Source organism: Cupressus sempervirens, chromosome 1 (genome assembly GCF_028749045.1).
Source record: "Cupressus sempervirens isolate cs-2001-9-10 chromosome 1, ASM2874904v1, whole genome shotgun sequence".
Lineage (NCBI taxonomy): Eukaryota > Viridiplantae > Streptophyta > Pinopsida > Cupressales > Cupressaceae > Cupressus > Cupressus sempervirens.
Window position 1 is genome coordinate 347766471 of NC_143118.1, and position 72089 is coordinate 347838559.

Sequence of the window (72089 nt, forward strand, 5' to 3'; positions counted from 1 at the left end):
CTAAAGTGGGGCCTTAATGTATCATCTTAAAATGGAATCACTTCCATGTTAAGAGCATTTAGCCCTCTGAGTAAGTGGTATGGGGTCATATCAAGAACCTTAAAGAGGTCTTTGTATGGATCTCACTATTTTCCCCCTGTTATGCTTCTCTCTCTGTTTCCAACCTCTTTCTGACAATTTTCTTTGTGAAACTGGAGACTTTGACTTTCTAGGTCAAGGATGACATGAAGGGTCAAGGTTGACCTTGACCTTGAACTAGGTCATGGACAACCTTGTCCCTAACCTAGGGTAGGGTCAACCTCGTCCTTGACCCTAGGTCCAATTTTTAAGTTTTGGGAGTTTTGAGGCATCAAGCTTTAGAAAGTTTCATTTTCCTACTTTCGGGTTCATTGTTTCAGGTTTTCAGATGGTAAACTCTTAAATTGCATTTAATCTAGGTCCATTTCTATGAGTTAAGGTTAATTGGGATTTAATTCTCGAATGTCGACCTTCTCTAGAAGTTTGTGCCCTAGATCTCTATATAAGGAAGCCTTCTTCCCTCATTTTGACATCCACTATCTATGAGTGAAGTTACTATCTACTTTTCATTAGGAGACATTATACTAAATGATCTATTATCAAGCATTCAAGCATTCAATTATTCAAAATCCAATTCATCAAGGAGATCCATTATTAGCCATTGAAGGATTCAATCTCTATGGAACCCCCTTGTTGAAGATCTCTCCATCCACATTCATTCAAGCCTTTTCCTATTCAAATATCCTTTTGATATTGGTGTTGACAATCTAATTCCATTGATTTGAGACATCCTGCACAATTCTACATTCATTTGGAATATATATACTTTTGGATTCAAGGATTCAAATCCTCCACAAGGATTTCAACATAAGAAAGGTGAATAGTTCCATTTACTTGTTTATTTATATTGCAATTTCTATTACATTCCAAGGTTGATTCCAAACTAGGGTTTGACCAAGGAAAACTACCCATCCAATCAAAAAAAATAACATTTTTCTTGCAGGTATAGGTATAGAATAGTGAATTGGAGTTCAGATTTGGATACCCTTTTCATCTAACTTTTAGGATCTGCAAATAGAATTTTTATTAAAGCAATGCAGGTCAAGGTCTCATTTTTTGCATAAGATTGTGAATCGGGGTAAGATTTGTGCCCTACTATCTAGGTCAAGGTCAACCTACCCTCAGAAGGATAAAAATTTTATGGGTTTTCTTTGTCTCGGCACTTCCAATCTGGAGCAGGTTGTAGAATTTTCTGAAACTATACAAAGACTTCAAAAATTAGTATTTTCCAAATTCACCCTACTTTGAGGTTAGTACTTTTCTTCTATTTCATTCACAATTTCAAGTACATACTTTCTATAGTAGATTATAATATTTTCTCCTTTCTTCATATTCTCCATTGTTTGATTCATTTGTGCATTGATCACTTCGTTGTGGTTGATCAAATTGGATCATTCCTTTTGGGAATTTGGGTTAAGGATAGGTCCTATATTCTCTTGACATCATATTCATAGTATATTCTATCTCATACCCCCCCTTTCATTACTTTATTTCTCTTCACCTCCATTATTTGAAATCTATCACTTCCGTTTGCTTGAAAACCTTTAAAGCTATATATAATCTTAGAAACCATCAAAGCTATGAAATAATTATTCTCTAAGGCATTTTGAGAATTATCCATTATATCTAGAGTTCCAAATTCCAAGCTAATGATTTCAGATTTTATGTGCATGTCTAGATGAGATCAGCATGTAACCATTTCTTTATCATTTCTCAATATAACTATTCTTTGTAAAAATTTTGAAAATGTTAGGTATAGTGATTGTAATTCCATGTCATCTTGCGAGCTTCTTTACCAAGTCACTTTAAAAAATGATATCAAAACCTTTCCATTGTATTGTAATGAATGTTGTTGCCTGCAATTTTTAATAAAGACCTTCAATAATTTGGTGATTCCAATCTTATTATCAAGGGTTCTCTATACAAGTCATGGTGCAAGTAGTTGACACTTTCTAGTACCAATTGCATTTATAATGAATCTCAAATAAAATTGATAAGCTTTTTGTTTCATGAAGTAACAATTGAGATATGTTATTAATCATTAAATCAATCCTGAGAAGAGCCACATAACCCATTTTTTCCTTTAATCTTCCATCATATTCAAAGGTACATTTCTTTGAGGCATTTATTTCAAACTGTTTGCATGTTTGTCCATAACTATATTTCTTCTACACTGAAAGTACAGAAATGAATGTCCATGATGGGTGTCAATGCTGAGGTTGATATTTATTTCAGGGATTTTTTATAAACAACTCAAAGTCTATGTCTTCAATTCCACATTTCATACACTCCACTTGTGTTTATAGATAAATTTCCATGAATTGTTTGATGAATTTATCTCTTGAGATCTATAATCATTATCTTCATTGCATTCCCTATGGTTAGAACACTTTGAGACTTCCTTAGGTGATGCATTTACTATGGTAAACACTGAGATAAGGGAAAGAAGCAATCATAGAGGTAATAATTACAATCAAAGGAAATCTAAATCACCCAATAGATCAAGTTGAAGAGGTAGGAATGGAGAGTCTTGGTTTTGTGGTAATCCTAACCATTCAAATAAAAATTGGTAGAATTAAAAGAAGGCACAAGATAAGGTACATAATATTGAAGCAAATATAGCCTATAAGAAGGATGAAAGTATTTTAATTATTTCAACAAGTGACACCAAATCAAATTCTTGGGTGATGGATTATGGAGCCTCTTTTCATGCCACTTCTTGTACAGATTGTTTTACAAACTATCATGAAGGATAATTTGGAGAAGTATATCTTGGAGACAATAAGTATTGTGAGATAGTTGGTAAAGGTGGCATTATGTTACAGTTGGAAGGAGGAGGCCAGTGGTTGTTAAAGGATGTTTTCCATGTTCCTAAGTTGAGATGAAATTATATGTTTGTTAGTTGGCTCTTTGCACAAGCATATCATTCATTATTTCATCTGGAATCTTGGAAAGTCACTAAAGGCTCTATGATTATTGCCAAGGGAAATAATATTAGTAGTTTATATCTCTTTGAAAGTCCTACTAGAGTAGGTGTTGCTATGACTATTGTATGCAGTGATGTGGCACTTTGGAATCAAAGGTTAGGCCACATGAATAAGAAAGGACTTGAGATGATGCTCAAAAGGGATCAACTATTGGATCTCCAATAAGAAAACTTGGAGTTTTGTGAACATTGTCTCTACAGCAAGAAAAAGTGGGTCAACTTCTTGAAAGATGGCATGACATGAAGACTAGACTATTGGAGCTTATGCTCTTAGATGTATTTGGTCCTACTGAGATAAGTTATTTAGGAGGTGCAAAATATTTTGTTACTTTCCTTGATGATTGTAGCAAGAAAATTTGGATATATATGATTGATAGAAATCTAAAGTGTTTTCTCACTTCAAATTTTCAAAGCACTTGTTGGAAACCAATATGGTCACAAAATTAAATGTCTGAAAGTGGCTAATGGAGGTCAAGTTTTGTTCACTAGAAGTTTGATAATTATTATATTGATAATGGAATTCAAAGGGTGAAATTTTTCCCCTACACCCCTTAAGAAAAAGGGGTGGCAGAAAGGCTTAATAGAACTTTACTTGAGAAAGTTCAATGTATACTTCAAATGATAGTTTGGGAAAATATTTTGGGCCAAAGCTTGTAATACAATTGTATGTATCATTAATCAAACTCCTTTTTTGAGCTTGAGTTTGAGAATTACATAAGAGGAATGGATTGGTAAAAGGATTTCATACTCATACTTCTAGTATTTGGGTGTGAAGCCTATGTACATGTTTCCAAAGAATAGAGAACTAACATGTATTTTATTTAGGGCCCTTTTGGCAATGGGAATACAAGTGGAATAGGCATATGTATGTTCTTAAAATTTTGAATTCTTTGTTTGGATGCACCAAATTGGAATTGAAATAGAGATAAAATTGGAATACGTATTCCAATTTTGGCCCAAAAATGAGGATTTTCTATTCATAGGTGGAATTGGAATACGTATTCCTATTCCAAATTTTTCTATTTTAGAAAACATAAATTTTTGAGTCTATGAATTTCCATCGAATTCTAGGTGAACCAAACAAGAATAGGAATAAGTAACCCCATTTTCCATTCAAGAATAAGTATTCATATTCCCATTTTTATATTCGCATAGCCAAATAGACCCTTATTTATTTATTTTTATATAGGTTTAAGCAACCTAGTAAAGAAAGAAGTTTGCGAGCTACCAACCAACAAAGGCCACCACATAGAATTTTTAGGGACCTGATATGGGCCCACTTGTGCCTGAAACCTCTTCAATTTAGAGCCAAAGAATTTTCATTAGTTATGGAGGGAACCAATTTCCATTTAGATTTTGGGATCCAATGGAAAAGAAGGTTATTTGAAGTAGAGACATTATTTTCAATACGAAAACATTTCCAACTTTGCATACATAAGGAATATTAGAAAAGAAATGTGTGCTAATCTCTACACAAAGAAATAATGGAACTAACTTATAGGTATTTCCCAATATAACTTTACAAAGTCCCACACCTAATTCCACACTAAATTCCCCCATATCTGTTCTATCTCCTACACCCCTATTGTCACAACATTCTACATTAGGAACCTTGGCTAATGATTTTCATAATGAGTAGCCCCTAAATATTGATCTGGTTCTCCAAAGACAAGATATTATAATTTACACCAGACATGTCCTTTTTCACAAATGGGAAATTAGAATTCAAAAAATACTAACAGAGAACCTCTTTCCCATATTAATCGATAAAACACCACTCAACAACCCACAAATATGAATGAGGTAGATTCTTAGTGAATTAGTCTAATTCTTAGTAATTTAAGACTAGTCAACTCTATTTTTTGCATTCACAGAGAAACATAAGATGTTCTAAGCCAAGGTGATTGCCTAGGAACAAGGCACAATATTAGTCATACCTTGAATTGTATCTGAAACAAAAGTCTCTATATCAATGATGATGAGCATTATTTTAGCAGACTTGATCTAGAATATAGGCAGTGCATACCATATCACCACGGTAGTTTTAAAATGAATTGCCTTGTTAATTCCATGAAATCATGCTATCAAAAAATTGGGGATTTTATTCATCAATGACAAATATTTATGGCTAAAATAGATCCTCTCCTCAAATTCAGAACAAACCATCTCATGCTAGCCAAAATTGAAAGCATGATGAGTGTGATAAATTAGGAGACAATAACTTCTATCAAAAGGGGATCAAAAGGTCTTCTAAAAACCATAATCAAGCCACTCAACGTGGAAATTTCTTAGGCCATATAGTTGGCAGAAGAGAGGATTTTTTTTATTCCAATCAACATCAATTGGGCCATAACTTAGATATGCAGCCTGTGGAATATGGAGACCAACATCCAAACATACCTTCCAAAATAATTTTGATATATTATTACCAACTCATGGGTGTAATGAAATAGAAGGGCACTATGAATTCCAGTCACATCACTAAAGAGGAAATTAAATATTTGAATGGAAGAACTTTAGTGTCTAGTTCTCCATTTGAATTAATTCAAGATCAAACAAAGAACTCCATAATTGAGTTAAGATAATCTACTATACAGAGATAGATGCTTGCTAAATTTCCAGATTATGAGTTTATCTTTGCTAAAGAGGCAAAGCCATCAATTCTAGTTTCAAAATTCTCAGAACTCACAACACATAAATTTTCACTCAAAGATTAAAATAGTGATCAATGGAAAGTCGTGATGCATGAAGAAATGAATTTTTTAATCAAGAATTGAACTTGGGATTTGGTTACTCTTCCACCAAATTGAAGACCACTCCAAAAAAAGTGGGTATATTGGTTGAAAAAAAAGAGAAAGGTAGAAAATGATTCAAGGTCAGGTTACTAGTAAAGGGGTTTGATCAAGAAAATGGGATAGACTTTAATGAAATCTTCTCATCAATTGTTAAGATGACAACCATCCAAACAGCTTTGGGATTGGCAATTGTATGGGATATTGAGTTGGAGCAACCTGATGTCAAGACCACATTCCTACATGGTGATGTAGAATATCGTCTCTACATGGAGAATCCTCATGGATTCATTGAGAAGGGACAAGAGAATCTTTATTTCAAACTAAATCAAAGCTTGTATGGCCTCAAGCAAGCCCCAAGGAAATGGTACTTAAAATTTGATCCCTTCGTGGTTGAACAAAAATTCACAAGGTGTGAATCTAATCCACGTGTCTACTTTAAGAAACTTCCTAATAGTAATTTTTTCATTCTTTTCTTTGTGTTGGTGACATGTTAGTTGCTAGCACAAGTAAAAGAATTGTTCGTGAACTAAAGGAGAAATTGGCAAGAAATTTTGCAATGAAAAAATTAGGTGCAGCTGAGAAGATTCTTGGTATGACAATCACAAGAGATAGAAAAAAAGAGGGAAATCACATTGTCTCAAAAGAAGTATATTGATAAAGTTGTTGAAAATTTTGGCATGGATGATGAAAAAGTTACTCCTCTTCCACTTGCTAGTCATTTATGTTTAAGCTATTAAATGTGCTTTAAAATACAAGAAGAAAAGGAATTTGTAAATAAAATTCTTTATAAATCTGAAGTTGGTAGCACTATATATGTCATGGTTTCTACTCGCCCTGACAGTGCTCATGAAATGGGAGTTGTGAGAATATTCATGAGAAATCTTAGAAAGGCTTATTGGGAAGCTATTAAATGGATATTGAGATATCTAAAAGGCACTTTAGATTATGTGATATGTTTTGGAGGTAATAAAGTTTAGTTGCAAGGCTTCACTAACTTGGATCTTGCCAGAGATTTAGATAAATGAAGTTCTACCAATAGTTATACCTTCATGTTTGTTGGAGCTTCTATTAGTCAGGATTCAAGGTTGTAGCATTCTATTGCTCTTTCTTTAGCTGAGGCCAAGTATTTGGCTCTTTTTGAAGGTCAAGGGAAATTATTTGGCTTTAATGATTTCTTGGTTACTTAAAATTTCATCAAATCGATTATACTTTATTTTGTGATACTCATGACACCATTTTTATGGTTCACAACTAGATGTGCATTTTCACTTTGTTCATCATGCAGTTGAAGAAGGCAAGTTGAAAGTTGTAAAGATTGACACAAAGATCAATCTGATAGATATATTCATAAAGGTTGTAGCCAAAGAGAAGTTAGAATGTGCCAAGACTTCTCCTGGGCTTGTGAAGAAAGGGTTGAGAAGATATTAAGAAGGGTATTGGATGATCAATTGCAACATTGGTTGACCTTCAAGTGGGAGATTTTTAATGTGATGACTAACCATCACAATAGGTTTCCTTCCAATTGTGTGACTCTGCAATTTGAAGACTCTTTATGTAATTGTTATCTATATATTTAATTTGTTGCTACATCATTGTAATCAACTTTTATTAGTCCATATAATATTGTTCTTAGTGTGGACGTAGCCACAATTTGTGGTGAACCACGATAAATATCATGTTGTATTTATTTTTGTTTTATCTTGTCTACTTTGATTTTTCATATGTTATTTGCTTTTTCACATTCAATCCTTTTAGTATATCCCACGAGCATTGAATAACACAATAAATCTTCCTCAGTGCATTGTAAAATCATCGTAGTTAATTTACTATGAAGGAACCTTCTTGTGATATTATTGTCAAACAAATTAGTCACAATGCCCATGACTTCACATTTTTTCACATTTCTTTTGAAAAATTTTAAATTTTACAAAAGTTCTCTTTACATTTTGATCCATGTCCATAACTATTTTGAAGTTAGTTATATGAACTAACCTTTTTCTTTCTTTTAATGAATGCATCAGCTTCTTGAATGGCTTCTAAAAATCTATTGTGCTTGTATTGTAGTAAGTAATTTTCCATGAATGAGAATCCATGGACTTTTTAAAAGTTTAGTAACTTTACAAAACTACTTAAAATATCATTTTCCTTTACTTTTTCAGGATTTTTAATTCATGTTAATAAATTTTAATTTTGTTGGCTTGATTCTTGAAACATACTTGACAAGAGGCATCAACACTTGGAGAAAGATGACCAAACAACATGAAAGAGTCAGTGTATCTTAAGTATGCTCATGTGTTCACCATGCATCAAGAAGAAACCTCTATAAACTATCTACATGTATGGTTCTTGTTGAATTTGATGAAAGATCAACCCTACAGCTCTCAGGAATTACTGCATGAAAACACCTATCATGGAAAGAAAGAAGAAAAGGTATGGAAGTTGGAATTCACAAATCCATAGAACATGAAACATTCTTGATGTGCAAAAAGGAGATTACAGTTGTATTGAATGAATGAAAAATTCCAAAGAGAGACCAATCTTTATAAAAGGAGATCAAAACTCTAAAAGATAACCAACCTAGGTTGCATGATAATAATTAATAAAAGAATTAATTATTATATATCTAAAGTTTAGCTTAGACAAACTAGAGACAATAAGTGACTTAATAATTAAATCAAATGATTTAATTAATAAGGAAATACTTTATTACTCTCACACCCCCCTTAAGATTAACTTAAGGAGTGGTTAAAGAGATGGAAAGAATGTTCCAAAAGACAAGAACAAAAGGATGATCACGAAGAAATCCACTGAAGCATGAAGCTACAAACACTGTCAAACTATTGATCCAAAGAACCTCCACTGAATAGAACATAACCAAGTAGATAAGACTAAGTCTGAAGAGCTTATCAATCAAAGATGGAAGATATTTTCATGGCTTCCAAAAATAGGAGTGAAAGAGTGTCCATATGGTAAATGATCAATCTCACTAAAATGCATAGGTATCCAACCACTGTAATCTCATAGTACATAGGATACAATACCAAATACATAGCTCACTCCATCAAACCAAGAAAGAAATAGAACCAACATAACCCCCCTGTATTGTTGAGAGGTAAGAAGGAAATATTGAAACTGAATGCAATATCTCCTGCAGAAAGAACCAGGAACATCGAGAGTGCAAAAGAAGTACAAAAACCTATAAAGGCATGTCTCATTGACACATCATGATGCTAAAGTTGTGGAAGGAATACCCACTTGAAAAAGGAAGATGGAAAATAAGGCCAACATGAAATCCCCCAAGGCACTTTATAATGTAGTGTGAGTACAACAAAACATAAAGATGTGCAAAAACTTGAAATAAAATAGAGTGGCATTTTATCTTAGCATGTTTGTAAAAATGCTACAAAAATATGTCAACAAAGATCATAAGAGACATAAGGTTGATACAATGGATAGTATAATCTATGATGAATCATTTGAAGCAAAAAAATAGATCCTTGGACCTGAAACAACCAAGATATCCACCAGAATGCAAAAAAAAAAAAAAAAAAACTAAATAAAATGTGCTTAGAGTAGAATCTAGAAAAATAACTAGCATCACTAGAAAGATCTCTTAGATATATTTCTAATGAAATAAAGAATTTCTAAATTGAAGATCAGATGCTTAAGATATGTCCCTTGGAGTGCAAAATAGAACCCTTGGATTTGACTATATAAATAGGAAACCAAATAGCATCAAAAATCTAAATAACCTACACCATCATGAGTGACTTGAAAAGAGATTTCTGATGATATAAGCTTTTTTCAAAAAATACCTTTGTATGATAAAGATAGACCAAAATACCACAAATAGCTTTTTATGAAAAAACAAATTAAACAAGTGATGGTTTACAAACTATTGAATTTCACCTCAAAAGATGATGTCATCAGTGACACAAGTATTATTGTCAGACCTTGAGCAGGTACTATGTCAGTGCTGATGCACATACCTGCATGTACCTTTTTTGAATGCTTCTTTTTAAAAAAAATCATACAAAGCATGAAACTTTTTTACATAAATATTTTTCTTTCTTTTCTTTCAAAAAAAAACCTATTAAAAAATTAATTGTTTTCTTTTTAAAAATAGATAAATCTTTGCCTTGGGAAGCATGCCCAAATCTAGGAGCAAAACAATTTTCCTTACTAATCAACTAGGTCCAAATTGGATAAATTTTATATGGAAATGGAGATTTTTGGGCACTCTAATCTAATAGTGAGATTTGTTTGGGCTCAAAATGCATCGAAAAAAAAAAAGTAACCCCCCAAATCCAATACAAAAACCTCTAAAAAACTAAAGCCAAATCTATCATGAAGAGAATCAAGGCATGAAAGTCTGAAGCTCTAATATCATTTTGAAGTTGATGAAAGATCAACCCTACAACTCTTAAGAATCACTACATGCAAAAACCTACCACAAAGAGATAGAAGCAAGGCTATGGAGGCTAGAATTCACAGATCCACAGAAGATGAAATATTCGTGATGTGCAAAAATGATATTGCAACTGTATTGAATAAATGAAAATTTACAAAGAGAGAGACCAATCCTTATAAAAGGAGATCAAAACCCTAAAATGTAACAAACCCAGGTTGCATGATAATAATTAATAAAAGAATTATTTATTATATGCCTAAAGTTAAGCTTAAGAAAACTAGAGATAATAAGTGACTTAATAATTAAATCAAAATGATTTAATTAATAATACTTTATTACTCTAACAATTTTGAATATTGTTTGGATAACAATTAGAAATTTTTATTTTTCACTTGCTAGTCACCTATTTTTATATGGTACCTCATCTAAAAATATTTTTGAACTGAGACTTAGGTCAACATGATTGAGTTTCATTGACCAATTAGTTTCAATTGTCTATAATGAATTTGATGGCTTTCAAAGATGAGACATGTCAACTAACACATTACAAGGCTTAGGATGAAGTTCATTTATTAATATCAAATGGTGACTGATACACAAGTACTTGACTTATATCTACATAAGGAAGGGTTCAACATAAAAGTTTAAATTTTGGCTCTTACATAACTGGGGCCAACAAGTCCTTAGGATGTTTCAAGCACTTCCTAGTTGAGTGCTACAAATATAAACTATACCAAAATCCAAAAATTCATCCATGAGAAATTATGAAAACCATGACCTACAAGAGAAGAAAATAGGAACATGAACATAAAATGGAAACAAAAAAAAAGAAAAAAAAATAGGAACGTGAATAATAGAATAGAAAGAAGGTGGTGGACATAGAATTGATTTAAAACTAGAGAATGATCCAGATAAATTTGTTTATTAATGTGGCATTTAATGCCAAAAGAATACTAATGTTGTCGGAGTTTTTCAAAATTTCTTTCTAATTTTGATTTGAAAAATAGATTTTTCTCCTTTCTTTTTTTATGGTTTCCAATAAAAGCTTAGATAAATAGTTTTTTTTTCTAATTTTAAAAATATTTTAAAAGAATAAACTATGTAACAAACTTTAGCGATGAATTAATTCTAGAGTGTTATTAGTTAAAGTAAGCACATTTTATGCACATAAAGAATGCATAAGTATTCTTCCCTTATTCATGAACTAATTATTTTTTAAGCTTAAGCATGTTGCCTATAAACATTTTGGCATTCACATATGATTTGCATTCAGTATAATTCGCTATAATTTTCTCTCATAGAGATAAACTACTCATTTCAACAACCTTCAAAATCCCATTTTTTCTGCATGAAATTATTAGACAAAGAGATCATCACAATCAAACAATGTTGGTGCTCCAAGGAAATCTGTAGCAGAGAACTTTCAATAATAGTATGTAACTTGAAAAAATATAAAAGCTTGCTATAAATTTATTTATATATATATAATACAATTTATTTGTATAATTATATAATGGCTTAAATTATGTTATTCAAAAATGGATGCGAAATAATATCATATAGTGTTAAACAAAATATTAAAAGAGGGTAAAATTTATTAAACATTGGATAAGTATTGTATTAGAGGTGTATGAAAATATTCTTATGCAAGTCATAGGGTATGAGGAAATAGATATTGGAAGGGGACAACTAGGAGAGGGACTGACTTGTTGTGAACACTTGTAGTTACTTTCAACTATGGAAGAGGCCCATTCAAAGCAATGAAAACCAAAGTCAATGAATAAAATGGGTGATCCTCAACACTCAAGCAAGCATAAAAAAAATTGAAATGTTTGGGCTTTCTTTGGACTTTGATCCCTCTCATTTTTCTCATATTGATAACATTGTATAACTCCATTTGTTGATGGTTTCCATAATCTAAGTGATCCATTCAACCAATGTAGTGGTCATTCACAAACACTCAAGAAGAGCCATAGCCTCTAATGCTACATGCATTCCTCCTTTCTTGAGCCTCAATGTCTCTAGAAATGCATCACACTCAAAAATATTTCCATCTTACCCAATGGGGGATTCTTTGGTGTGGCTAGATGATGACCCTACTACTTTCCACATTTTAGATTAGACATCATTCTCTTTCTAATCAAATCCTTTCATCCTATGGAATTTTCACCCAATTCTTGAATAGAAGGCCTTCCATTCCTATGTTTTCACTAAAACAAGTTTTTCATAAGGTGGTCGGATGTTCTTCTCCCAAGTATAATACCCCATGGAGATTTAGTCTAAAAAGGTGGGTTGAGAAGATATAAACTCCCAATCCAAACATTATTTGGAAAAATCATGATAAATTTCTAGCTAATAGTGAGGTTTTAAACCCTACTATATTATGGAATCTAATTTGGTTGACCTTACTATGGATCTTTTTGTCTCCCTCCCAATGTAGATCCTAGCTGAGCCCCCCATCACCACACTTCAAGGTCTCCTTAGTTTAAATCAATTTGATTATTTTGTGGCTAATGCATTTGACTTTGAATTCTCTTATCCCTTTATAAATGGTTTGGCTGATGAATTTTCTATTTTTTGTGATTTTGATGATGTTTTGGTTCCTATGATACAATGCATGCACTATATCTCAAATTTCTAGTACAAATTCTAAACCTATAATCTCTCTCAAAACAAAGGAAGATCACAAATTCAAAGAAGAGAAGCATTGTATTGAAGGGTGTGATGTAGATGGTGGTGGTATTGAATGGACTATGGATACCCTCCTCACTAGGAGAAAGATAAAGTGGATGGGAAAAAATGATTAGTTGAGGTCATGATTGGTAGTTGATTATCTAGTTTTATTTTTTGGTAGCATTGTATTTACGTTGTCATTTCTATTTTGAGCACTCATCAAATTTTTATTTCTTTGTGGGTTGCTTGAGATAGTACAATCTTCTTTACATTCTTCTCATTTGTATATCTAAAACACTCTTTTTTTTATCTTTTTTTTATGTTAGAAGTGGGCCCAATCTCAATATTCACCTACTACACACATGAATCAAAAGAGAAAATATGCAATGATAAGTTACTAAGTTGCAAGAAATTTTAATAGGTACTAGAAGGTTAGTTTTGGATGCCCATTCATTATGAGCACTAACATTAAATTTTTCATCCTATATATATTGTAATACCCCGCCAAGAGATCCTTGGAACAATGATTCAATTCAAGCCAAGATTTTTTTTTTTACAAGTATGAATGCACAAGACAACATCATATAGGGATCACAAAGATCACAATGGAAGACTTCACCAACAATCTAAGCAACCAACAAATCTCCAAACGCCACTACCGAACTGACACACACAAACTCAAGAACAAAAGCTAAAGACAACATCAGAACACAAAATCTCTAAACTATTGAAGCATCAAACCACAAGAAATCCTAAGGGGTACTCAAATTTCCAAGTTGCATTCCCCAAAGAATAGGAGAGAGAACCCCCTATTTTTTGCACAAGAGAATAACAATTGACAGTCTCATGTGAGAAAGCACCTCTTCACACAAGAAAGTATACTAAGCCATGTGAGGAAACAACCTCTCACATGAGGACATGCTTGGCCCAATAGCCAAAAAACCCAAATTGGTGTGGGGTTTCATGTGAGGATTCACCAAACTATGCAAAGAAACCTAGCACACCATGCAACCAATTGCATTCTCGCGTGAGAAAGCACAATTTTGCATGAGAATACAAATCAGCAAACCAAAAAACATAAAGTTAAAAAGATAAGAAATAAATTTCCTCCACACCATGGAGTACCAGATCCACATAAATCAAGGAATGATCACTCGAGTGCATAAACAACAAGATGCCAAGAAACAAGAAAGAGTAACATCTATCCATCTAAACCAAAGCATTAAATTAATGTACTAAAAGCAACATCACAGTGTATAGAAGTAACATCGCAATGTACAGAAATAACATCACAATAATTGAACAACCAAACTAAGTACACAGTTCCTCCCAACCATCAATAGTATCATAAGACCATCATGGATCCTAGCCATCCCCTATGCGTAACATCCCAAGTCACCGATCAAATCATCGGTACTATCATAATAGGGACATCACTACTAAAACATGCTACAATATAAGCATAAGGAAATCTAACATGCTAGAAGTAAAGCATAAGATAATCCTACAAGTATATAACATCACCTATCACATGTTAATCATCATAATAAGGAAATTTTTTAATAAATAACATCATCTAAACATGTTATATGAGCATTCCAATGAAAGAATAAATCACAAGAAAACATACTCTAGAACTTGAAGTACCAAGTGAAAACATCCAGCAATGGTCGCACAAGGATAAAAGACTGTCTCTATACACTAGTCTCTAGCAGTGGTGAAGCTAGCTACACATCCCAAGCACATGGTACCTACTGGTCCACACCCGTCATGCTGATGGAGATAATGATCCAACCACAAACACACAAAAACAACATCCATGGCTAACACTCACGCCAGATAGTATGATGGCTAAAACCAAGAACCTAAGATAATGCAAGAAGTATACATCCTAGTCAAACACTCATAAGGCTACTAAGTAGGGGATGACATCATAGAGAGTTGCTAGGCATCAACAAGCCCAAGCTCAAATCATGTAGATACAACATCCCTCAATGGAAAGGCTCTCACACATACATTTTATTAAGTTTTATTAACACTCACACATTTTATTTAGTTATCACTTATATAAAGCTTCCTCTAACAACATCTAACACCATGATTTCCAAGCTACAAGATAGAAGCGACCTCCATATGCTACTCTACCCTACCCATGCTCATCCTACAAAAAGCACCCATGGGCATGCATATTCCCAACCCAACTCCAATGATCATAACTTCCAAAAGTAACACAGAAGATCGAGACCCGCAAGTCCTCTGACAAATGTACATCTATGTACTTGTGTGTAGCACACCACCATCACAAACATCATATCCAACCACAAACACGCAAAAACACCATCCATGGCTAACACTCACGCCAGATAGTATGATGGCTAAAACCAAGAACCTAAGATAATGCAAGAAGTATACATCCTAGTCAAACACTCATAAGGCTACTAAGTAGGGGATGACATCATAGAGAGTTTCTAGGCATCAACAAGCCCAAGCTCAAATCGTGTAGATACAACATCCCTCAATGGAAAGGCTCTCACACATACATTTTATTAAGTTTTATTAACACTCACACATTTTATTTAGTTATCACTTATATAAAGCTTCCTCTAACAACCTCTAACACCATGATTTCCAAGCTACAAGATAGAAGCGACCTCCATATGCTACTCTACCCTACCCATGCTCATCCTACAAAAAGTACTCATGGGCATGCATATTCCCAACCCAACTCCAATGATCATAACTTCCAAAAGTAACACAAAAGATCGAGACCAGCAAGTCCTCTGACAAATGTACATCTATGTACTTGTGTGTAGCACACCACCATCATGAACATCATAACACAAGGATTGGATGAGAACACAAGAAAAATATCACTCAACTGAAAACAACTCGAGAGAAAAGATTATACACAAATCCCAAAGCCAATAAATCCATACATCATGAAATCACTCAACTGACCTCAATCTAGGAGTATGGATTCTACACGAACACCAATTATGCAGAAAGACCAAACATCATGAACTCACTCAACTAGCCTCAATCTAGGAGTATGGATTCTACATGAATCCTAGTGTCCATGAAATAAAACAAAGGTCTAAAGAAATAATAACATCAGGTATAAAATCACTCAACTGAACACAAAGTCAGGAGTACGGATGTGACATGCATCCCAATGCAAACACAAAAGTGCAACAAAGGTCTGACTAATATCCAAATAGATAATCTAGGTTCACAACCCAACTCATGCCAAGAAAACTCAAGAAAATAAGGTGTCATGCAAAACAAGGTAAAAACCCAAAATTTTGGAAAACTTCAAAAATTAAAACCCATTTGGCCTTTGGGTACCAAAACCCCAATAATCCAAAAATGATTAAGTTCGAACATCGTATGCAAAAATGGTGAGCATAACGGTGCAAAACTCCAAACCCTCATCACGAAAAAATAGGGAAATGCTCATACCCACCCAACCAAGTAGAGCCAACATACATAAATAAAGGGGAACACTAGTTCTCAGCCTCCTAACAAATGGCTACCAAAACTAGAAGTAGAAACAGAGCAGAAACAATAAAATGGGAGAGCCCTACCTCACAGCCAAAAGGGTAAAATTAAACTCTAAGCCATAAAATAAAAAGCCCGCAGAAGTGGCCAAAAATCATGGCAATCCAAATTCTCCCTGAGCTAGATCCAATGAGCTCAACCTTGCAATGATCCCACGTCCATAGCTCCCATAATGAACAAAATAGTAAATCCTCATGAAGAGGATTTTGGGTTTTACTCTTCAACTTTCTAATTCAAAAGTGAGAAGTGAGGAATCAAATTCCTTTTTGGATACTTATTCACTTTTTGAGCAAATAATCGATTAGGGAAAATAAACAGCCAACCTAGTTAAACCCTGAATCTACACAAATGAAAATAGGCTATTCCTATAAATAAGAATTCATCTATGGAAAAGCTGCCAAAAATTAAAATAAATCAATTTAAAAGCTCAAAAACCCAAAAACACATAAATTTCCTCAACAATTTTTGCGATAATGTGAACCTTTAAATGCACAAACATGCTCACTGGTCTAATCACATAATGAAAATGAGTTTGGATTTAATAATCATCGAAAGGATTAATTTATCAATTAAAATAAGGGTGTGTCAACCATACAGGGATGACATTGGCAAAATATGAATAGTTGAATCACTAACTCCATGTGCCACTACTAGGGATATAAATCCTACACACTAAACAACACGATCAAGTGTAATTGCATATAATAACATAGTTGAAGCAATAAATGCATTAAATCACCTAATTTAACCATTTATTTAATTATATCAAAATAATTGATTTACATCACTCACGTTCGCATAAAAGCATAACAAGGCAGGAATGAAGTAAATAACCATAGCATTAAATCCATCACATAAAATAATTAGTGATATGTCCAAATATCGGATACACAGATATCATAATAAAACACACTATCATCTCAAAATGAAATCACCATGCAATATGATCAACGTACTAAACAACATAGTAGTCTAACATCTATGATGTTGAAATCAAAGTAAAACATTTGTCCCTCAGGTCATCTCAAATGTAAAACACAACATGAGTAACAAGTATCTCTTGGATCAAAATATAACAAGGTAAATATCTGCAACACAAAACCAATAAATCCAACATGGACAAGCCATTTTTAATTATTTAAGCATTTAATAATGGTTGTTAACACAACAAGAAAAGGCACTTTAAACACATAAGTGAACATATTCATAAATATGACTAACCATTACTACAAGAACCTAGTCCAAGGTAGCAGGTAATAGTACATAGTGCAATCTCTGCACACATCTCAAGGTAATCATAGAACAACCTCATGATATCACATTGATCTTGGTAACCACTGGCAAAAACTTTAGTAAATCATAAATCACATCATAATCTCAGAAATCAACCAAAGCATAATCAAAGCAACTGATATAGAAGCATAAATTCAATCATCTCAATGATGTAGACCACTCATGGTCACAATCATGATCCCATGTCAATAAAAGATCAACAAGGTTGCATCCATCAGGATGACTCACAGAAGTCAAATGGGAGAGGCACTACATCATCCCCATCAAAGACTAGGCTTACTCCTGGAAGCCTAAAGTCCAAGAATAAAAACCAAAACACACCAAGAGAAAAAAAAAAATGAGCAATAGGGATGACTCGCTAACTTCTTCACAAGTCAAACCAGATCACTCCAACATTCTCAAACCATCTTGTCAACCCCCAAATAGGTCAACCATAAGAGAAAGGTGTCACACTCACACAAGGTCCTCCAACAAGGAACCTTCTATGTGCTAGGAAAAACCCATCTAGTCGTAAAGTCAACAATACAAGGTAAGGAAAAAACCCACTCTACCTCATAAACAGGTGGCCAACTACACCATGCACCTACCACACGACTGCAAAACTAGGTCAACGCACTATGCACTTCCATCAAGAGTTTGAATCATGGGGAATAACCATCCCAAAATTCCCAAGAACACTATCATGTCACACATGAGCATCCTTGAACCCATGTAAACTCACCCTTTGAACAAAGAGGATGATGGTTTACTAACAAAATTACACACTCTAAAAAGGATATTCACCACTACATACCACCAAGTGTAGTAGCATAGTGCCTCTCCAAAGTACAAAAGTTCAACTACCATTGGGAACTAGGGTTACACAACCCAACCAGAAAAGATATCACCTTTCCACAAAGTTACAAGGAATTTTACTAATGGACAAATCATGTATTATGTGCATACCAACTCATAAGATGGTAACATGTGTCCAACAATACCATGTCCCTCTAGCACCATGATGGGAATACCACACCCAACCTACTGCTAAACTCAATCTCTAGGCTCAAGTCAATGGTCAATGAGAAAAACTTGACTGAGACAATCCCATAGAAGAAAAAATCTTAGGGAGGAAGAAACTATAGAGTATTAGAGCTTAGAGGGAGTCACTCTCAATATTTTCACTAAATCAGCCCAAGATGCATTAGGGAACTCACAATTCCACCAACCATCAACATACTCATCTGAAAACACTAACTAAGCTAGTGGCATAACCATGCTAGCCTACTCTCTCAAGAGAGAAAAGGATATAGAGATGCACCAAAGTCAACATCTAAAAAGGAGAATCTAGTCTCATCAAAGAACTGAGTCACTCCCAAATGACAAGGCAACATCGACCTTGAGCAAGGCACACTTAGAGGCTACACTTCACCTCACAAAGGTGGATCGGTGTAATAGAAAACACATAAACCCAAGCATGAAGTACCTAGTAGATTATGAAGACTAGATAACTCTTCCATTAAGCATAACATGAAAATTTAAACTTCTCCAATGGCTATAAATATGACATGTCATGATTGAATTGGCCTCTCCTCGATAAAGGGTACTCAGAAAATCAATCTGCACCTTCAAAAGTGAAAAAGAGTTGCTTGTTATTCCTTATGAAAAAAATTTCATTAGCATAGTCTCACATGAAGTTTCTCATCAAACCAAGCAAGAAAGTGCATGACCACCAATTTCTCACACGAAATTTTAGATCAGCACAAAAATTTCCTTCACTCTGAAGAGCATAACTTTCACATCCAGACTCGAAAAATCTCCATTAAAAAAGAGTCAAAAAGATATCGATGAGGAATATAGAATGATGGAGTTTAGAGAGTCCTAAAACCTAAGATTTTGAGTCACCACTTAAGATAAAACAACATAGGAAAAATCAATAGTCTTGGTTACCAAGACAAGAAACAAACAAAACTTCCAAAACCACTCAAGAGAACACATGCCCAAAGCAACACAAGACATGGAATGAAAGGTAGTTCACACACTAAAAACCTTCATTACTTATCTTTCATAATTTCATTAGTTAAACCTAACACAAGCACTAATGCTAAATGAAACTGAAAGGTTTTCAAAGAAATGGTTAAGGAGTCACTATAAAAACAAGTACATATCTTTCAATTTCCTTCAAGAATAATGTTATGTTTACTTATCTTTTAAACCATCCAATTACATTAAGTCCTTTAAAACTATCAAAGACACACTAGCATGTTCCCCATGATATTATCCCTCATACGTACTACCAGAGGTTTGAGATGAACATGGTAGAATCATAACACACAACTGGGCAGCAGCTAAAACACATTCAGAATAGTCATCAAGAACCAAAACAAAAAGCCCAAATGGGGAATTGTCAATTCCAACAATAAATATCAAAAAGTGCACATTTCAACAATAAGTCAAATGTGACAACTGTCACAAAGAGAGCGATAGAGAAAATTTGACAACTATTTCAAGAGAAGAAAATACTGAAAACCAATGCTAGCCCAACAACATGAGGAAAGTACCTCCAATCAAATAAAATAAGGCATCAATCAAATCACATTACATGTGATGACTGAGGATAGTCACATAAGAGGGATAAATGACCACACAGTGCTAAGCAATACATCATCCCAACAGTGTTAGAGAACACACTCACACACATCAAGCAATATACCATCACTAATCTCATGCATATGTAGACAACAGTAATTTCCTTAATCATTTTTCTATGCAATGAAATATTTAAATATTTATCAATTTAATGAAAATTTCCATAAGCTTAAGAAGTAATCAAATTGGGGACTTAAGTCATTAACCCAAAAGATCTAATGCAAGACCTACTCCTTTGTAGTGATTCACAATAAACACTTATTTCTCAATGAAATGAACCATTTCATTACTATAATGACAAAACATAGAATCACAAATAAGATTCATTTATTTACTTACAATTAGGAGAAAACAAGGAAACAATGTACCTAACTTTGCAAACAAGAACAAAAGAGGCACTCAAAGCCAACACATGGACACCAATTAGTAATTCCACTCAAAAAGAGTCACACAAGAAACCAACCAACCAAGGCACATCGATTCCATCTACAAAACAAGGAAGACTCACTTCCTTCTATTCACACTGATCTAGTCACATCTAATGGACAAGCAAGTCCATCACAAGTAGATACCAAAGTAATAAAGATCATGAGCTCTCACCAAGACACTCGAACTCAACCAACGCAACAACAACCATATGGGAAAAATATACACAGAGATACCAATGGTTGAACATGGGCTCTGATACCAGATGTAATGCCTCGCCAGGAGATCCTTGGAACAAGGTTTCAGTTCAAGCCAAGATATTTTTATTTTTTACAAGTATGAATGCACAAGAAAACATCATACAAGGATCACAAATATTGCAACGAAAGACTTCACCAACAATTCAAGCAACCAATGAATCTCTAGATGCCACTACTGAACTGACACACACATACTCAAGAACAACAACCAAAGACAACATCAGAATACAAAATCTTTGAACTATCAAAGCATGGAACCACAAGCAATCGTAAGGGGTACTCAAAAGTACAAATTGCATTTCTCAAAGAATAGTTGAGAGGCCCCATATTTTTTGCATGAGAAAATAACAACTAAGAGTCTCGCACGAGGAAGCACCTCTTCATGAGAGAAAGCACACTAAGCCTCATGAGGACATGCTTGGCTTAATAGCCAAAACACCCAAATTGGTATGGGGTTTCAGGTGAGGATTCACTGAACTACACAAAGAAACCTAGCACACCACACAAATAATTGCATTCTTGCATGAGAAAGCACAATTTTGCATGAGGATACAAATCAGCAAACCAAAAAACGTAAAGGTAAAAAGATAGGAAATCAATTTCCTCCGCATCGGGGAGTATAGATCCACCTAAATCAAAGAATGATCACTTGAGTGCATAAACAACAAGATGCCAAGAAACAAGAAAGAGGAACATCTATCCATCTAAACCAAAGCAATAAATTAACATACCAAAAGCAACATCATAGTGTACAGAAGTAACATCGCAATGTACAGAAATAACATCACAATAATTGAACAACCAAACTAAGTATGCATTTCCTCTCAACCATAAATAGCATCATAAGACCATCATGGATCCTAGCCATCCCTCGCGCATAACATCCCAAGTAATTGATCAGATCATTGTTACTATCATAATAGGGATGTCACTACTGAAACATGCTACAATATAACCATAAGGAAATTTAACATGCTAAGATAATCCTACAAGTAGATAACATCACCTATCACATGCTAATCATCATAATAAGGAAATACGTTTAAAAATAACATCATTTCAACATGATATACAAGCATTCCAATGAAAGCATACTCTAGAACTCGAAGTACCAAGTGAAAACATCTAGCAACGGTTGCACTAGGATAAAAGACCATCTTTGTACATTGATTCCTAGTAGTGGTGAAGGTAGCTAAGCCTCCCAACCACGTGGTACCTGCAGGTCCACATCCACTATGCTAATGGAGATAATGATCCAACCTCAAACACACAAAAACAACATCCATGGCTAATACTTATACCAAATAGTATGATCATTGAAACCAAGAACCTAAGACAATGCAAGAAGTATAGGTCCTGGTTAGACACTCATTAGGCTACTAAGTAGGGGCTAACATCCTAGAGAGTCACTTGGCATTGACAAGCCCAAGCTTAGATTGTGTGAATACAACATACCTCAATGGAAAGGCTCTCACACATACATTTTATTATCTTAAGTTTTATTAACACTCACACATTTTATTAAGTTATCACTTATATAAAGCTTCCTCTGACAACCTTCGGTGCTATGATTTTTGAACTGCAAGATAGAAGCCCCCTCCAGATGCTACCCTACCCTACCCATACTCATCCTATGACAAGTGCCCATGGGCATGCAAATTCACAACCCAACCCTAATGATCATAACTTCCAGAAGTACCACGGAAGATTGAGACCCGCAAGTCCTCCAACAAATGTACACACATGTACTCATGTGCGGTGCACCACTATCATGAAGATCATAACACAAGGAATAGATGAGAACACACAAAAAATATCACTCAACTGAAAACAACTCAGGAGGATAGTTTCTACACAAATCCCAAAGCCAATAAATCCATACATCATGAAATCACTCAACCGACCTTAATTTGGGAGTATGGATTCTACATGAATCCCAATGATGCAACAAGACTAAACATCATGAACTCACTCAACCAGCCTCAATTTGGGAGTATGGATTCTACATGAATCCTAGTCTCCATGAAACAAAACAAAGGTCTAAAAGAAATAATAACACTAGGTATAAAATCACTCAACTGAACATAAAGTTGGAAGTATGGATGTAACATGCATCCCAATGCAAATACAAAAGTACAACAAAGGTCTGACTGATATCCAAACAGATAATCTAGGTCCACAACCCAACTCATGCCAAGAAAACCCAACAAAATAGTGTCACATGCAAAATGAGGTAAAAACCCCTAATTTTAGAAAAACTTCAAATACTAAAACCCATTTGTCCTTTGGGTACAAAAACCCCCCAAAAATCCAAAAATTATTAAGTTCAAACACTGTATGCAAAAATGGCTAGCATAACAGCACAAAACCCCAAACCCTCATCCCGAAAAATAGGGAAATGCTCATACCTGCCCAACTGGGTATAGCCAACATAGAGAAATCGTGGGAAACACTAGTTCTCAGCCTCCTAACAAATGTCTACAAAAATAGAAGAAGAAACAGAGTAGAAACAATAAAATGGGAGAGCCCTACCTCGCAGCCAAAAGGGCAAAATAGAACTCTAAGCCATAAAATTGAAAGCCCACAGAAGTGGTCAAAAATCATGGCAATCCAAGGTCTCCCCAAGCTGGATCTAATGAGCTCAACCTCGCGATAATCCCATGCATGTAGCTCCCACAATGAACAAAAAAGTAAATCCTCATGAAGAGGATTTTGGGTTTTACTCTTCAACTTTCTAAATCAAAAGTGAGAAGTTAGGAATTAAATTCATTTTTGGATACTTATTTACTTTTTGAGTGAATAATTGATTAGGGAAAATCACATACCAACCTGGTTAAACCCCAAATCTACCCAAATAAATATAGGTAATTCCTATAAATAGGAATTCATCTATGGCAAAGCTACTAGAAATTAAAATAAATCAATTAAAAAGCCTAATAACCCAAAAATACATAAATTTCCTTAATAACTTTCACGACAATGAGAACCTCTAAATGCACAAATACGCTCACTAATCTAATCACATAAGCAAATGAGTTTGGATTCAATAATCACCGAAAGGATTAATTTATCAATTTAAATAAGGATACGTCAACCATGTTGGCCTAGACTGAGAAACAAGATGAAAATATGTAGAAAGTGGAAACCATTTATTATTTGATATTCCCCTCAATCAGAACAATACAAGAAATTTATAGAAGATACGGCAATAACAGTTACAAACTGTTATACAAAACTGTCTGAACTAAAAACAAACTATCAAAAGAAAACCTAATCTAATATTTAGAGTTAAGAAACCTGAAGATTAATATTAACATCCCCCCCTTAATCTGGAGGGATTAAACCAAGCATTCCTCTAAGCTTTTCAAACTTTTCTCTGCCTAATGCCTTAGTAAAAATATATGTTGGTTGATCTGCAGTGGGACAATATTTTAGCTGTATACTGCCATCTTTTACATGATGTCGAATCAAATGATACTTAGTGTTGATATGCTTGGTGCGATCATGAAAGATTGGATTTTTAGCCATTTTGATAGCAGATTGATTTTCAATAAGGAGTGGTGTTGAGGAAATCTATAGTGTTTGCAAGTCTTCAAGAATCCTTCTAAGCCATAAAATTTCCCGAGTTGCTTTAGATGCTACAATATATTCAGCTTCAGAAGAAGAGATAGTTGGGACTGATTGTTTTTTAGATTTCCAAGAAATTGCACTAGACCCAAGGTGCATTAAAAAACTAGTACTAGATTTACCATCTGTTGAGTCACCTGCATAATCTGAATTTGAATATCCAATCAAAGAAAACTCTTTTGTTCTAGAGTATTTCAGCCCATAATGTTGTGTGCCTTTCAAATACCGAAGAATTCTTTTAGCAGCTAACCAATGAGCTTGGTGGGGTTGTTGCATAAACCTTGAAAGAACTCCAACAGCAAAAGCAATATCTAGACGAGTGGTTGTGGCATAGATCAAACTACCAACAAGTTTCCTATACAAAGTTGCATCAACAAATGCTGAGGAGTCATCTAATGTGAGTTTGATATTTTGCTCCATGGGAGTACTAAGTGGTTTGCAATCAGCCATGCCAAACTTTTGCAAAAGATCACCAATGTATTTTTGCTGGGTAATAAAAATAGAATAAGGTTTTTGAATCATCTCAATACCTAAATAGTAATGAAGATGACCTAAATCAGTCATATCAAAACCTTGCTTCAATTTTTGTTTCACATCTTGAATAGTATTTTCATCACTAACGGTGATAAATAAGTCATCCACATAAACAACAAGATAGATAACAATGTTATCAGCCTTTTTAACAAAAAGTGTTGCATCATCAAACTCAAAATGCTCGAAATCCAACTTCAATAGATGCTCAATAAGTTTTTCATACCAAGCTCGAGGAGCTTGTTTCAAACCATATAAAGATTTTTTGAGCTTGCATACCTGATGTTCTTTCCCATTGCTGACATACCCTTCAGGTTGAGTCACATAGATAGTTTCTTTGAGATCACCATTTAAGAATGCAGTTTTGGCATCCATTTGGTGAATTTTCCACCCATTTTGAGCTGCAAGACTTAACAAAGCACGGATGGTGGTCCATTTTTCTGTAGGTGCAAATGTTTCAATAAAATCTATTCCCTCTTTTTGAGAATATCCTTTCACAACAAGTCGATCTTTATGTTTTTCAAGGGTGCCATCTGCTTTATATTTATTTCTAAAAATCCACTTGCAACCAATAGGTTTACAACCAAGTGGTGGATCAATCAACTCCCATGTGCCATTCTTTATTAAGGCATCATATTCATCCTGCATAACCTGCCTCCAAACTTCACTATCTTTAGCTTCAATATACGAAGTTGGTTCAAAGTCACTTGCAAGATTGAGTTCATTAATAGACTCTATATTATCTACAACATTGGATTGAGCTGCTAGCCTCACTTTGTAAGAACTTATTGTACCTATTTTTCCTATTTCATCGGGTCTTAAGTCTTTCAGAGTTTATTGGAGTTGTTTTTCCCACTTATGAGAAGATTTTGGTTGCACAAAAGAAGCTGTAGTAGTTTCCAAAGGTTTAGAGATTTGAGGCTCATTGGTTGATGGAGTTTCTTCTTGTTCATTCATAGATGGATCAGCTTGATTTTGAGGTATAGATGCAACATGTGAATCCATTAAAGGTGAGGCTAAATAAGTTGGGTATTTCCATCACATATTTTGAACAATAAATCATTAAATATGAGTGTATTTTCCACCTTTCTATGCCATTCCATCCAGTTATCTTTTCCAGATAATGTTTCCCCAATTAATGAAATAATAGATTGCATTGTGAATACAGAAAGAAACACAATTTTCACAGATTGTAAATGATTGTTGAAATTTTCTACCAAAATTTAGCAACGTAATCAAGTTGTAAAAAATTTATCAAAATTAAATCAATTGCACCTGAATCTGCTTTCTTTTATTTTGCTTCTTCAAAAACACTCCAGTCTTCAGAAGCTTTGCGCATAGATTAATTCCAATGCTTTGATACGACTGTTGGCCTAGACTGAGAAACAAGATGAAAATATGTAGAAAGTGGAAACCATTTATTATTTGATATTCCCCTCAATCAAAAAAATACAAGAAATTTATAAAAGAGACGGCAATAACAGTTACAAACTGTTATACAAAACTGTCGGAACTAAAAACAAACTATACAAAAGAAAACCTAATCTAATATTTAGAGTTAATAAACCTGAAGATTAATATTAACAAACCATATAGGGATGACATTGGTAAAATATGAATAGTTGAATCACTAACTCCATGTGTCACTGTCAGGGATATAAATCTTGCACACTAAACAACACAATCAAGTGCAATTGCATATAATAACATAGCCAAAGCAATAAATGCATTAAATCACCTAATTTAACCATTTGTTTAATTATATCAAAATCATCTATTTGCATCACTCATGTTCACATAAAGCATAAAATGCAGGAATCAAGTAAGTAACCATAGCATTAAATCCATCACATAACATAAGCAATGATATGTCCAAATAATAGATACACAAATATCATCATAAAACACACTATCATCTCAAAATGGCATCACCATGCAATATGATTGACTAAATAGCATAGTATTCTAACATATATGATACTGAAATCAATGTATAACATTTGACCCTCGGGTCATCTCAAATGTAAAACACAACATAAGTAATAAGTATCTCTCAGATCAAAATATAACAAGGTCAATATCTGCAACACAAAACCAATAAATCCAAAATGGACAATCCATTTTCAATCATTTAAGCATTTAATAATGATTGTTAACACAACAAGAAAAGACACTTAAAACACATAAGTGAATAGGTTCAAAAACATGACTAACCATTGCTACAAGAAACTAGTCCAAGGTAGTAGGTAATAGTACACAGTGCAATCTCTACACATATCTCAGGGTAATCACGAAACAACCTCATGATACCACATCAATCCTAGTAACCTCTGGTACAAACCTCAGTGAACCATAAATCACATCATAATCTCAAAAATCAGCCAAAGCATAATCAAAGCAACTAACACAGAAACATAAATCCAATCACCTCAATGGTGTAGACCGCTCATGGTCATAATCATGATCCCATCTCAACAAAAGATCAACAAGGTTGCATCTATCAGGATGACTTACCAAATTCAAATGGGAAAGGCACTAGATACATAGCATAAACCATCTTAGAAGGAGAAATGGCTAATGAAAGACTAGGAATTTCATATAGTTTGACCAATCAAAGGCACCTTGGTTGTGAGATTGAGAAGGAGATAAAAGATTATTAAGACACTTTAAGTGTGACATTTTCATTGAGAAACAAGAGAATCATATTAGTGATCATTATGAATTTTAGCACATCAATACACTCTACAAAGGGATTGACCCTTATTATTAAGATAAATCTTCATTGTTCTTTCGAAAATCATGCAAGTTTTGTTTCCTTAGTGATCAAAAAATAATTGCATTTATTAGCTTATATTATGCAATTGTATAAATTCTACCTTATAAACTAAATCCCAAAAAATATATGTGTATGTGTATGCCTACACACACACACACACATACACACACACACATATATAAACATGAAATTTGTAGTGATGAGTTTTTAAACAAATTGAATAGGTACTAAGAGGTTAGTTTTGGATGAGAATTCAATATGAGCTTATATTTTCTAAGAGTACTAATATTAATTTGTTCATGTTGCATGTCCTAATGTTGATCAACCAACTTGGAAGGAGAAATGACTAATGCAAGAATAGGGACTTGGTATAGTTGACCAATCAAAGGCACCTTGGTTGTGGGATTGATAGGGAGATAAAATATTAATAAGAAATTAAAGAGCATCCATGGACACTATAAAGCATGAGATTTGCATTGATAAACAAGAGAATTATTAATGAGCATTATAAATCCTAGTACATCAATACCCATATTATTAGCTTAACTTTTCCTTTTTCTTTGGACAATTATGTAAGGTTGTTTTATTATTAATGAGAAAATAATTATGTTTATGCTTATATTATGCAATTGTATAAATTCAACTTTATAAACCAAATTCTAATATGCACACATACATATACATATATACATACATATATATTTATTATAAACCAAATTCTAAAATATATATAGATACAAGTACACATACACATACATTTTTTTTTTTTTATTATAAACTTGTTAGATTGATTACAATAACTAGGGGGGATCAATTATCCTCAAGCCCAGATGTATCAATTCAACTTTTAACAACTTCAAATAATCTCATTAAACAACTTGGTCCATATAGGAACATATCAGCAACTCAACATTTTATTCATTACTTAACTCTACATTTTAGTGTGTGTCGACTAATAGTAAAATAAAATATTGTAAAAATAGAATGCATAAAGTAACATTCACACAAGTAAATGACACCAGGATTTTATGTGGAACCCAATTTGGAAAAAACTACCAAGTAACATGCTACCACTTTTTCATTCTTCTAAAATGAGCTCAATTAAGAGCCAACCCTATTAAAGGTTACAAAACACAATATTAGATGTAACCCTATTAAAGGATTTGATCACCTTTTTAGGAAAGGCCTTGTTAGAGGACTTTGGATCATTCCATTAGAATGTCACCTTGAGTAGAGGATTTACAAAATGGCTATTAGGTCAACCTTAATTAAAGGATTTTATTTCCACAATGGTTAGAATGTAACAGCTAGGTTTGATGAATATAAAACAACTCACTTTGTAAATTCAAATCTCCATTCGCTCATCTATCAGTTCATTGATTGGCCTCTATTATCATCTTCATCACTAATCTCCTCACTTCTCCTCTACTACTTTTTTCTTCACTGGTTCTCCTTAAGATTTCCAATCAACCATGAACCAACCTTAGAAAATATCTCTGATGCCTCCTTAAATAGGTAATTTTGATCTTTATCCACTTAAAAATCATCGTAGATCTTAGGGTTAGGTTAGATTCATTGAATCCTTTTATCATTTAGTTCTCCTTCTCCCTTCTTCATACTTTTGGAAACTTTTCATTAGATCCCATCCTTTGATCACATAACAAATTGTCATCATGAATTAAGTACACCAATTCATCAATCCTTATCATCCACACATTTTGACTAATCCAAAAATTCAACTATGATGACCTCAAACTTAATTCTTTCACAAACTATAGTGTCTATTGTTACATAGAAATCACTATGTTCTTTTTTCTCTTTCATCACTGTGTAGCTCAGCATTAACTATTTTGTCTCTTTCAACATTCACTATCATGCTCGGTCATTATTGACACTTGATCAATACTCTAACTTGCTCAACAATTACTATATCACTTGGCTTATAATATTTGTTTGACTTCTTCTTGAGTTTCCTAATCTTTTGATTTATCTCTTTCATTGACCAACCAACACTAGTACTCGGTCAAGCTTATATTTTTACTCAAATCTTTGTCATCTCACACACACATCAATTCATTTATCTTCCTTACTTCATAAGATGATTAAACAACACATTATCTTATCAGTGACCAACTTATCAAGAGCCCATTTTAATTTCATGATATGTTACTTATCTCTTCAACAACTTGACTAACTCACCTTGTTATCTCTTATTTTTAGATCCTCTTCATCAATCAAATGATATGGCACTCTACACTGATTGTAAATGTCTCTCTAGTAGGGTTTGACATCAATGACAACATGATAATTGTTCCAATTGTAGTTTCCAACAATCTCCTTCTTTTTCTTTATGGAAAAACCTATAGTTACCATGCAATCCAAAATCTTCATTATGTCTTCTTTTGAAACTTGCACTATCAACTCCCTCTATGTGTGTTCTCTCTTTCTTAGTTTCATTCTAATTTTTATCCAATGCAATCTCTAGATGATCCCTCTAACATCAATCTTCTTCATAATAATTATGCCTCTCTCATTTCATATATAGAATGATAATTTCATAACTTCTGCCTCTTTATATGTAACTTGTATGGTAACTTGAACACATTCTCCCTCTTTCACAACAATGCCAAAGACATCAACCATTCATATACATTGCTTCTCTTTGCTCTTAGCATATATCTTGATGTCACTGTTGTGACTAATATAGAAATATCACTTCCACTTATTTACCTTGGCTCCTTATAGTCTCATATGTTCCATGCTTTCGTAAATATTTTCACAATCTTTAGGCAAATCCTAAAGTGTGACCTCCTCCATCAATCTGTAAGATATTATGATCATAAAAATTGATGTAATGCAGAATATCTCCCTAATTTTCTTTAGGTATGGGAATGACCCCTAATTTACCTCTTAAATACTCAAAAACATCCTTAGGTAGTTCCTTTGTGAATATGTCAGCTCATTTTTTCTTTTGTGTTCATGTATTCCAATCTTACTTCTTTGTCTTGTACCAGCTCTCTCAAGTAATGATACTCGATCTCAATATGTTTATTCTTTATGTGCATCACACAGTAATTTTATATGTTTATGGCTAATGTTTTATCATAGTAAATAATAATAGGTTTAGTAATCTCTTCCTTCATACCTTTCAGGAAATTGCTTAATACATACAATGTTAGAACAATTGACTATTGTAGAAACACACTCAACTTCTATTGTAGATTGTGAAATACAATTATGTTTATTTCTTATACATGAAATTAGTCTCTTTCTTAAAAATAAAGTGCCTCCACTTGTAGTCTTTCTATCATCAATATTTCCAGCCCAATTTGCATCAGTGAAAATCATCAACTCAAACTTATTAATTTTCTTGTACCATAATCCATAGTCTTTTGTTCCTTTCAAATATCTCTGTATACTTTTCACTGCCATCATATGATTTTCTCTAATATTAGTTCCAATTGCTAATACAATTTCAAGTCTGCTATCTACAATATATTAAAATTTTCTAAGCATTGACATGTATAGTGTTTGATTCACCTCAACAGAATCATCATTCTTCAACAATTTATGTCCAGTTGCCATAGATGTTCCAACAAGTCTTGAATCTTCCATTCCAAACTTCTTCAATATCTCCTTGATATACTTTGATTGTGTAATGTATATGCCACCATTCATTTCATAAACTTGCAATCCAACAAAGAACTTGATCTCTCCAAATGTTGACATCTCAAATTCCTTTTTCATTTCATTGGCAAATGACTTACACATTGAATATTTTCCTCCAAAAATAATATCAATAAAACTTTTAACTAGCAACATTTTACTTTCAGATTCACTCTTCAGGTATAGATTTCTATTGTCATTATTTCTTGTAAAACCAATTTTCACCAAATCATTGTGTAACCTTTCATACCATGCTCTAGGGGATTGTTTCAAACTATAGACACCCAAAAATTGGCAAAGACCTAAATCACACAATCCTAACCAATCTATGCAAATTAAAGAGAAAATCAAAAGAAACACAACAGACTTTTCAAATCAAAAATCACATCAGGTCATTAATCATCTATCAAATTGACAAGACCTAAATTAAATTTAAAAGAAAGGAAAAACAATTCAAAATCGTTAAAATGAAATTCAAAAAAGGAAGAAGAAAAGTACAAAGTGTTAGAATAAATAATAAATTTATTAAATCAATAAAATCATTTATCCTCACAAGATTGAAAATCTCCCTTTTGCATTTTAAAAGAATTATAAATATCCTCAAAATCAAGTCTGTTGGACTCTTCCTCTTGGTCTCTAATGAGATATTTTAAGTTTCACTTTCACCCCCAGTCAAAGATGAAAATCCTGATTCTTACCCCAACCCCTTCTAAAATCCTATAAATAGGAGGGAAATCTAAGAGGCAAGGGACCCAAGTTTTTTTGCATCTACACTATAGGCACATTTGAACTCATCATTTTAGTATTTTCATTGTAGCAAATTCATAGCATTTTAGCATCATTTTGTGTCATTAGCATCACTTATTGCATATTAGTTCATGGCATGATCATTTCAAGAGCACTTCTAGGAGTTGTATTTCACATATAATCTGCATTTAAGTCATAGATCTTGCATGGTTTCATTGTAGATCTACATTTTTAGCATAATCCCATTCTAGAATTGTCACTAAGATGCTAGTCTAAGAGCTATTTTAGTAGTTGTAGTTAGGGAAAAATGAGACACTTGTAGAGATTACATTTTGATGATGATATCCTAGGTCTAGTATAGTTCGTCATTAGTCCATTTGTATTCTACACTAAAGTCTCATGAATACGCATTCTCACCATGTACAAAATGGTGCCCACCAATTAAAAAAATGGGGATATAATAGTGCCATTTGTACATGGTGTGAATGTGTATTCATGAAACTTTAGTGTAGAATGCAAATGGACTGATGACGAACTATACTAGACCCAAGATATCATCATCAGAATGTAATCTCTACAAGCATCTCATGTTTCCCTAACTACAACTACTAAAATAGCTCTTAGACCAGCATCTTAGTGATAGTTCTAGAATGGGAGTATGCTTAGAATGCAGATCTACAATGAAAACATGCAAGATCTATGACTAAAATGTAGATTATATGTGAAATACAACTCAAGATATGCTCTTGAAATGATCATGCCATGAACTAACATGAAATAAATGATGCTAAATGATACAAAATGATGCTCAAATGCTATGAACTTGCTACAATGAAAATGCTAAAATGATGAGTCTAAATATTCCTATAGTGTAGATGCATAAAAACTTGGGTCCCTTGCCTCTTAGATTTCCCTCCTATTTATAGGATTTCGAAAGGGGTTGGGGTAAGAAACAAGATTTTAACCTTTGACTGGGGGTGAAAGTGAAACTGAAAATATCTCATAAGAGACCATGAGGAAGAGTCCAACAGACTTGATTTTGAGGATAATTGAGGATATTTCTAATTCTTTTAAAATGAAAAAGGGAGATTTTCAATCCTGTGAGGATAAATGATTTTATTGATTTAATAAATTTCTTATTTATTCTCAACACTTTGTCTTTTTCTTCCTCGCTTTTTGAATTTTATTTTAATGAATTTGAATTGTTTTTTCTATCTTTAAAAATAAATAAACAAATAAATAAAATTGGTACAAAAGAAGTGAGAACACCACCTCTCCTTTGAAAAGGGGCAAGAGAGAGCACTTTTGGACTTCCCTAAACAACACAAGTCCTTCAATTCTAAAAAATACTCAAGGCAGCCCTTAAGAAACTATCTTTGGACAAATCCTGCTTGTTTCAAGCACCGTCGAGTTAATTTCACACATACCCAATTGAGAAACACTTGTGGGTTATAGTTCAGGGGTCTTTTGGCATCAAATGTGGTTCACATCAGTAGAAGCTGTGAGTATGACAACAGTAGTAAAGCAAGGGAGATAGAACCCATAATAGCAATAATAATAACAATAGCAAGAGCAAATCAAAGCCCTTTTCCTTGATTGAATGTACATCCATAGCTCTTTATGTTCATGCAACAGCCCTAGTCCATACCACAAAGCAAAGACTAAAATAGAACTATAAGTGGGAGTAGTAGGATTCAAGAAACACTTGCGGATCACAATTCCATGGTTCTTTGGCATCAAATGTAATTCACAGCAATAGAGAAAGCTAGTATGATAGCAACAATGGGGAGCATGTAATGCCTCGCCCGGAGATCCTTGGAAACAAGGATTCAAATCAAGCCAAGATTTTTTTTTTGCAAGTATGAATGCACATGACAACATCATACAGGGATCACAACAATTGCAATGGAAGACTTCACCATAATCGCGGCAACCAACAGATCTCTGAACACCACTACCTACAACACACGCGAACAAAAGCCAACAACCACCACAACAAGATGAGGGCTCAAGAAATGACCACTCATCAACAAAACACCAAGTTGGGGTAAAATGCAGAATCCTAAAATTTGTCTAAGCCTGAAATCCTGAAGCCCTAAAAATTGGCTAAGTTTGGATTTTTGAAGCCCTAAAAATTTCTAGAATCCATAACTTATCTTTGAGAGGTCTGAAACCTATCTCAAACGATTTGTCGCATATATTAAAATATATCTTAAGTATAAGAAATTGAATATATGTCAACTTATACTTAAATGATATATTTTAAACCCCAAGAGACAAAAACAGAAACAAAAAAATTGGATTTTCAGAGAAACCAACTGAATGCAAAATGCAACAACATAGGTCGAAGAATGCCCAAAAGGGTATCCAAATCAACTCTCAAAAAGTTTAGATCACAAAGAAAAGTTCCCGCTGCCGATACGCGCAAGTTTTTCACAAAAATCGTGGGACACTTTTTACTAAGGGAGGGCGACACTTCTCCTTAAGGAATGCAACACTCTTCTAGTGTCGTATGACATTTCTCAAGAAGGCATGCGACACTTTTCAGCATCGTACGACATTTCTCAAGAAGGCATGCGACACTCTTCCAGTGTAATACGACATTTCTCAAGAAAATGTGCGATACTTTACAGTGTCATACGACATAGTTTGCATGGGTGTGCGATACTTTTTAAAGTGTCGCACCATGTTGAACAAATGTCACCCATAGAAAACAAAAATACTCCCAGAAGCAAAAGGGACCAAAATAGAGCAAAGAACCTCCACACCAGGGAGTACCGAATCCATGCGAATCGAGGAATGAACACTCGAGTGCAAGAATAACACAAAAAGAAGAACATCTATCCATCTAAACTACAGCAGCAAAGAACACACTGAAATAAACATCACAGAGAGCTAAACAATCAAAATAAGTATGTGGTTCCTCCCAATCGTCAATAGCATCATAAGACCATCGTGGGTCCTAGCAATCCCTCGCGCATAACATCCCAAGCCACCAACCAAATCATCGGTACTATCGTAATAGGGATGTCACTACTAAAAACATGCAACAATATAAGCATAAGGAAATCTAACATGCTAGAAGAAAAGCATAAGATAATCCTACAATAGATAACATCACCTATCACATGCTAAACAGCAATAAGCAATAGATATGCTAATACAACAATTCACAGCATCTAATCATATGCTAAACATCATAATAAGGGAATGCGTTGAATAAAATAACATCATCTAAACATGATAAACAAGCATCCCAATGAAAGCATAAATCACAAGAAAGCATACTCTGGAACCCGAAGTACCAAGTGAAGACATCCAACAATGGTCGCACTAGGACAAAAGATCATCTCTGTACACAATCCCTAATAGTGGTGAAGGTAGCTACGCCTCCCAACCACATGTCACCCATAGGTCCACACCAGTCGTGCTAATGGAGATAATGATCCAACCACAAACACACAAAACAACATCCATGGCTAACACTCACGCCAGACAGTATGATGGCTGAACCAAGAACCTAAAACAATGCAAGGAGTAAAGGTCCTAGTCAAACACTCAAAAGGCTACTAAGTAGGGACTAACATCATGGAGAGTCGCTTAGCATCAAAAAGCCCAAGTTAGGACTTGTGCAGATTCAACATCCCTCAACGGAAAGGCTCTAGCAACCCAAACTTTTTTATTATCTTAAGTTTTACTATCATTCACACATTTTATTTAATTATCACTTATATAAAGCTTCCTCTGCCAACCCATGATGCCATGATCATCGGGCTGCGAGATAGAAGCCCCCTCCATATGCTACCCTACCCTACCCATGCTCATCCTATGACAAGTGCCCGTGGGCATGCATACTCCCATCCCAACCCCAATGATCATAACTTCCAAAAGTACCACGGAAGATCAAGCCTCGCAAGTCACTCGATAGATGTACGTGGATGTACTCGTGTGTGGCGCACCACCATCATGAAGATCATAACACAAGGATAGGAATGAGAACACAATGTAAAGAAAACACCCAACTAAAAGCAACACGGGAAGGACGAATTCTACACGAATCCCAAATCCAATAAAATCATACATCATGAAATCACTCAACCGGCCTCAATCCGAGAGTATAGATTCTACATGAATCCCAATGATGTAACAAGACCAAACATCATGAACTCACTTAACCAGCCTCAATCTAAGAGTATGGATTCTACACGAATCTTAGCATTCACGAAACAAAAGAAAAGGTCCAAAAGAAACCATAATAGGTAACAAATCACTCAACAGAACACAAAGTTGGGAGTACGGGTGCGACATGCATCCCAATGCAACATAAAAGTGCAGGGTGAATCATCCAAGTCCACGACCCACATTGTGCCAAGAAAACTTGAGAAAATAGGGCAGCGCGCAAAATGAGGTAAAAACCTCAAATTTTAGAAAAATTCCAAAATTAAAACCCATTTGACCTTTGGGTTCAAAAACTCCAAAAATCCAAAAATAAATAGAATCAAACATCATATGCAAAAATAGCCAGCGTAACGGCATAAAATCCCAAACTCTCATCCAAAAAAATAGGGAAATGTTCATACCCGTCCAACCGGATAGAACTAGCATACAGAAACAGAGGGAAACACTAGTTCTCAACCTCCAAACAAACGGCTACCAAAAAAAGAAGCAGAAATGGAGCAGAAACAATAAAATAGGAAAGCCCTACCTCATAGCCAAAAGGGCAAAACGGGGATCTGAACCATAAAATAAATATCTCGCAGAAGTAGCTAAAAATCGTGGCAATCCAAGGTTTCCCCGAGCTGGATCCAACGAGCCCAACCTTACGACAATCCCACGCCCGTAGCTCCTACAACGAACAAAATAGTAAATCCTCATGAAGAGGATTTTGAGTTTTACTCTCCAACTTTCCAATTTGAAAGTGATAAGTGAAGAATTAAATTCCGCTTTGGATACTTATTCACTTTTCGAGTGAATAATCGATTAGGGCAAATAACCAGCCAACCTAGTTAAAACCCAAATTGACCCAAATGAAAATAGGCTATTCCTATGAATAGGAATTCATCTATGGAAAAGCTGCCAAAAATTTAAAATAAATCAATTAAAAATCCCAAAAACCCAAAAACACAAAAATCCCCTTAACGACTTTCGCGACAAAGTGAACCTCTAAATGCACAGACACGCTCACAGGTCTAATCACATAATGCAAATGAGTTCGGATTTAATCAACACCAAAAGGTTTAAATTAAAAATTTAATTAAGGATACATCAACCATACAAGGGCAACATTGGTAAAATATGAATGTGACTGAATCACTAACTCCACGTGCTACTGCTAGGGATATAAGTCCTGCACACTAAACAACACGATCAAGTGCAATTGCATATAATAACATAGCCGAAGCAATCAATGCATTAAATCACCTAATTTAACCATTTATTTAATTATATTAAAATAATCTATTTACATCACTCACGTTCGCATAAAGCATAACAACGCAGGAATGAAGTAAATAACCATAGCATTAATTCCATCACATAATAAAATCAGAGGTATGTCCAAATACCAGATAACCAAATAACATCATAAAACACACTGTCATCTCAAAATGGCATCATCATGCAATATGATTAACTGAATAGCATAGTAGTCTAAAATCTATGATACTGAAATCAAGATGTAACATTTGACCCTCGGGTCCTCTCAAATGTAAACATAACAAGAGTAACAAATATCTCACTAATCAAAAATATAACAAGGTAAATGTCCGCAGCACATAACCAAATAATTCAACAAGAACAATCCAATTCTAATTACTTAAGCATTTAATAATGATTGATTACTTTGCATTAAAAAGGCACTGAAAACACATAAGCAAACACAGTCATAAACATGACTAACCACTACTATAGGAACCTAGTCCAGTGTAGCATGGTAATAGAACATAATGCAATCTCTGCACACATCTCAGGGTAATCACAGAACAACCTCATGATACCACATCAATCTTGGTAACCACTGGCACAAACCTCAGTGACCCAAAAATCACATCATAATCTCAAAGATCGGTCAAAAGCATAATCAAAGCAACTGATACAAAAACATAATTCCAAACACCTCAATGGTGTAGATCACTCAGGGTCACAATCATGATCCATCACAAAAAAAAAAGATCATCGAGATTGCATCCATCAGGATGACTTACAAAAGTCAAATGGGAGAGGCACTACAGAGCACAACAAATTTAGCAAAACAAGGAGTCTAATTATGTATTGAGATACCATAAACTTTGTTATCCACCTTAGCCAATGATCTCCAATGTTTATTTTAGCCCTCATTCAACCTATTTGATGCCATAAACTCCCTCCATTGCCTCTTTAGGTACCTCACATGGTCTTGGTTACCCCCATGTTCCAAAAAATATCACTCACATCCTCTGTTTCACCCCACAAACCAAAAAATTATCCAAAATTACCAAAAAAATCAAAAATTGCCTAAAACTACCAAAAAAATTCAAAAATTGTCCAAAATTACCAATAAAAATCAGAAATTTCCTAAAACTACCAAAAAAAATTTAAAATTGTCCAAAATTACCAAAAAAATTCAAAAATTGCCTAAAATTATCAAAAAAATTCAAAAATTGTCTAAAAATATCAAAAAAATTGAGAAATAGCCCAAAGCATTCAAAAGGGGGTCATAATTGCCAAACATGGCCGTAAAAGCTTGAAACATTAACAACACCCCAAAATTCTTGTAATAGCATGTTCAACAAATGTGTAAATTCCTTATCTATAAACTGCATCTCTCGTTGGTCCTCATTTGGGAATGCCTGATACTAATGCCCCATCCAATAAGTGACTTCCTGGTGTACCTTTTCCATCTGGTGCATTTCCATGAACACATTCTCCACTAACTTTCTTACCCCCTGTGTAGTGATAGCTCGTTGGGCCACATCTTGCTCCTATTGTATTTGATCAGTCATCACTCGCCAATACTCCACGTCTGCTTTTTCCTCACCCAAATGTTGTTGCAATTACCTCACCTTCCCCTCACTTAATGCTAACTACTCCTACAACTTCAACGCCAAGGTGTTTACCTTCACAATCACTTCCCTAAATGACTCAGATTGTGACAGCAATAATACCAACTTATCATGAGCACTCTGTAAACCCACCTATGCCACCTTCAGCAATTCTTGCAACCATTGAGCCTGTGACCATTCGGCTTGCATTCTTGCATCACTTCCCTCTGCTTGTGCCTGTTCCACACATAGCTCTATCTCTAGTGATTGCACCCATGCCCACTTGCATCTACCACCACCTATAGTTGTCTTGCCTCTATTTGCACCTCATCCTCCTGTGCCTTCTCCATCAATCCCAACAAAATTGTGACCTCCTATTCTATGTTCTTTGCTCAAACTCTATCTACAACTAGTAGTCTCCGTAATCCCCCATGTTTCATGTTGATTGATCTCTGTCTCCCACATCTAGTTGTGTCTCCCCCACATTTACACCACTCGTTCCCCCTTCTGTTGACCCTCGTCCTAGTGTCCCAAGACTAATCCACTAATATGTCCCACTCATTACTTCACCACCACTAACACCTCCCACATCCTTTGAAGTTTCTCCCATAGACTTTTTAGGAGATTTTATTTCCCCCACCTCCTCCTTCACTCCTGACATACTCTTTGTCTTCTCAGGTGGACTATTCTCCACCTATGTCATTGGCTCGTCATCTAATACCACCTACAATGCATGTTGCGATGTAGTCCTCGATAACATCATTAAAGCTGAAAAGGGCATTTTGTTTGCCTCCATCCCCACCTCTTTGGGTTGTATTGGCCCTTGTCCTAGTTGACTTACCTCACCTGGACCCAGTATTAACACTTAGAGTTTTGATTGATCCACCCACTCCTCAAAGGTTCCCCAAATGTGCTTCGCTCTTTGCCCTCACCTCATCCACCTTCCCTAGCTAGCATCACTCTTTTGCTACAACTAATCTGGTGAGCCTGACATACTTTCACTTGCATGATTCCTACAACTTCTCAATACATGCAATAATCACATTATACTCCTCACTTCACCTTGATTCATTCCCATACTATTTGCATCCTTATAGCAGTCACTCACCCAAGACTCATTCTATACTAGTCTTCCATGTATCCACTCTCTGCATCCCATTGCACTAGTACTTGGTACACTTGACCCTTGGCTCTAACATTCATCCACCCAATTTTTTGCTAATGCACATCAAGCTTCAAATTATACTGCTAAATCACCACTGACACATTCCATGCCTTCTCATCTGCCTAGTCCAACAAGTTAATCCCTGGTAGAGCTGAACAAACTCGACCCTATTACACACAATTGGGAGCACACCTAGTTCGCAAATAATGGTTTTCTATGCTATCATGTGCTTTTAGTACCTTGATGATGTGTTTGACTAGAGGGACTAGGATGAAGTCATGATATTTTTATTGGTTTTTAACTGCTTAACTCTTGTAATTCTTTGGTTTCGCACATTATTGGTGTCCACTTATAAGTGCCTCCTCTCAGATGGAACGCCATGTGTACCTCGACCAATTTTGTGTGCTACCTTAGTTGAGTCTTTTATCTGACATGTGACTGGTTGACATGCCCTTTTTTATTATCTTGCGGCTATAGCTTTTGTTTCTTAGTGTTTGTCATGTTTTCTTGTACACTGTTCTTCTTTGTTGGTACTTCTTGATGTGACATAGTATTCATATCACTATAGCTGAGCTAGGGGTGGTTGTACTTAGTCACTTTTTCTCACATGCTCTATGATGACAAGTAGTTTGCATCTTTTTTAAAAAGTGACAGTTAGTTGCATTCATCTAGTTTGCATTTTCCTCTTGGGTTCCTTGAAAATAAATGGTTGGCACATAAATCAGGATGCAATTCATCAACATTACTCAGCAACTTCTTGACTGGTTATCAAAACAATGAACAACAACATCAACCTCAAGATGAGCTTCTGAGCACTCAACTATCTTGGACTTTGACTCTTCATCCCATCCACACCAACCTTCCACTTCATGAATTCACCTTTCCACTCCACTCATCACGTTATGTGGTTTTTGAATCCCAAACAACTCTAGTCACTACCAAATTTCACCACCTCGTCGACTACCTTGCATCACCTTTGAATCTCAAACAACCTTATTTAACCACCTTCCATTTCATGTAATTTGTTACATCATCTTTTATCATCCTCCATCTCCTTCATTTCGCCATTTCATCCATTCATTTCATGGCTTTTGAATTTCAAAAGTTGACACTCCACCTCATCGCCTTGGAATCTCAAACAATTTCATTTCCTTCCATTTTTCACCTTCACTCACCCCTCATTTGTCACATCCCATTTTATCACATTTCCATTTATCTTTTCATCTCCTTTCATCCCATCCCCGCACTTAGACATTTAATTTCACTTCATTATTTCATATCATCCTACCATCTCACATTTTTTTCATTAAATAGTCCATCCTACTTCATTGCTTATTCCATATCATCCTATTATATATCTTTTTGTTCCTTTGACATTTCATTACTTTAGTTCATTTCATCATATATCATTTTATTCCTTATGCATTCCATTCCCTTTCACTGTCGATTTCGTTGCGTTGCATCACATATCATTTCGTCCTTAAGACATTTCATTCCAATTTATTACCTATTTCATTTCATTTCTTTACCTATCATGTTATCACATTTCATTTCATTTCAATACCCATTTCATTTCATTTCCTTCCCTATCATGTTATCACATCTCATTACATTTCATTTCATTTCATTACTCATTTCATTTCATTACATTACATATCATGTCATCACATCTCAGTTCATTTCATCACATTACATATCATGTCATCACATCTCATTTCATTTCATTATCCATTTAGTTACATTACATTACATCTCATGTTATCACATCTCATTTAATTTCATGTCATTACATTCATATTACCACATCACATTTTCATTACATCATCAATAACACACCATCTATTCTAAATCATGATCCATCTACATTGATCATTCACACATATATACACATCTGCATCCACTGCTACCATAATCATCAAATCAAACCATCACACACATGCAAAAGTCCATGATATACCAAGTGCACAAGTCCAAACATCAAAAAGCTCAAATATCTCATTTATCAAAAAGATCAAATCATCAACATCAAAGGGTCCTCATCATTGATGACATACATGATAAGACAATAAAATAAACACAAAAGCTCCACAAATCAACCATGTGTCACACTACATAAATCATCTATCTATGTCTAATCTAAAGGTCCCTGTTCACTGGGTGCACTCATCCCATCTTGCACAATCGAACACCGAACAATGACATCAATTTTTCATCACAAGTGATCATCCTACTTCAATCATATCTCAACATCTAGCTATTTAGCTAATAGTTCTATCTTCAACTTGTTATTTGTCCTACTCTATATCCTGAGATGGACATGTTAGTTTTTTGTACTCTATATCCTGAGGGGGGCACTTTTTCTATCTATCAAAATTACTTGATTGATTCTACACATCACTTTGTGACTACACATTCCCTATCAACTGCTCTCAGTAAAAAATTCTAGAAATAAAATTGGAACATCCCTATTTCACACATCCTTTTTTCCAATTTCATTTTTGAGGGGGCAGTATACTAGGGCATCAAAAACTTTTGAAATATCAAAAATTTCCTACCACAACCAAATTTTAAACATCAAATCAAACTTAGGCATTCAAACTGTAGCATCAAAATTTTTAGCAAAATCAAAAACATCCTACCCCAGCCAAAATTTTCAAACATCAAGTCTACCAAAACTAGGGTATCCAAGCAGAAATATCGCAACACCAAATCAACATCACAATCCAATCATCAAACCAATGATAATCAAAACATCAAATCATCAACGATCAGACATCAAATCATCAATGAACGGACATCCAAATCATCAAAATTTGACCTAAAATCAAAAAATCAAGATAGTCTTTGAACTAATATGCTTTGCATATTACCTCAAAGAGGGCCATTTGTAGACACCCAAAAATTGGCAAAGACCTAAATCGTGCAATTCTAATAAATCAATGCAAATTAAAGAGAAAACCAGAAGAAACACAATAGACTTTTCAAATCAAAAATCACATCAAATCGTTAATCACCTATCAAATCAACAAGACCTAAATTAAATTTAAAAGAGGGGAAAAATAATTCAAATTCATTAAAATAAAATTCAAAAAATGAGGAAGAAGAAGACAAAGTGTTGAAAATAAATAAGAAATTTCTTAAATCAATAAAATCATTTATCCTCACAAGATTGAAAATCTCCCTTTTTCATTTTAAAAGAATTAGAAATATCCTCAAGTATCCTCAAAATCAAGTCTATTGGACTCTTCCTCCTAGTCTCTTATGAGATTTTTTCAGTTTCACTTTCACCCCCAGTCAAAGGTGAAAATCCTTATTCTTACCCCAACCACTTCGAAAATCCTATAAATAGGAGGTAAATCTAAGAGTCAAGGGACCCAAGTTTTTATGCATCTGCACTATAGGCACATTTGAACTCATCATTTTAGTATTTTCATTGTAGCAAGTTCATAGCATTTTAGCATCATTTTGTGTCATTAGCATCATTTATTGCATATAAGTTCATGGCATGATGATTTCAAGAGCATTTCTAGGAGCTGTAACTCACATATAATCTTCATTTTATTCATAGATCTTGCATGTTTTCATTGTAGATCTGCATTTTTAGCATAATCCCATTCTAGAACTGTCACTAAGATGCTAGTCTGAGAGCTCTTTTAGCAGTTGTAGTTAGGGAAACATGAGATGCTTGTAGAGATTACTGAATGGTTCCTACCGTGACAATCAAATGATCCATCAAGAGGCTAAAATCACATGAATATCAGACAAAATACATCAACATGAACATCACATGATCATATAACATGAAAGTACATAAATCAAGGATAAACCAAGTGCCTTAGCATAAATGCCTAGTGAACATCAAGTGAATAATCATACATCATGAAGAATGAGGCCACAATACATAATATACACTCATCCATGTGGGGGTGCCTAATCTGACGATCCCTACTCACTGGGGGCACCCATATCTTCTCGTTGTGCCTACTATGTTGCATATGTCGATGGTGCAACTAGTCCAATCACAATAGCCTAACTTGATGATGCCCCATCTATCCTTGGTGGTGGTAGTGGTGGCAGCCCTTAAATTTAATTTAGGTCTTGTCAATTTGATAGGTGATTAACGACCTATAGATACTTACTACAACTAAGAATCTTCTTTGCTAGTGTGAACCCATTGGAGTGTGACCCTCAAATCCTACCCCAGTTACTCACCTGAGTCTCGTTTTGTACTATTCAATAAATGAAATAGGGGAAAAACAATTCAAATTCATTAAAATAAAATTCAAAAAAGGAGGAATAAAAAGACAAAGTGCTGAGAATAAATAAGAAATTTATTAAATCAATAAAATCATTTATCCTCACAAGATTGAAAATCTCCCTTTTTCATTTTAAAAGAATTAGAAATATCCTCAATTATCCTCAAAATCAAGTTTGTGGGGCTATTCCTCCTGGTTTCTTATGAGATATTTTCAATTTCAGTTTCACCCCCAGTCAAAGGTGAAAATCTTGATTCTTACCCCAACCCCTTTCAAAATCCTATAAATAGGAGGGAAATCTAAGAGGCAAGGGACCCAAGTTTTTATGCATCTACACTATAGGCATATTTAGACTCATCATTTTAGCATTTTCATTGTAGCAAGTTCATATAATTTTAGCATCATTTTGTATTATTTAGCATCATTTATTGCATGTTAGTTCATGGCATGATCATTTCAAGAGTATTTCTTGGAGTTGTATTTCACATATAATCTACATTTTAGTCATAGATCTTGCATGTTTTCATTGTAGATCTAAATTCTAAGCATACTCCCATTCTAGAACTATCACTAAGATGCTAGTCTGAGAGCTATTTTAGCATTTGTAGTTAGGGAAACATAAGACGCTCATAGAGATTACATTTTGATGATGATATCTTGGGTCTACTATAGTTCATCATCTGTCCATTTGCATTCTACACTAAAGTTTCATGAATATGCATTCTCACTTTTCACTAGGTAGGATTATCTAGCCATAGAAGGGCTACCTAATAAGTTCCCTTAGCAGGGCCAGTGAGAAGGATTGTCCCCCAATCTTGTATTCCTAATCGAATGCAAGCCACCTATGTTTGGAACATAGCCTTCCTCTAGTAGTCCTAAAAGGGATTGCACCAAACCTCCCTGACATTGGTGGGAAGCTCTCTATTATAGGAGAGGTAAATGCAAACACATTTGGAACACTAAGACCCACTAGTCACCAGCCTTTAGATAACCTTGTCAAGAAGCCATTTTCTAGGTGCATGCAATTTTTTTACATCTTGCATTGGTTCTATTTCTATTGTGCTTGGAAGTGCTTTAAAACTTAATAACAAATGCTAGTGCAGATCATAATCCTTCCAAAAAGAAGAACTTCAAACCAATATCGAGAAACATAGTTCAAAACCAAGACATTGTTGAAAAAACCTTAAAATAGCACATATACTGCATAAAATAGTGCTTTTGAACATTCATGTAACACTTCTAATCTCTCTTATGATGCATATATCTATAGAGCAACACATTTGAACCTTGAAAAAGTGCATCCAAATCACAGAATAATGCATATGATAGTTTAAATAACACATCTGAGAGTTCAAACAATGCATATGATTAGTAAAATAGCACATTTGATCAATAAAATAGCACATCTGATTAATCTTGCAATGCCTCTAAGAAAAAACACAAAATAGAGTCCATCTGGGTGCATCATAATCATGAACAAATGATAAATTTGGATAACCTTTTCCTTTCTAGTATTTTACAAAGTCTAAGAAATTCCATATCTGATTGAAAACATTTTTCAAAACAAACAGAGCTATAAACATCATTATCAAACCAATAGTTATTATTGCTTCATTTCACACATCAAGCCAGAAACATTCGAAGACACACATCCATCCCTTTCCCTGACTTTGTGAAAGTGAACCTTATCCTATCAATATTGGAAAACACCTTGTCCAATCTAGCTTGTTGCTACAAACAAATCATGATCAACAAAAACCTTCACTTTTTAAGAAATGCCTAAAAACTAAAAGAATCCAACTCAACTTTCATGCCACTGCACAAAATAGGCATACCAATGAAACCAAAATGGTCACCCATATGAGTGAGTGCTAGGATAGCAAGTAGAACCATCAAGCGCACAAAACCTCTAAACCTCCTCAAATCTACTACAGCAATGGATTGCGCACAAAACACAATTACTCCCAAGTCACCCTTATTCAATTGAAATTTAGAATCCTTAGCCACAATTGGTTCATCTCATGCATGGGATGACAAAAGCATTGAAACTAAAATCGAAGATTTTCAGAAAAACCATGAACTTGTCAATATCATGGACAAGATACTGGAGAAATACAAAGAATACTACATACTCACATTATCACAAGGTGCAAAATTTCCATCTAACTTTGATGTGATCAATCTGAAACAAGATGAAGAAGAGTCACCTTTAGACTTTTTCAAACAAAAATTGTAAGACTTACAACTAGAAATGGAAAAGATGAAAAGAGGGAAAATACAACCCACAGTTTAGCCTCAAAAAGGTGTGTCCCCTACCATTCGATATAAACATTAATTTCGCACCTTTCCCTCCAACTGTGTAGATACCAAAATATGATAAATATTTGGTACATTATATCCACAAGATCACCTTAGGCAATTCTATATGCTAAGTATGGAGTTTTTCCATGACACAATGTACCTAATGCATCTTTTTCCTAGGAGCCTCGAGGGCAAGCCATGGAGTGGTTCTCCAAATTACCCTCCAATATTAAAACCTTTGATCAATTGGCCTCCATTATTATCACCAAATATTCTTATAACATTGAAAGAAAAGTTACAAGGATTGATCTATGTAACACAAAATAATTCCCAGGTGAATCATTCAAGGCCTTCCTACAATGGTGGAGGTACATGTTTGCCAAATATCATAGAGATGTACTAGATAAAGAGAAGAAATATATCTTAATCAACGGCCTCTCAAAACTAATGAATTATTGGCTCTAACTCCAAGGGCCTAAAGATTTTTAAACCACCTTAGAAAACATTGCTAAGGTGGAAGAAACCTTGGTAAACAATGATATAATTAAATTATCTAAAGATGGTAAAAGTTTCTCCAATAATTCCACACAAACATGCAATTCCTCTGATCGATCCACTGACAAATAGAAATTGTGGTGGAGAAACAATAACAAAAACACCACAAATGATGGGGTAGTTGAAGCCAACCATGTCAAAACTCAAACTCAAACCTCTTTAAATCAACTGGGTCCCATTGTTGCACCTCAAAAAAATAATGCCTGCCCATTTTACTGATGTAACATGAAGGCTCCCTCTATGTCTAACCAACAAGTTTCTTATAATCAAGCTCCTCTCCCATGAAGATATTAGTCCTCTAATATACCTAAGGAGTATACACCCATAGAGGTGTCTTATGAGAGTGCTTTACAAACACTCTTGGCCGATGAACGTTACCTAAGGCCAAACCATGTGAACCCCAAGTCAAGCTGAAATGGTGGAATGACAAACACATTTGTGCCTATCATAGAAATTAAGGGCACTTAACAAACAATTGTTTCACCCTTAAGTGGGTCATCCAAAAATTAATAAATGATGGAACTATTGAAGTAAACAATCTCAACAATAATGAAGACCATACAGCCTTCAAGAACCCTTTCATGAGTCATGAAAAGGGAGATTCATCCAAGGCCAATAAAAATGCACCTCCTTAAACCAAGGTTAATTATGTGCATCACTATGATTATACCATTGGCCTGAATTCTAGATTTGATGACACTGTAAATGTCATCATAATTAAAAATAAAAACAAAAAAAAATCCTCAAATTCCATTACCCAAGGTCAAGCCTCTAGAATTATCCTACCAGGACCTGTGACAAATCTTGACTAAGCTACTCCAAGTTCCTCCATGCCCAAGGACAACCTGGTCAATCAATTACTAGAGAATCTAGCCCACATCTCCATTTTCAAACTATTGCAAATCTCCCTAGAGTATAAAGAAACACCCACTAAAGCCTTAGTGCCAAATGACCTAGATGTGAGTAGATTTTAGAACATGGTCAATAATTCAATTGCCCCTCACTATGTGTCATTTTCAGCTCAAGACATGTCTGTCATCTAGCCACAAAATTCTCCCTTGCATATTGAAGTATTCATCCATAGGAAACAAGTTAAGAGAGCATTGGTCAATGGTGGGGCTGGTCTCAATATTTGCACACTCAATTTAGTAAAATCCCTTAGGTACACAGAGGATGTTTTTGTACCCAAGAAAAAAATTACTATCAAGGCTTATGATGATGAAGAAAGATCCTCCAAAGGCATGGTTATATTACCAATCAAAGTAAAACTAGTTGTGAAAGAGACTATCTGTTAGGTCTTAGACCTACAATTAACTTATAACATCCTATTGGGAAGACCATGGATTCATGACATGCAAGTTGTTCCCTCCACCTACAACTAGTGCCTTAAATTTCCTTACATGGGTCAAGAAGTGACCATACCCAGAGATCAACACTTTACCCAGTATTGTAACTCACTTGTCCCTCATAACAGGGGAGAAACTGGCACATTGACAGATGGCATCAACTAGTCCACAACTATAGACACTTCACACTCTACTAACCAAATGAGCAACCACTCATCAACATCAACTAAGGGTAAAGAGAAAGTGGTTTGTTTGGGTCTCTCCACTCCTTCACCACCACCATCATCAAAAGATCCTAAATAATCACACTACGAAGAAATGGATAAACTGATGAAAGAATTTGATAGAAAGTGTAAGTTGCACTACAAATTGGTAGGTGAGTACTCAGTCTCCCTATTTGATCCCCCACTTTCTTCGAGGTCTCATGGAAAAATGTCATCTACGAAGCCATATCATGTACATTTTATCAAAGCAAGTGGCACACCTCCAAAATCAATAGAAGACATCAGTCAATAGAACATTGACATCTCCTCCCACCTACATGGGAAAGGCTTTGACCTAATCAAAAAGATGGGATACGCAAGAGATGGTCCCTTAAGGAAAGTGATAGGCATCATTGAACCTCTAATGGCATAGTTCAGGTCCAACAAGTCTAAAATAGGGGTAGTGTATGGTGGACAAGACAAGGCAAAAACCTCTTCCAAAGCTCATCCAAAGCATAATGATCCTTCCTCTTCTACCTTGGTATGGTTACCCAAAAAAAAGGATAGTTATACTCTAGCAACAACTGACATCATAAATATGAATTTGTCCCTCTCAAGTTCACATTCCACAGAAGAACCACTCATAAATGCCTCCAATAACAAAGACAATGACGATTCTACTAAATGTGAATTTGAGTCATTATATGAGGATTCTCTCCATGACAAATAATGTGATGTATTCCAGATACCCACCCCTAACAATTTGGCTACACAAAGAACTACTCATAGTTCAAGAATAACTTCACTGAGAAACAAAGTACATTAGGGTGGCTTAGAAGAGGATGAACATGTTGAAGTGTTTCAATTTCAAACCTTATTCACTGACTTCTTTTTAGTAGAAGTTAAAGATGATTACTATGAGCCTCTTGCAAGCTCTACTTGCCTTAACACTCTAGAAGAAGTACATGTCATAGATCTGATGGATACAATGTATGAGCCATCCAATGAAATTATGTCTTTAAACCCCACTGAACCTTTCCCATACTATAAATCACTTTCCCTAGTCCATCCTGAACTCATTAACTAGAATACAACTGAGCCTCATCACCTCCCTCATTTTGACACTAAACATGAACTTTTTATCTACCTTAATGTGGCTAAACCATCTCATCAACAAAGAATGGAAGAAGAGCATATGGTTGGGTTGGGTATCAATCACCTTAGTCACACTAGAGCAGGCCAAGCATCCAGCAATCTTAGTGACCACAACCAAGTTGTGGCTAATCTTGACAAAAAAATAGGAACAAATAGAAGTAATGAATCCAAGGGTGATAACCCAACCGTGGCACCCACAGAGGGGGTAATTGATATCTTACCAGAACATTCTAAGGAGCGATCTTATATTTTGATTGAGCCGACAAAACTAGTCAACACTATCATAGAACAAGATACAAAGGACATTTATTTGGCATAGTCCTTGAGCATATAAGAAAGGAAGGCATTCATTGAATTCTACAAAGAAAGATAGATAAACTTCACATGGTCTTACACGGACATGCCCATCTTAGACTTGACCTTAATCCTCCACAATCTTAACATTTCTTCAGAGGTCAAGCTAGTAAAACAAAAACTCAGAAAGATGCATCCCCATATAGCTTTGTTAGTCAAAGAAAAATTGGAAAATTAATCAAAACAAATTTCATCCAACCCCTTGCATATGCATCATGGATATCCAACATTGTCCCCATATCAAAAAAGAATGGTAGCATAAGCATATGTATCAACTTCTAGGATTTAAAAAAAGCATGTCCTAAACATGCCTTTCCCCTCCCCTATATGGACACCATTGTCAATCTCATAGTAGGTCATTCCATGTTTTCACTCATGGACAGGTTTTTAAGGTATAATCAAATTAGAATAGCACCAAAAGATCAAGAGAAAATAGCTTTTACTTGTACATGGGGCACATTTTGTGGGAATGTAATGCCCTTTGGGTTAAAGAATGTTGGGGCTACCTATCAATGAGCCATGACCACTATCTTTAACAATATGATGCATATCTTTAGGAAGATTATGTGGATGACATTCTTGCCAAATCCCATAGTAGAGAAGAACATCTTCCTATACTGGCCAAAATATTCACCCACCTAGAAGTGTTCAAGGTCAAGCTCAATCCCAAGAAATGTGTTTTTGGCGTCAAATCAGGCAAGCTCCTAGGACACATTATCTCTGTATGCGTGAATATGCAGCCTCTGCTAATACACACACTTCAACACAGTCTTTATTTGTGGATTTATCCTAGAATGAACATTGGATTGTTCATCCAAAAATCAGCCTTCAAAGCGACTTGTTTCCTTCTATCTAAAGGGAATTGCTTGTTAGATATCCTCAAATTTGAGGTGTTAAGCAACCAGACCCTCTAAGAATGAAGGATTTAAGAAATGAAATTAATCTATATGATTGTACAGATTAATCTAGAATGAGAAATGCATTCTAATCTAGGAACAATTGAAACAAAACTAGATTAACCTTATGCATATTAAGCTAAATGAATTTAAACTAAGAATGCAAGATATATGCAAAAATGTGAGCAAATGTGAGCAAATGTGAGTATGAATTTCAACAACAATTCAATGCAAATTATAACTCATCCTCTCCCAAAATGAAGAGATGAGGGTCTCTTAAATAGACTTTCTTGGAATCCATCAACGGTTGAGATCGATTTTAATCAACGATCAAGATTAAAGGTGAAGTTCAGTCATAAACAAAGATTCCCAAATTAAAGAGAGTTAACTTATTTAATTTGAGTAGAATAAGGAGTTAACTGATTTAATTCCTTTTTTATCAATAGTGAACTGGAAATTTATCTTTTTGAATTGAAGAGAGATTTTGGTAAGATATTTAATTTAATAAAATGAGATATACTCTCATAATTACCTTTTCTATTTAATCAAATAATCCTTTAATTAATTAGAGACACTTTTCTTATTTAATTAAATAACTTTATTTAATTAATTAGGAATGGCTTCCCATTTAATTAAATAACTTTGTTTAATTAATTAGAAGTAAGTTCTCCATTTAATTAAATAATTTTGTTTAATTAATTAAAATAGGCACATTTATTACATTAAATAAATTTAATTCCATAGTACATTAGCCTTAGGAAATAATTTAATTTAATTAAAGTATAAATACTTAGTAATTAAATTAAATATTAATCAATAGGTTTAATGTGACTAATATGAGTAAATACCATAGGAATTAAATAATAAGCGTGATGAATGCAGATTAGGATTTTCTACATCTGACAATTAAGTCAAGTAGCGAGTAGCCAAATAAGAATTTCCTATTAGAATAGGTCTTAGAATTGATCAGAATAGACCAGAATTGGTGATCATGGCAATGAGCCAATTTTGGGGTATTACATTTTGCCCCTCTTTGAATGAATGTGCAAGTAGCACATTCAATTCAAAGAAAATTAGAAAGCGTGATGCGAAGATGAGATTGGTTCCGAAGGTGATGACATGGAGACCAATTGATGAGCTTTTAAGGACTATCTCTAGAACAGAGCTTAATCCTAAGGAATCCAAGTAAAACACCTAGATACCTAAGATTGATAAATATTTAAAAGACTATTTCCAAAATGAAGCGTAATCTTTAAGGATCTAGACAAAACATCTAGATACCTAAAATTGATAAGCATTTAAAAGGTTTCTTCAAAATGAAGTTTAACCTTTAAGGATCCAGATAAAACACCTAGATACCCAAATTGAAAATATTTAGAAGATTATCTCTAGAATGGAGCATAACCTTCAAGGATCCAGATAGAACACCTAGATACTTGAGATTGAAAGCATTTAGAAGATTATCTCTAGAACGGAGCATAACCTTCAAGGATCCAAATAGAATATCTAGATACTCAAGATTGATAAAAGACAACAAGATCCAATAATGTGTCATAGAATCATCCCCAGAATGAGGCTTGATCTTTAGGAGTCAGGGTTTAGACTGTCCCAATACCTGTCTATTGAACTCTGAGAAGAGTTGTTATAAGGTTGATCAATTGATGAAAAGATAAGATAGATAGAAAAGATACCAAATAGAAGGGAACAAGATGCCCCGAGAGATGAGATGCCCCAAGTCATAAGGACATAAGATGGGAACTAGATGCCCCAAGCAATAGGTATTTAATGATGTAATCATCCTGCCCCCTCGGGAGCGAAATCAAAAGATTACACACGAAAATAGATGTGAAGTAGTATATCATGAGATATAGAAGAAATCTGAGATTTAGCAGAATATAGAAGAGATCATAATGATCCAAAGAAGATTCAGGGTTGATTTGACCAAAAGTTGACCAGATGTAGCCACAGTTGACTTGAGTTGACTATTTCAAAAATGATTTTTGAAAATATGGAGAATGTAGAGATGAAAAGATTCCAAGAATCACAAAGTATCAGAAAGATTTGGGCTACACAAGTGTTCGATTGTGTCGGTCCCTAAAATTTTAAAACACATTTTTGAGGCTCTTAAGTGTGTCAAATTTTGAATTTGATCCCAAAAATGGATCCAGAATGGTCCAATTAGCCAGAGGTGTGATTTTTGCACAAATCCATGCACTTTGAAAAATTTGGGTCAACAGCCATATAAGGGCTCGAGGGGTCATTTTCAATTCATTTGTGCTTTTTTTCTTCTATTGATTTGAGCTCTAAGAGAGACATGGCAATCAGCATGAGACATCATCAATTCGAGCGCTTTAGACATCACAACCGGCCAGTAGACTACGAACCACCGGTGAGTCATCGAGTCCCTTCCTTCGTACTTTTGTTTTCACACATTTTGAGGTCATTAATTGCACGTTTTAGCATATTTTAGGATTGTCAATTCGATCTTCACATGAGGCCTATCTCTTCTCGCACGAAGATCTTCTTTCTTCGCACGAAGATCTTCTTTCTTTGCATGAAGAAACAGGGTGCACTATTTCTTCGCGCGCGGTCAGAGGATCTTCGTGCGGGATGCATTAGGTTTCACACGAAGATTTAGATTCTTCATGTGAGGTGATTCGTCTCTTGCACGATAATTTCTTCTCTTGCGCGGATAGCTATTTTTTTGCGCGAGCAACTCTTTTTTCACGCGATGATGAGATTCTTCGCGCGAAGAAAGAATGATTTTGCACAAAATTGGGAGAGCTTCGCGCAAAATCCCGTGACAGTTTTGTTTAAAAATTTGATTTTTGCACTCAAAAATTGTAAATTAATTGGTTTTGGTGCATCATTTTGACTTGATACTGATCGTTTCATTGGTTGTTTGTTGTTGTGCATGCAGGAGTCTTTTGGTGACATTTCATTCAGGTCTCATTATCCAGCATATGGGGAGTTATTGCGCAGTCTTGATGATGCAAATTGAGGCTCACATTGCCCGATTGGGTTTGTCCTCTCTATGCCGAATTCTAGCCGTGATGGTGAATCATGGCTTACTCACACCTTTGGTGGAGCGTTTCCATTCGGAGACAAACACCTTCCACTTGTTGATGGGTGAGATGACCATCACTCCATAGGACATCTGGAGGATTCTGAGGATTCCTTTCCATGGCACCTGGGTTGTTTATGATACAGTGCCCCGATTAGGGACAAAGGCACTATCCATTGTATTCAGGAGAGAGCTACCGAGAGGCAAGGCCATCAGCTAGGATGAGCTGATACATACCTATGGACTGACACACAGGCTAGCATTCATGCTGGGTATATTTCTAAGTTGCTTCTTATGTCCTGACAAAGGATAGCATGGGTTGGACTGCAGATGAGGTACCATGCTTCACAAGATGCTTGAGGCACCAGAGATCTTCGGGTGGGGTTAGTGCATGCTGGCTCACCTTTTCCATGAGATGCATGAGGTCATCTTCCATGAGAAGAAGACCATGGCAGCTGGAGTTTATGTATTGTAGATCTGGGCCTGGGAGCATCTTCTCGTATGTCGGCCAATTTTTGAGGATGCCAAAGAGCCCATGGAGCCCTAAATATGTAGATATCAAGGGCATATTACCTAGGCCCACCTGGGTAAGATTGAGCACTAGCAGACACATCTTGATGACCTGGTGTCCGTTGTATGGCGACCCTGGAGAGAGATAGAGGACTGGGATGATGCCCCCAGAGAGTTGCCATGGATGTTTAGTTCTCGACCTCTGGCAGGAAAGATGACATTAGTTATTGAGAGATTTGTTATTTCACCGAGTGTGGCGGTAGTATGGTCGTCCCTAGGACATTTCACATGAGTACTATGCCTATGCCAGGGTGCAGAAGGATATTGAATAGGGATGGCCACCACGGATGGATCCAAGGCAATCCATGATAGATATTCATAGTCTAGCTGCAGTTCAGTGGGATTACCTGCCAGAGGTAGTAGATGCAGGGATGACGCCTGCATATTAGGCATTTTTTATCATCCATTTGTTCCCACGTTTCACAGATCCACTAGGGATGGCAGGGTAGGTACAAAGACAGGTGCCCTAGCAGTTGGCCCAGCCACAGCCACCAAGACAGCCATAGATTTTGCCATAGGTCCAGCACCAAGTACAGTAGATGCCTATTCCCCCACATCAAATGGGATCAGACCTAGGTGCTGGGGGCAGTGGGATAGAACACAGTTGGCAGAGGAGCAAGCTCTTGAGCAGGAGATACCACAGTAGCAAGCACCACCACAGCCAGAGCTACCACCATAGCTATAGGCACCGGAGATGGTAGATGAGGACATGCCAGATCAGCTGGCAAGTGGGGTGTAGGACATGGTATAGCGATATTGAGAGCAGGTTCCTCAGGCCTCCCGATAGTTGGGAGAGTTATAGATTGCAGTGGCAGTCCGAGATGCGCAGCTGGTAGAGCGACAGCGGGACACAGATCTTTGGAGAGAGTGCACTGAGACTGCAAAGCAAAGATTGGAGCTAGCACAAGATGAGATCAGCTTCCAATTAGCTTGGGCAGCATACTATTATGCGTCATATACGAGTGCAATACCTAATGAGACACTTCAGGTGCAGCGATATTCTCAGTATGCATGAGAATCTGGGGGCGCACGACCTCTTGTCAGGCAAGATATAACACTGCTGCCTCTGCCACCTATTGCCCCTGCTCCTCCTAGAGGCAAGGGTTCGAGACAGAGTTAGATGCTCTGTGCCTGATCTTTGATTTTGATCTCTAGCTATGTATCGATTGGTGTGCCAGAACCACATGTATCATTTTTTATCGATTGCACTCGAGTAGCACCCATTTTTGTACTGACCCATTCTTTTGATATATATATACGAGATCTTGAGCCGAATATCCTGTGTACATGTCATTGTCTGTTTTGTTTTACTTTGATGTACATGAGATGTATGTTGCACTTAGATAGAATGCATATGTATGAACTGACATCTCACGTAGTGTTGCGTGTTTTTGCTTGACAGTCACAGGTATTCTATTGAGGAGCATGAATTGATGAACCAAATGCTTGTACAGCCATGGAGAAATTTGATACATGTGGAGTATGAATAGAATGACCATCGAATTGCGTGCTTATGGAAATGAAGTATATAATGCAAGACTATGTTAAATGCAACCCTAGGTCTAGTTACCAAGCCTTGATATTTAATCATCACCGGATATAAAATAAAGCTAGTATGTTATACAATTCCTACTAACATTGCAATCATGGAAATATCAATATAACATACATTATTGGTTTGTCGAGATTAAATATAAGCATTTGAAGCACAAGAAGCCAGAATGACCAGAACATTTGTCCCTTTTAATGTAAAAAATTAACATAAGCATCAGAGCATAAACACTAAGATGACTTGAATGTTGCTTGCATGACAGGCACACCAAACACACAGGAGATCCCTCTTATGCTAAGTATTCAGTATTCATTTTATCCACAATACCCTTGCATTCATAACCTAAGACAGAAGTGTGCTAGATATACTCGCAGTGACCCGTACATTCACTTAGCAGGACGAGTATCAGTATTTACTATAGCATGAAGAGTCACTCCAAAAAATAAGGAGAAGAACCAATGTTATTGGTGTATTCATATAAAAGGAGTCGAGGTACACACGGCCATCCAATACGAGATGGAGGCTCTTACAGCGGGCACCCCTCTTATAGGAATAAATCAACTTATTGGAACTAAACCATAGATAGAAAGCCAAGAAAAGATCATGCCCCTAGTCATTGCTTCTCTAGTCAAAGATGACATCATCGAGTTGCTCGAGGAGATATGATAAAGCAAAAAAAAGAAAACAAAGAAAAAGTTCAACATATCCAAACAAGTATATCATTTTTGAGTTCAATGTTTTGGGATTGATGTCAAGTGTCAATGTCTAGAATACGTTTGAAAGAAATCTCTTTAGTAGGGTGACAATAGTAAGCAGACTTAGTTAGAATGATTGGTGACTGAGGTCAAAGAGGAATCTTCATGATGAAGAACCTAAGAAGGACTAAGCGACAATAGGCAGACACAACTAAGATGACTGGTGATTGACACAAGAGAGATCTCTCATAAAAGAATCTAAAAACATAACCTGAGAAATAGTAGGCAGACATAGCTAAAACAACTGGTGACCATTGTGAAAGAGATTCTATGAGGAGAATCTTGAAAAAGTGATACTTGCGACAGTAGGTAGACACAGTGAGGGCCACTGGTGACTGTCCTGAAGGAGATTGTATGAGGAGAATCTCAAAAAAAGAGTGACATTGGTGACAGTAGGCAGACGCAGTGAGGACCATTGGTGACTATCGCGAAGGAGATTCTATGAGAAGAATCTCAAAAAGAGAGTGACACTGGCGACAGTAGGCAGACACAGTGAGGACCACTGGTGACTATCGGGAAGGAGATTCTATGAGGAGAATCTCAAAAAGAGTGACACTAGCGACAGTAGGCAGACACAGTGAGGACCACTGGTGACTATTGTGAAAGAGATTTTATGAGAAGAATCTTGAAAAGAGTGACATTGGCAACAATAGGCAGACGCAGTGAGGACCACTGGTGACTATCACGAAGGAGATTCTATGAGGAGAATCTCAAAAAGAGTGACACTAGCGACAGTAGGCAGACACAGTGAGGACCACTAGTGACTATCACGAAGAAGATTCTATGAGGAGAATCTCAAAAAGAGAGTGACACTGGCGACTGTAGGAAGATGCAGTGAGGACCAATGGTGACTGTCGCGAAGGAGATTCTATGAGGAGAATCTCAAAAAGAGAGTGATATTGGTGATAGTAGGCAGACGTAGTGAGAACTGTAGACACCTAAAATTTCTTTAGAAAATAATATTTTTATTTTTCGAAAAAAAAAGTCCCTGATGACATCATCATTTATTAATTATTTATTTATTTAATTAATTTATTTATTTTTATGCCATTAAATCCCTTTATCTTAATTAAAAATATTTAATTAAGGAATCCCTCTCAAAAATGTTTAAATCTTATTTAAACATTATTTCCTTATTTATTAATTATTTAATTAATAAATTGACCAAAAAACCCAAAATAAATAAATAAATTATTTTTTGCCCAAAACTTGGCCAATTTTCTTAAGACCACTAACCTCTTCCAAAATCTTCTAATCCTTCTTTAATTTTGATTAAAGGCTAATCCCATCATTTCCTACCCCTAATCCCAACTCAAAATATTTAATTAAGATTAAATATTAATCCTCATGTTTATTTAAAAAGTTTTAATAAATATCTCCTCAACCCAAACCCTTGAAATAAATAAAACTTTATTTATTTCCTAAAAATCTAATTTATCCTCATCCTAAGAAGTTCTAGACTCTTCTAGAAAGTCTTCATCCTCATCCTAGGAAGCTCTAGACTATTCTAGAAAGTCTTTATCCTCATCCAAAGTCTAGACTCTTCTAGAAGATGTCTTTAAACCTAATCCTAATCTCCTCCTAACCTTTTCACATTCTCTAAACATGGGTTAAGACTTACTAACTCAAGCCAAAGTTAACAAATATCTCCTCCTTCACCCACCCTCATTAAATGCCATCCACTTGCCTATCCCTAAGCTAATCCTAAACCATCCTAATCCATCCTCTAATCATTTGCACAATCCTAAGCAAATTTAAAACCTTCCTAATCAAGCCCAATTCGAAATTCCTCTCATCTCCTTCAAAATATCCCAACCATAAAACTTTATGAAGCCCACTAGGCCATAAATGACTCTTCCAAGCCCTTTTATTGCTCTTACAATCCATTATGAGGGTTTTTATGAAGATTTTATCCCTTGAGCCTCCTTTTTTGACTCATCCTTCCCCTTTCCTCCATCCTCTCACCCTATGACATGTGTCACTCCCTGATTGGCTGTAAAGAAGCACAATCCATGTGCTCTCCTCTCATGCAATCTGAGCCCTCCATGAGCTTTTTCCCATCCTTGCATCTTAGCCCTCAATCCCTCAAGCCTCTTGCCTATAAATTGGATCCTTCCCCTTTGCAAAACAACACAATCCATGAATTAAAGTCATAATGTCATTTTAAGAAGCCATTTTACATCAAAACCATACACTCACACCCAAATTCCAACTCCATTTGAAGCCCTTTTTGAAGCATAAGCTTGAGCATACATCCTATTTATTTAGACAAAGCCACCCAACAAGAGAGCTTCTCATTGAGAGAGCCCATTAATGGCTCATATTCTCAATTGAGAGTTCATCTTAGTCTATCTTGAAGTTTATGAATTTTTTTTAGTTTGTAGAAGCTTTATTTAAATTTGGTTTCTATTTGCATACTAACATTGCTCATATACATTTTGGCACGCCCGGTGGGACCCCACATGGGTCATCTTCATTAGCTTTTTTAGTCAAGTTTTGTATGTCATTTGCTAATTTTGGCTAATTTTGCTTGTTTTTGTGATTGGTAGGATTGTATAAATTGTTTTTGTAGGTCCACATGAGCATGAAGAAGACAAAAGAACTCATAGTCTATCTCATAGTATTTTCATATTATTCAAGCTTATAGGTGGACAAAGCACTTGGAATTCTTCTTCCTCTTCTTGTCTATATTCTTCTTATTCCATCTATTTCTTCTTCTTCTTCTTGTGGGAGATCTTGGCCATTTTTTTTTTAAGGAAGCAAAATCATACACACTTCTTTTTAGTGCTTAAAATGAACCCCCAAATCATACTTAAATCCATTAAAAATTAAAAATTTACAAAAAAAAAAAAATCTTTTAACAAGTGAAACTAAACCAATCCAATCATTTGCATCCTTGCAACATCAAAGTTTTAGATACATTCATGCAAAGTTAGGAACACTTCATTTTTGGGAATTTAAAAAGAACTTCAAGTTTCCATTTCAAAAGGTTCAAAATCAACACTAAGTGCACACTAAAATCTAAATCAAACTCAAAGCATCAATCAAGGATAAAATGAACCTCATTTGCAAATATTTTAAAGTTCTTTTAAAAATCTCATGAAAACTAAGAGTCCTAAATGGTTGCCAAAAATTGTCCTAAAAGCTTTGTTATTTGTTCCAAACAAATGTCTTGTTGCAAAATCTTGAATGTTTCTTAGGTTTTTCATGCATCAAGACAATCTAGGAATATCATTTTTGGGCTTAAAATATGCAAACTAGAACACAAAATCTTGAATGAAAACCAAATTCCAAAGAGTCATTTTCACTTTTGAGTCCAAAACAATCTTGAATGATCTAAGGTTAAAACAAAGCACTTCAAAGTTTTTAAAAAAACACACAAAATCTCAATCTTGAATGCTCAAAGGAAAAAATTTGAATGTTTAATCACTTGTCTTTGAATGCATGTTGCTAAACACACTCTTGAATGCCATGGATTAAAATCAAATTTTTCTTGAATGCATGATTAAAACAACAAATCCAATCTTGAATGCCAATGATCAATTAACCATTGCAATATCAAACACTTCATTTGGAGCTTTTAAAATTGAACAAAACAAATCTCTTTTCCACATGCAATTTAGGCAAAGTTTGATTTTTGGACATTTAAGAAACTTCGTTAAGTTAAATACAAATTTGCAAAAATCAATTTGAGTAGTTCCTTGGACTCACCTCTTTTCTAATCACCCATCAATTCAACCATTGGTTGCAATCTCAGCGCCATCTATGGGGATGGTTCTACTTGAAAAAGGTGTTAAATGTTCCACAATCTAACTCACTCACTTGGTCTTTGAACGTTTGCTTTAACTTTATCAAAATTCTTAAATGACCAAAACTCTAGACTAAATCAGTCACACTTCAAGTTTGGGCACTAAAATTGAACAACTATTTATGTGGAGGGCCTCCAGGCGCGCGCTTGAAATCGAATCTCACACATCTTTGTTTTGGGCTTAAAAACAAAATCACACCAATTCTTGAATGCCTTAAAGAAAATTAATCGATACTTGACGTGGAGGGCCTCCAGGCGCACGGGTTTACTTTTTTGTTGACCCTAACTCTTCTTCTTGTAGTCATTCTTCGCTTGATTTTGCTTTGTTGGCACATTTCAAAGTTGGAATTGAACATTGTCTCTTAAACATGAGTGCTTGCAAAGTCTAGATCAACACACATAAGAGTCAGTTGGTAAAAGAACAAGTGTGTTTTTTAGCCCAAGGTCATCCAAGTCTTCTCTCCCCTTGTCGTCTTTCGAGGCCATCTTGAGTGCATAAGATTAGGATCCAAAACCTTGTTTCTTTTTAGGAAGCCTGCTTGGGAATTTCATCACCCCTTTGATGACCTCTACTCCAGCGTTCCGGCGGAGTATAAGAACCAGGAGGTGAATCGAAAGACACCTCCCTTGGGATCAAGATATTGTCACTTGGGCTAAGCCTCAAGGAACTTTATACCCTTGAGAAGTGAAAGAGGAGAAGTGGGTTACTGCTCCTCTCGGCTATGTAACATCTTTTTGGCTTCATCTACGGATTTGAGCCTCACGTACCTTGGATATATCGAGGACTCCCTAGCTAAACCAACTATCAACCTTGTAGACAACCATCTAAGATGTTAATGTGTTTGAAGTGACTGATCGAAACATTTGTAAAACATACACACTCCTCAGTGCAAGTATCACATTCTGAGAATCAAAAACTTCTATCTGGTTGTTCCTATTTATTGCTTGATTTTTTATTTGTTGAATGAATGTTTGCCAAACTTGGTCAATCCTAGCTTAGGGCATACTTAGCATAGTCACTGCCTGTTCCAGAAGTTGAACAAGTTGAAGCAAAACAACTAAGATCTCTCAAAGCCAAAAAGATTCAGGGATTGATGTCAGAGCAACCCAAACCCAAACAGAAGTTCCACAAAGTTAAACTCAAGCCATCTCAGGAATACCAAGAACATTCAGCCAAGAGAAAGGAACTAACACCAAGTCCTTGAATTGCCAAACTCCACAAAGCAGAGGACAAAACTGTTGAGGAAGCCCTTCAAGATGCTTGGTTAGATCGCACCATCCAATTTAACCAACATCTAGGAGTTAATAATGCTTATGCCTTACCAACTAGGCATGATTTCTATGATTAGACCCCCTTGTTTCTCCACATCTTCTTGCATAAGTTTCACTTTTGCATTAGAGTCATCTTTGTAGGTAACCTAGCCATCTTTAGTCATCCCCTTAAGCATTTTAGCTCATCCATCTCATTTAGAACCAAACCATTTAGCCAGCAATCCAAAAACTTCACATCCAAGCCTTCAAAATTGTTGTCACCTTGCCAAAAGTTTTCCATTCCTAACATCTTCCAAATCCACCAATCTCACCCAGGTTATCCCTTTGACAGAGATTTGTCTAGGGTAATTTAGCTTTGTCACTTTTTATCCCTCATCACCTTGAGCTAAAGGTTGGGATCCACAAGTGGTCAATCTCATGTTCTTCCTAAAGGATCATCAGTCTATCCTTAAGTTAACACAATCACCACCAAGCTTGCACATAGGAAAGCAGACCTTTCATAATTTGGCAACATATCTTTGAAGTTAGAATCCTCAACCCAATCCTCCTTAGGTTTTGTCATACAGCTTTGCCTCAACCTAGGAAATCATTTGCATAGAAAAGCCTTCCTCTTTTGCCTCCATCAACATTGTTGCATCTCATACCTAGGAAACATTCTGCATTTTCATGCCACCCGTCACTCACTTAGGCAAGAAGAAGAAGGAAACAATGGAGCCCTATCATTTGGATCCAACAGCATCACTCCCCTTGAGCACTCAACCATCCTTCAACCTAGAGAATGTTATACCATCACCTACTAACATTGAAGCTTTCATGAACCAACCAGGAAATGTAGTATTGGTGAACACCATTATAGACAAAAACAAGGAAACAATCATGGCTAACTTTCGAAGGGACAACATTGGAGCCTGCGACTTTGCAAGACCTCCCCCCTTATTAGATCCATCTCACCCCTTTTTTGAGCAAATCCACCACCCATAGGCTCTTATGATTCAAATTATCCTCAATATGTGCCAAAAGAAGAGCCTCAACCCACCCCATATGATCCAACAGACCCAAACATACCAGCCTCCACTCAAGTTGAAATCTCCCTTCCACAAGCCAATCCAACCACCACCACTCCACCATTGGTCCATACCACTTCATCCCAAACCCCCTTTGCCCAAAACACCTCATCATTCACTCCCTTCACTATTGTTGTTGTTGCCCCCCAACCCAGCCTTCCAAATCCACCCATCTCCCAAATCAGTGCTAGCATCTTTGGCCAACTGCAATAATATACAACTGGGATGCCACCCATGGGGCCAAGTAATCAACCTTTTATCACCCCCAACCTATTTACCTCCGCTCAGAACATAATTCCATCATTTCCACTAGGTCCTTGGAGCTCAGTGCCATTAGCCACAAATCCACAAGCTACTACCTTCACTCCACAAAGCTATCACACCCCACAAGCTACTACCAATGTTCTGCCAAGCTCTCAAGTGACCCAAGCTCCTACCACCACTTTACCAAGCTTTCAAATCTAGCCACCAAGCTATCAAACCCCATTAGTTCCATTCCCAAGCTTTCAATTCCCACCACCTCCACCACCAACCAATCCATTGCCTCCTATTACCAACTATTTTTCTATGCCACTTCTAGGAGGAAATCCACCACCACCAACCACCAATTACTTGGCCTCTTTTGCCATGTAGACACCTTCCCAAATATGGGCACAGCCCACATATATTGGTCAAACTCCTCAAATCCAAAGTCAAGTTCCACAAGCTCCCCGATCCTTTCCCCAAGCTTCACACCCGTCTTATACTTTACCTCCACAAAGCAATCCATTTATCCCATAGCTAGCTCATGTTCCTCAATCCCAACCTCAAATCCAATATCAGCAGCAAGCCTCACAACATATGCAGCAATATGTGCCACCTCCACCTCAACAACCCATCATCCACCATTCAGTTTCCCAAGCCATGTACAATCCCTACCAGCCCATACCTCAAAGCCATCCATATTCCATTGCCCCATCTAGCACATACCTACCTCAGGGCACTCCTACATTGGGGGCACCCCAAATTTCATTCATTAATTTAGAATGGGAAGCCATGAAAACAGCTTTAAAGAACATCCAAGAGGGAAATGATCCAAAAACCTTCAAGTTTGAGAATGTGTGTCCTTACCCATTTGACAGAGCCATTACCATGACACCATTTCCCAAGCATTTTGAGACACCCAAATTTGACAAATTTAGAGGAAAAGGAGACTCTGTCACACATATCAAACAATTTTACATGCACTGCCAAGAAGTGGCATACGATATTGTCTTCCTCTTGTATCTCTTTCCCAAAAGCTTGGCCGGACCAGCTCTTGAATGGTTTTATATAATACCATATGGCACAATTAAAAATTTTGCTAAATTATCTAAGGCATTTGTAGCCCAATATGCCCATCTTGTTGAAACAGAGCTATCAGTAGTTGATCTTGTCCACACTAAGCAAAAAGGTGGAGAAGGCCTTCCTGAATATCTACAAAGATGGCAAACCCTTACCACCCGCATATTTTGCACCTTGCCAAAGCGCCATTTGGTGAAAATTTTTATTGATAATGCTCATCCTAGCTTGGCTCACCACATGACCATGAACTGTTTACAGACCTACAAAGACATCAAAGAGAAAGGAATGATCCTTAAATAAGGACTCATTAAAGATGGTATGGTCAAGATTTACAAGGAAGCCAACCAAAATCAATCACATTCCAATGACAAGTCTAGGTATTGGAACAAAAACAAGCACGTTGCAACAGATGGCATCATTGACACCAAACATGTGAATATTGTTGGTCCTTTTCAAAACTAATCCAACCCACCATATCAACCAAACAATCAACAAGCTATCAACTACCAACAGCAGAACCACCAAAGCTATCAAAACCACAATCCAAGACCCAACTTTCATAGGTCTAGCAATCAAGCTAATGCCATCAATGTAGCTGCAGGACAAAAGCCTAGAAACTATACACCCCTTGGTGAGCAATTGGATGTCATTTTTGAGAAATTAGTCAAGGAAAACATCATCAAATTTCCTCCTACCCAGCAAATCGACCCAAGCCAATCTAAAGCTGCATGGTACAAAGATAATGAGTACTGCAAATTTTATAGGGTAAAAGGTCACACTACCCTCAGATGCATGAAATTGAAGGATTATGTGCAGGACCTCATTGATCGGAAAGAAATCACCGTTGGTGCCCAAACCTCTCCCAATGTAGGCTTATAGATCTATCAAAATGCTTTTCCTCCACACAACAACCAAAATCCTGGAAAAGCAACTATCCAAGCCAACAAAAACAACACCAACAACCACTAGCCAAACCAATAGCATGGAAAGAACAATGACCACACTTCATCCTATATAGACTATGGTAGCCTTATAGGTTGTATATCCAAGAAAGAGCCTTTTGTCAATGTTATCAATATCCAAGGACCAAATAATGAGTGTGCATTCACCACTTGAAGAGCACGATTTAACATCACAGGCCCACCAGTTTCACCAGCACCATCAACTCCATCAAAAAGCCAGTACAATATCTTGGAACACCTTGGGAACATGCCAGCCCAAATCTCCATTTTAGACCTTCTCCGCACTAGTCCTGTGTACAAAAAAATCCTTGATAGTGCTCTCATAGAATTTTGTGTCCCTTCAGATATCAATGCTACTAATTTTCATAATCTCGTTGGACACCAATCCTCCTCATGTGCCCTATCATTCAAACCCACCGACATACCCGTGGTCGAGCCAGATCACACCATTCTACTTCGCATAGCCATCATGGTATCCAATTTTGCCGTGAAAAGAGTAATGATAGATAATGGATCATCCTTGAATATTTGCACCCTAAAATTTATAAAAACAAGCTAGGTATACTAAGGCAGATATCATCAGTGAGGTTATCACCATCAAAGCTTATGAAAACTTGGAAAGAACCATAGAAGGAACTATTTTGCTGCCAATCAAGGTTGGGCCAGTCATCCAAGAGACACTCTGCCATGTTATTGATCTAAACCTACCATTTAACATCCTCCTCAGTTGCCCATGGATTCATGCCATGAAAGCCATTCCATCCACTTACCATCAGTGCGTCAAATTTCCACATCAAGGCACTGAGGTAACCATCCATGCCGATCCAGAACCCTTTGCTTACTACAATGTGGTTGAAGCTTCATAAAAAAACCATTTCCCTAGAATTGATATTGGAACATCCATCGCCAGCTCATCCCACACTTGTAATGACCCAAAAACCATCCTTGCCTCCACCTTGTCGACCGTGAAGATCAATAACAAAGGCTGTGGAGAGTATAGTCTACCAGATGCATTTGCTATCGGGGCACTCCCACTTGATCCACATGCCCATGGACGACTGACATATCACAAAGCTAAGGAGATTCCACCTCCTTGATACAAACAGTTTGGCCCAAAAACCTTTGTATCCTCAAAAATCCCTCTTCATGAGGAGCTCACTCAAGATATCAACAATTGGTTACATAAGGATGCACCTCAAAGAAATCAAGCACATCTTGATCACTTCAGCCAGAAGTATCCCCAAGAACATAAGCTCATCACTGACAAATGGAACTATCAAGGTGGTGGTCTAGGACCAGAAGAAAGAGGCATGCAGTGCCCCATCGATGCACACAAGTGGGAATCAAAGTCAGGTCTTGGCTTTGGCATACCCACAACTAGGGGCACCAATACGGATGGTCACGCTTTTTCGAACATTCACCACGACCTTTTTGAAATTGAAGACATTCCTGAGGAAGTTGAAAAGAGAGCCTACAATGATATCCTAGACCAAATCTCCCTTGGAGACTCTGTTCTCCAAGAACTATCCATCCACCTCATTGACCTACCACTCGCCCATCCACAACTCATAGATTGGGACCAACCAAGCGTCATACACATTGATGAGTTCACATCAGAGGAAGTGCTTCTGAGATTCATGGGAGCTGAAACTCCTCATAAGAAAACAAAGCCAAATTTTGCCTATATCTACAAGCTAGATCCCAAGGGGTATTTTGGAGAAAATCCCCAACCTAGTTTCGATACACCCAAAATTGGAACTAAGGAGAATCTGAGACTAGCTATGGCAGCGAAGAGAACCCCTCAGCAAGAAAATCCAGAGCCACAAGCAGAACATGAAGATTTAGCATTGCCTCCTCAAGATAATCGACCAGAGGTGTCTTCTATTCTAATTGAGGATACTCGAGAAGTCAACATTGGTTCTTCAGAGATCCCTAGACTTGTTCACATTGCTACATCCCTATCACAAGACCAAGCTAATCTCCTCTTTGAGGTCTTAAGAGAGAACATTGGCCAATTTTCACGGTCATATCAGGACATGTCAGGACTTGATCCAAAGCTTGTAGTTCATCATCTTGTAGTCGATCCAACGATCAAGCCTATCAGACAAAAGCTTAGAAAAATGCACCCCAAGGTGGCATTACTGGTCAAAGCTGAATTAGAAAGAATGTTAGTTGCTAAGGTTATTCGACCTATCAACTACTCAGAGTGGATCTCCAACATGGTCGTCATCACTAAACCTTCCGGTGACATCAGAATCTGCACTGATTTCAGAGATCTTAACAAAGCTTGTCCAAAAGATGATTTTCCCTTGCCCAACATAGATATGATTGTAGATCTTACAACTGGACATGAAATTTTGTCCCTCATGGATGGATTTTTTGGGTATAATCAAATCAAGATTACAGAAGAGGATCGGCATAAGATAGCATTTACTACCCCTTGGGGAACCTTTTGTTACAATATGGAACCTTTTGGCCTAAAAAATGATGGGGCTACCTATCAAAGAGCTATGACAGCCATTTTTCATGATCTCATCCATAGTATTTTGGAGGATTATGTGGATGATATCTTGGTCAAATCTCATACCTTCATGGATCATCTTGCTAACCTAGAGAAAGTCTTTGATAGGTTAGCCAAATATCATCTCATGCTGAATCCCAAGAAGTTTGTCTTTGGGGTCACATCTGGCAAGCTTCTAGGCTTTATAGTGTCTAAATGAGGTATAGAGATCGACCCCAAGAAGGTCAAGGCTATCTTAGACATTCCTCCTCCTCAAACACTATGATAGCTTTGCTCTCTTCAGGGAAAGCTTCAATCCGTCTGATGCTTCATCTCCCAGCTTGCAAATAAGTGTACACCATTTTCACATTTACTAAAGAAGGATGAGAACTTCAAGTGGGATCCTTTATGTCAGTACAGCTTCGATCAGCTCAAGTAGTATCTCACCAATCCCCCTATCTTGGTTCCACTAGTTCCTGGCCGTCCCCTAATTTTGTAATATCAGCAACGCCTACTGCTCTAGGGGCACTTCTAGCATAGCTCGATGACTACGGCAGAGAAAGAGCCATCTACTACATCAGTAGAACCCTAGTTGGTTATGAACTCAATTATACTCCTATGGAAAAAGCTTGTTTGGCAATTTTTTTCTCAACTCAAAAGCTTCGCCACTACATGCTAAGTCATACCATTCAACTAGTCTCCAAAATTGACCCTCTCAAGTATATGCTCTCTAGAACAGCACTTACAGGCCATTTGGCCAAATGGGTTATGCTCCTTAGCGAATTTGACATCCAGTATGTGGACAGAAAGGCAATCAAAGGGCAAGCTATAGCAAATCACCTAGCTGATGCACCTCTAATAGATGCTTATCCGTTGATCACAGAATTTCCAAATGAGCATATCTGTCTAATTGAAGAACAGCCCCCATAGAAACTTTATTTTGATGGCTCATACACATCTCATGGATCAAGGGCAGGAATATTGTTGGTCACACCTCAAGGAGATTACATTCCAAAAGCCTTCAAGCTACAATTCCCTAGCACCAACAATATAGCTGAATATGAGGCCCTCATAGCAGGATTAAAGATAGCTGCAGAATGGAACATTGCTGAGTTACAAATCTTTGGCGATTCTTAGCTCATCATCAAGCAAGCCCTAAATGAATATCAAACCAAAGATGAAAAGTTATTACCCTACAAAGAGCTAGTTGATCAGCTAACCCAGCATTTTACAAGGCTTCAGTTTACACAAGTGCCTCGAATACAGAACAAAGTAGCAGATGCTATGGCTACTATAGGCTCGCTCTTGAAAATTCCCCAAGCAGCTACACAGTATGAGTTTTTAGTGGAGCAGCTCCTCACACCCGCCTATGCAAATGAGGATTCAAATCGTGTTTGTATCTTGGTTGGTCCCCAATCCCCTTGGTACCATGAGATTCATGCTTACCTTAATGATGGTATCATATCCCCTCACCTCACACGTACCCAATGCCAGAACCTCATCCAAAAATCCTCCCGCTATGTTATCATAGCCAATACCCTATATCGTTGAGGTTATCACGATACTCTCTCTCGATGTTTAGACCAAAATGAGGCCGCCATGGTGTTAAAAGAAGTACACTCTGGACTTTGCGGTGCCCACATGAGTGGTATTGTCCTAGCATGACAAATCCTTAGAGTAGGCTACTATTGGCCTATGATTGAAGAAGACTCATGTGACTTTGTCAAAAAGTGTCTCCCATGTCAGTAGCATGCAAATCTTGTGCACGCTCCAACACAGGATCTACAGCCTATTGCACCACCTTGGATTTTCGCTTGTTGGGGCCTTGATCTAGTTGGAACTATCACACCCCTCTCATCTGATGGACATAAATGGATAATAACAGCTATAGACTATTTCACTAAGTGGGTGGAAGTAGTCCCCCTCGTCTCAGCTACAAGAGTTCAGGTCTCCAAGTTCATCTTATACCACATTGTTTGCCGCTTCGGCATCCCATCCACCATCTTCACTGACCACGGAGATAACTTTGAAAATGTCAACATGGAAGAATTATGCACTTCCCTCCACATCCATCATCACTTTTCTAGCCCATATTTCCCACAAGGTAACTGCCAGGAAGAGGCAACTAACAAAACCCTCCTCAAAATCCTAAAGAAAGTTGTCAATGATTTCGGTCGCGATGGGCATCTACAAATAAATCCAGCCCTATGGGCCTATCAAACTTCCTTTCGTACATCCACAAGCACAACTCCATACTCCCTAGTCTATGGTGCCAAAGCGGTACTACCTATAGAGGTTGAACTTCCCTCCTTGCACATATCTTTGCAAGGGAAAATATCAGATGAAGAATACAGAGTAGCTCGGCTCACCCAGCTAGATCTCTTAGATGAGAAGCGACGACAAGCCTATGATCATCTCACAGTCTACCAAACTCATCCCAAAAGGAATTTCAACAAGAAGGTGCTCCCACGACACTTTCAACTGGGTGACATGGTTCTCAAAGAAAACATGAAAGTCCAAGCAGATCAAGAAAAGAAAGGCAAGTTTGAACCTACATGGCTTGGTCCTTATGTTGTCACTGCCTCCTTTGGCTCTAGAGCCTATCAGCTATCTACACCAGAAGGAGAACTCTTGAATGATCCTACTAACATCATTCATCTCAAGAAGTTCTATGCTTGAAGATCCTTGGTATACCCAGCTTTTGAAAAATACAAAAAAAAAATAGTAAAGAGAAATAAGCGTCCAATGGTGAAAACTTGGCAATTCAAGCGCCTTGGATAGGTACCTTGGTGAAAACTTGGTAATTCAGGCGCCTTGTGTACTAAGACTAATCCATTATCTATCACTATCCTATGCCTCATCCATTCACCCACCATCCCATAAAAAACTTGCTTGTTCCCTTGGTGTCCCAACCAAATATCCAAAATCTAATGGAGCTTGTAAATACCTCCTGTACAGCTTGTAAATCTTGTACCTTAGCTTGTAAATCTTGTATCAGAGCTTGTATTGTACCTTGTAAATCTTGTATCATCTCTTGTATATTCAAATCTTGTCCAAAGCTTGTACCATATTCTAGCTTGTAAATAATATTGTATCCTAGTTTGTATCCTATGACATGCACACAAAGAACCCTATTTTCCTTAAGCTTTTCACAAAACCTCTACCTATCTGCCTATCAACTATTGCAGATGTCCCACCCTTCATGAACATTTCCATCTCACAAAAACCAAAACATGAACAACCTTGTAAATTTGTAACATATCTCGGTCTGTCAACTTGTACATCCTCTTTAGCTTAGTACCATTGTATCTATCTAGCTTATGTGTTAGTTCCTCCTTGATCAGCATCTTGCACACATCGCACAACCCTTGGTTAGCTATTCCAATGCATCCTTTAGCTAGATCTCCTGTCACCAAAGTGTTATCCTTCTTAGTTCAGCTTGCCAGACACATCACTCATCTAGATCCATCAGCTTAGGTACTCTTCGATAGATCCTTGTAGGATATAGCTTTCC